Genomic DNA, 66,923 nt, shown 5'->3' with positions numbered 1-66,923 from the left:
GAATTATTTAAAAAAGTACAAGCTTATTGTAAAATAAGTCTTAACTGATAAAACATTATAGTAGAAAATATACATATACCTTTTAAAAAATGTAGTAATAAGTGTGTGACAATACAGGAGACCATCATGCAGTGTATCCCCTTATTCAGAAATTCTCCCAGGTCCCTCATGGTCTCCATTTACTTTATTTTTTTACACCCAATCTCAATGTGGCAGTGTGTCTCTCTTGGTATGATGGAATTGCATAATCGTTTCCAGTTGTTGCACAATTATTGAAAAGGCTGTTGTGCGTATGTGCGAGTATATGACCCTATTGAAGAGGAAGATAGGCGACTGCAGAAGAGGGGAAAAGGAACGAGGGCGTGGGAAAAGCTACAAGGGGATGGGAAATCCAACGGGGCGTAAAATTCAGTGGACGAGTGTGGCAAACGCAAACAGAATACCATTTTCAGTGTGTCAGTGACCAGCACCATTAGTAGCATTATGGCACTGTTGACAGGAAATCCAAAATTTATAAGCCACTCACAATTTAATTGTTTAGCGGTTACCCCCAAGGAGAAAAGCTAATTTCACGATTGCGTTTCGGCAGCCATCGTTGACATATTAAGTGACCAGCCCATGAATCCAATGAATTATGGAGTAAACTATTATTCAGCATGTCGAAAAACTGAAAATCTCATTTTATGGACGGCAAAATAAAAGGAAAAGGACAGCCAGCATTGACAAGGCAAAGACAGGGCCCATTGAAGCGGGGGAGTAGAGAACTTGGCACAAAAAGGCAAAACCTGTCAGTTCCAGTTAGCCATTCAAGAGTCCCGGCCAGACAGAATAGAAGGAACCAGACCATCAAGAGGAGCAAGGATCGTGCAGCGGGAAAACGAAGGCAGCTCAGTGTGCAACCGCTCTGGGAAGGACTCTGCGACCGTTTTCACATGCAACTTCCGTTTCCGATTTGCCTTTGTGCAGTTTTTCCCAATTTTTCTTTGGCTCGAGATGTGCTCAACACTGAGAGCAATCGGAGAAACTTAACAAAGACTAGAATGTTTAATAATATGAAATATTAATAATTGGACTTCGGATCTGATTTAAAATCTTTTTCTGAACACTTAATTTACAACGATTTTTGATTGCAACAAATTGTTTTCAGTTCATTTAACTTAAGTCCAATTATAATTTTATAAAAAAAATGGGCTTAATGGAATTCGATGTTTAGATTTGTATTTAATGATTTTCTTTAAATACCTAATATAAAAAAAGGAAAAAAAAACAGTGGCCGTATGAAAGTGCAACGTTTAGCCTCTGGACCAGGGCCGTGGTATTGCTGCTTGGCCTGCTAGTGACACGGCTGTTGATTGGTACAACTAGAGGCGACGGCTGCCAGATGTGGTGCTGGTATCGGTGTCATTTGCCATTCGGGGTTACCTTCAATGGAGTCGAGGTCCAGAGGAGCACAAAGCCAGTTTCAGTTGCCTTTGAATCTGCAAATGCTGTTGCTGTTGCTGTTGCCAGGTTAACCAGGTTGAGGTGTGCCTGAGTCCCTTTTGTGGCTGGTGTTCTACACATGTCCAATGCCATTTTCATGTTCAGATACTTTAAAGTCGAGCCTCGGCAGGATTTTAGGGTGCTACTTGCAGTGAACCAACTTTTATTACATGAATTTAATGGTTGTTCAACTTGAACAAATCTCGGTTTAGCCCATGAAACCATTCTAGTTACTTTATGCAAGTTTTTCCTTCATCATTGAGAGAACTGAAAACAATAGTTTTGAGGTAATTAAATTAGGATTTAATAATCTCTATTAATTAAAATAAACTTTGAAATCAAAAAATGGTTAGATTAGCTTTATTTTCTTTCAGTTCACAATAAAACAGTACTAATCTGAACTTTTTACAAATCAGTCGAGGAATTCCATGGCATTGGTGCCATATTCATTACGGGACCAATTTTCACCTTGCAGCTCACTTTGTAATCAACTTTATTTTCTGCTCTTCTGTTCCACAAACTCCACTTTGACCAAGAACCTTCTTACACTTCTAATACCAATTAGCGCTTTGGCTTCAAGTCCCCTTCGGTGAGTCTCCCTCACCTCGAAAGGGAAATGTATTCAATTATCTCTAGCCAAATGTCGGAGGAGTTTCCTTGTGTCGCTTCAAATAAAAGTCGCCTGCACTTTTATACAAATTAGTTTTGCCCACAGCAGTAACACTGCAACTACAACAGAAGTGTCAAAGTCAGACCAAGCAACAAAAAAAAATAAAACAGCAACAAAAGCTAAACAACAGCAAAACCTTAATAAATACTGCCAGGGAGTTGACTGGTTGGCTGATTATAAAGATAAAGCCAGAGAAAAGCTACGAAAAACATGAAAAAAATATAATTGTTGGAATTCACTAAAATTCAAATGCTCTTTTATTTATATGTATCTTTCTAAATCTATTAAACATTTTTCTATTTCGATTTATTTCAACCAATGAAACCGTATCCTGATGAAAATCATTATTATATGGAGAGAGATGAAATAAATACATATAATTCTAGTTTAATATTTTGTTAATTCTACAAGACTTTAAACTATTATTTTAGTTCCATAAAAACCACACATTTAAATAATATTTTTATATTTATGTATTTTTTTGGTTAATATAATTAGGCAATGTTAAAATTGTTATATTTTTTAAATAGACTTTTTTGATAGAGTGTTTATGCACAGTAGATTTTACAGCGGAGATAAGCAATAAGCCAAAGAGGGTGAGAAAGCGAAAGGAGCAGAGTAAGCCAAAAGGAGCAGCATTTTTCACATCCACCCACCTCTTATTTGCCATTTTTATTGTTGGCTTGCTTTTACTCATACAGTGTTTTTTTTTTCGCTTGCTAAGGCAAACCATAATAAAAATGTCAAATCGCGACAAAAGCGACAAGATGTACGATACTAATGAACTGTCATGGGCGAAACAAGTGAAACACTAAGGCCATAGTGTCTTCGATTCGATTCAATTCCAATTTCAATTTCGAGTTTGTATAATAAAAGTGTTTGGAAATTTGCTTGAGCCTGCACAATGGATGGCGCCAAGCAGCAATTTGAAGTTGAATATTTTTTTAATTAAATTTCTGTTTGTCTCAGAGTGGCCAGCACTTCGATAATGGCTTAAAACATAAGCACAAGGGTAAACAACTGTCACGAAAAGAAACCCAAACTAAATAAAATTCCAACTCAGATCAAAAAAATAATGGTTTGGGCTCAAAAGTTGTGACGAGTTCGCCTAGGAAACGGAATGCCAAAGTTTTTCAACCATCACCAACAAACTTAGCTCTAGCCAACAACAGCGGTCAAAACAATATTGCCTTATACAATAAAATCATAAGTCTTGTAATTTAGTTTTGTAAACGATGGAACAAACATAATTATATATAATTAATTAATTTTATTATTAATTAATTTTATTATAAAAAGTATTTTCCTTTATATATATATTATTTATAATATTCATATGATAAATATTAATCTGTACCATACTGCTTAATATAAAATCAAGATAATAATATATATTTTTTTATGAATAATATTTTTCAGCTCTAATCAATTAACAAATTATACTGAATATCTTAATTATAATTTTCGAAAGAATAATAAGTTCTGGTAACTTCATTCCGACCACAGTCGTTCATCTGCATTTGCAGATGAAGTAGAAGCAGAAGTGCAAGTTGCTGGTGGATTGAGGACGTCGCCGGATGTCGACGGGAGATTGGTGCACAAATGAGCAGCCGCAGCCCAGCAGCCAGAATCCAGCGAGGAAATGCACAAAAACTTAACCTAATGAACATTAAGATAATGCAACAACATCAGCAGCAGCCTTGGAAGAACGAACCAGTCCCAGTCGCAGTCGCAGTCCCAATCCCATACCCAGTCCCTGGTCCAGTGCTTCGGTTCCCACTCCTTGACTACATATTTCTGCATTCGACCTCAGCCACAAAACTTTTGCTTACAACTAGCTTCAGAAGGACAACAAACTTGGCACTGTGTCTCGCAATTTATTATAATTAAATTTAATTCTTTTATAGCTTTTAGCTACTGTAGATATACATTACATGAAACGATAAGCCGATATCAAAGAGAAAATGCTTTTCAAAAATAAAGCAATATTTACAATTAATTAAATTAAAATTACTACTTTGAATAAATTGCAGAAAACAAATATATTTGATCTATATTTGTTGTAATATTTTTGTTTTTTATCGTTTGTTTTATGTCTTTAAATTTATTTAGACACAATAAAAAGTAAGTTTTATAATAATTTTAATAATTCTGAGGCCACTGTACTGCCTTGGCAAAATGCATTGGGCAAAAAGTGGAAAGGAAACTTGCATTTGCCAGTTTGCATTCAACATAAAGTTTTTAGCTTATGTTGTGATTTTTATGACCCAAGAACGCAGGGGATCGAGAACCCAGGAAGGGAAGAAGTGGCCAGCAAATGAAGATAAGTTTTATGTGGCGCGGAAATTAAGAACTTTGTTTATAGCTCGAGCCAATGCATGTCCGTTTGCTGATGAGGCAACAAACATATGCCGGGAATGAGGACGGTGGAGGGTGGCCTAAGTGGATCGATTGGGTCGACAAATTACTTTTGCCTCGGTGTTAACGACCTTATACTTCCCCCGTTGCGGCGCCATTTGAAATGTGTTATTAAACTTATTAAGAATTCATTAGCACTCGACTTTCGAGTACGACCGTGTCAATGGCTGATGCTTAAATATACATTAATTAATTTTATACAGCTGGCATTAGCTTTTGACAAATGAACTTTCCACGCAGAGACCAGACTAATGCTGGCATTGCCTTGAGTTTGCCATAAAGCCATCAACAAAGGCGCAATATTTCTTTGATTGAAACAAAGGCAGCGACACGAGTGAAAGAGAAATTGAAATTAATTAAACCTTCCCAGAGGCATGAACCAGTACCTTAAACTATTTAACACCTTAAATAATATTTTACACATAAAAGAAATATCAATTGAGAATAAATTTGATTGGTGTTTAAACAAATAGCTATTAAATTTTAGTAAATTAAGATACTTTATTTAGATATAAGGTCAGGTAGTTTTTTATCTACATAACTAAAAGATTCCTTATTATTTTATTTTTATTTTATTATTTTATTTAGGTAATTAGAATATTGCTTTCTGATTTTAACGAATGGTTTTAACTTCTTCAACACTTGAAAATTTCCCTTCCACAAAAGGAAAACTTAAGCTATTTATAACACGCTGTCGCTTAATTAACTTACAATTGCAGCTAAGGGAACTCAAAGAAAGCGTAAGAGAATGGGAAAGAAGCTGGAGGAAATCAGAGCAAATGGCAAGGACAAACCACAACTAAAACCATATAAATGTCGTGAGGCAGCTTTCAGCAATTAATTATCCGCAAAGTTTTCAATTACAAGCCAATTACGCCCGGCCATCATCCAATTGCGAACATACACACTAATAGCGAAGAACTCCTAACTTACTCCCTACAAAGCAGAATGGATACAAAATCATAGTTAATCACCACTCAGGTCATATGAAATATTAATTAACTCAATCAGTATTTCAGTTAATTCTGCTTAAAAGGTCCATAGGAACATACATAGGTACTTTCAAGAATAAATACTTACACACTTTCAAGAGTCATTTGTTTATTGTTGAAAAGTATTCCTGCTTTTCGGGCAGGAAAGATAGTCAATTCTCCAAACTATTCATGCGTCATTAGCTCATCAACATTGGTACATCCCCTACAGAATTTACTGTACTGCCAGTGACACGCGGAGCAGCATTAAATGACATTTTATTGAGCAGCTTCGACAGGGGTTGCCGCTCGCATACCGATACCGCCCCTCAAAGTCCGCCCAAACCCCCAAACCCCCTTCCAGGCCATCGGTTTACCTTTCAGATGGAGTTGTCAGCTGTCAGGCGGCACGAATCGTTGTGCCGATGACACGTTTTGCCAGCGCATCATGCAACCTTGATGACGCCAAAATGAATGCGTCCTGCCATAACGGAAATGGAACAAAAACCAATCCAAGTGGGTGGTAGTGGGATGGGTGAATAGGTGGAAGGGTGGGTTTGCGGGGCTAGAAACATTCGCAAATGGCTGACAAATATGGCGCCGCAGCAACAATTGAAACTGTTTTTGTTCAAATTTGCAGACAGACACTAACACAGGTGGGAAAAGGGGAGAAATTGCGACAAGTGCGAAAGGATATTGGTTTTCGGGCAAAGCGCTTTATTGACATTTCCAATGCGTTCATAGCACTTAATTAAGGTGTAATTTTCAATATTGAATGCGCGGTAGACAAAGCAAAGTTTTGCCAATGGTTTTTCTTTGTGTTTTTGTTCGAAAAGGTAAACAACGCATAATGGGTCTGCGTTGCGGGTATTACAAAAGAAAAAAAGTGGTTGCTTTATGGAAAATGTAATTCATAGGAAATTAAATAGAAATTTAAGTTTACTTCAATAGACCCTGTGGAAGGTAAATATAATTGCTAAAAACATTTATTAATGTGAGGATTTCTTTGGTAGACAAATATTAAATTAATTACAACATTTTTATTATAATTATGTATTTTTATAATTTTACACTTTAAACAAGTAAAATTCTCCAAACCGAATTGGATATATCCTTGCAGCTATTGCAAAAATTAAATTTCCTTAAGATGATTATATTTATCGATTTTCTAACGCTTCAGGCACCTTTATAATATAGTCGTCCGATTTTTAATATTATATTAATAACATAATTCCGAACTTATTTTAATCCACCATATATCAAAGTATATACGTATATGTTAAAGGCAAAATTTATTTTTTCTATTGTTCTTGTGTCTGTTTTATGATATAGTAGCTTGGTCCGGTCCGATCCGACTTATATAAAACCTGCAATAAAAACAAATAAATAAAAAATCTTAAAATGAGAGAGACTAGTTTTCGTTGAAACGAAGATGGACGGAGGGAACATACAGAAGGTCGGACAGACTGACATGTCTAGATCGACTCTCTTGGTGGAGCTGATCAAGAATATATATATCATAAATCGTATAGGGAAGGAAAAGTCTCGTTTACAGCGTGGCAAACTTTTGACTGAAATTATAATACCCTCTGTTCAAAAATATATCTAAAACTTTTCTTTTTTTAAATTTATCTAAGAGAATTAAAGAACTAAATTATTAAAACGGCTTATACGTACTTCCACTGGATCAAGCTTTTATCTTCAACCAACTTGTAAAATCAATATAAATGGCGGGTCGACATTCCCCATTCATAATTTTCCACTTGTCATGTCCCCTACCATAATATCGTTTATCGCACAAACTAGAGCAATGACTTTTCATTGTTAGACTTCGTTGAGTCCAACGGAAAGGAATGCCAAGGACCTGCAGCCTATCCATACAAAATTATATATATAATGACCGAAAAAATCGACAAATTGAATTCACTTATGTCGCACACACTAGGCGACGCAGGTCGTGAAGTCAATGATGTGGTAAATTATTCACAGCCAATTGACAAACGGTGGCCGGGGTTAAATTATTCCTAGACCAATTAAGTAAAAAAAACTAACTATCTGCCATCTGATTGGTTTCATGCTTGACTTTTAATAGGACCATTGCAAGGGGGAAAGTTTAAAGCCAAAGTAAAAACTATTTTCAGCGTTTTACATAATTTATAAGCCAAAAGCAAGTCCAGTCAACCCTTGACGAGCAGTCACGCCAAAATCCCCGCAAAGCCGGAGCCTCTTTTGCCTTTTATTGGTTTTGCCTCATATAAAGGGAAGTACACGAATAAAAAGAAAATTGTAATATCAGGACGATTTTAGACACACTCACCTAAAACCTCACTGAAATGTAGAATTTAAACAAATCTACCTCCTATTAAAAACAAATAATATTATAATACTTCTCAACATTTATTTTTAAGAGTAGTGAACAGAAAACCTTTTTAAAATTGTAATAAGAAATTATCATCTCAGTTAAATAAGTTGCCTTATTTTAACTTGTTTAACATATAAATAGACTAATACTGCTTGAAATAACCATTTTTAGAAACGAGAGAGAAAAATGGTTGCGCAAACGTATGGGGCAAACCAAAAATACGTGTCGAATGGACTTCTTTTGAGTGCTCGAGCTGGCTTGGCCAATAAACATGGTTCCTGCCTCAGCACATTTTCATTTAACTAAAATTAAAATCAGCTGCCACCAATCCCCGCTATCCTTTCGCTTCGCACTTTCTCTCCGACTGTCACTTAGTGTATGTCCTTGTAGACTAAGTGACCGTTTCCCACACATGCCAGTTCATATTATCCGAGCGCATTTATCTCGCATTGGCAATTGGATTTGTAATGTGACTAAAGCCAGACAAAACGACAGGATAACAAAGCAATGGCAATGGTCATTGAAAAGGACAATTGTGTGTGCGAGTTGTGCATTTTCAAGCTGACGAACTGGTGACCCAAAGATGGTGCAGATGGGTGAGGTAGGTGGTGGATTATCAAAAGGTTTCAAATATGTTTCAGCAAAATGCCTTGACCTCGAATTGAATGCATTGAATATAGTATTGTTTGTCGATTTGGCAACTGGATTGCATCAAAAGATTAAAATGGAAGGATTTTCGTTTATATTGTCTATGTATTTCATAATATCTTTAATATACGTGTTTGTAAAATTATAATGGTGAAATGAACTGAAAACTTAAGGAGCTCATATATTTACTAAACTATTAGATTAAATTATGTATAAATGCATATGGCAAATCAAACTATGATCGATAAGGACTTAAATAAGGTAAGGTTTCAAGAGAATAAAAGTTTATTTTTTAATTTGAATGTGTTGAACTGCCTTATGTACTCTAAATAGATTTTCCCTAGTTGGGGAAAAGATTTATGGCACAACCGTAGACACACACTCGCACAAGCTCACAAGGCGAAAGTGTACAGTATATATCAATGCCTCCGAACCAAACTAGTACACATCATTACCATTACCATTCCCAGACTGAACGCACTAACCCAGGATATACAGACCTACTCGTTTCAAATCCGAAAACGCAGAGTTTAATGCGTCGATGGTGAAGGTGATGCCGACACTTTCGTTTCTCCAGTTGGGGCAAGGACAATTGAAGTGCACACACGTGGCAGAGTAGAAATGCGAACTTGGCGGTTATCAAGCCAAAAATTTGGTGTTCAAATTTGAATAAGCTTATCTCTTTTTGGATCACCAAGATTTTATAAAATACAGCCCGTTACGAAACCAAAATTTGTTAAGGTATTCTAATTCAGTTAGTTTTAAAACTAAAAAAAATTTCTTGTCATCTCAGTCTTTCCAGCTACCGCGTTTCTATCTGGTGAGCAAAGGAAAATGTATTGCAGGCGTTCTGCCGACACATGAATAGTATGTGAGAGCTGGCTTAATATAAGCTATGACATTTTATCTCTAAGTAAAACTAAACTCCTGATATCGGTTATTCAAATACAATTATATGTTTTTGCTCAAACCGCTCTGTGTACTACATTGGGCAACACTGGTCGATGTCGTGAAGCACTCAGTTATATTGTCCGACTGACTGAATGACGAACGAACTAGGGAACAGTCTGGGGGACGGCGAATCTGACGCACTGACTTCGCCGAACCACACCCAAAGTGCTTGGCCTGGCAAGTGCATAGATAACAAACGAGTGCAAGGATAACGAGGATACACGGCAAGGACTGCGTCTACAACCACAACTACGGCTGCTACTACAACAGCGACTACGTCTACGGAAATAACGCGAAAATGGCGCAACAGTAAGGGCATAGGGGAGACAGTGAAATATTGAAATACAATTGGTTTAGGAAAAGCTCCCTCACAACCCTATACCTTCCCCTCCTTCTCCGAGGACCAACAGGATGGCACTTAAAGATGGCGCTAAAGGATATGGGATAAGTGGTTTTCAGTTGGCTCACATTTCGCTTAAAGTCCAGCCAGTTGATTTAAGTGGGCTACATCAAATATTGAATAAGAGATTAGTTGTTCAAAGCTTGTCATACTCTCAGTATAATGAATGAGGTTAGTCAGCAGGTAACAATTTCACTGAAAAAAAACGATAGCTTAATCGAAAATAAAATATTAGATTTAATATTACAAAGTCAATATAACATTAATATAATGATAATACTTTTTTGTGATGTTCTGCTTAAATTAAAACAGAAATTGTCATTTATTATATTTTAGTTATCTTAACAAATAAAAAATATACGCATTTTACTCTATTACAAATTTTGACATTACTAAAATATATTTATTTCACAAACACACAAAAATATAACAATATTTTTGTACGGTTTTAAAAATTCCAATTTGAGTTAGAATCCATAAATTAAAAATTACCCAAAATAATTCTCCTCGAATTATGGAGGCTTTGTGTTAGGAATACATTTTAAGTGTCTTTATTGCCAATAAAACTGATTGGACTTATAGAGTCTTTGAGTTGGGAACAAGAACTATGTTATAGAAGTTTGCAAAAGTGATTGTTTCTCTGTTTTGATTTTTGCATTTTATTTTTGATCCAGGAATAATTTTTTCCAGTGCAGGCTTAAGGGGGAAAACAGGGATAGTCAACGGGTAACCCCTTGAAGTACTTGGCTCGGGACCTCGCGTTCGTCTGAGGTAGTTAAATTGCGCGTCAGTGTCAGCGGCAGAATTGAAATCCTTTTCCTCTGCAGGCACTCTGAACGCCCACCCTTCCCCGCGTTTGCCATGCCCCTCGTTTTGGCCCTGCGTCAATCACGAACCGTTTTCCCCCATTGAGTGGGACACGTTTTCATGGAACTTTTCCAGCTGCGCCGAAAAGTTGGCCACAAACAAGGCGACACATGACACGTACTCGACTTGACTCCACTCGAAGCATCGTCTCGACTGGCTCCTTGCCCTTTTCCTCCCAGTTTGGAGGGGATTAGTTCTAGTTTTTGTCAGTGTTTTAAAGTTTAAAGCTCTTTTGTGGCATATTTGCATATTAAGTGCCATGCGTTGGCATTTCCATGCTGCCTGCTGCTGTTAGTTTGGCCTAGACGTAAGCCATAGCCAATCTCAAACAAGGTAACCGCTTTCCGGGTAAAGTTGAAAATCTCAAAAAGCACCGTCAGTGCGGGATTTTCCTTTCCATCGGTTTTGGGCTTCCACCCACACTTTGAAGACCTCCCACTAAGCCCAACGAGCTGCTAAGTCAAATTAGAATAGATTGATGAAAACATATTGTCGCTTGTTGAGGATTTGTTAGGCATTTACACATTTACTATACATTGCGAGGAACATTAAGACAACTACAGTTATTGGACTTACAATACTTAGTTAAACCCATATGACACGTCCCTAAAATGGAAGATTGAAACACATTTACAAATCCTGACTTCCACATATAATAAGACAATCACTAGAGATTTCGGGAACTCATTCGTTTTCGGTATAAAAGTAAATTCATAACCAGAAGTAATACAAAAATGTAATCAGAAAACATAAAGGGTGCTAAATTAATTTCAGATCTCGTTTTAAAAAGTCTAGTGTCATATGGGCTAGCATTTATCACCTGCCAGCTAATACAAATGGGTTTCGATCGATAGTTTCTACCCTAAACATCCTTCATTAACCGTTCGATCCGAAGGCCGGTGGTCTTGACCAGGGCTTCCGCCGGATTGGAGCACCCGTTGACCACGCCATCGACACAGGCTCGCACTGTGACCCGGTAATAGGTCTCAGGTTCCAAATTGAAAATATAGTAGAAGTGCTGATTGCCCGGCAGCTCGATGCCATTCAAGGTCTCCTCAACGACGCACTTTTCCTCCACCTGCTGGACCACCGATGCATGTGAGTTCTGGCACTTTGGCATGGCATGGCGGATCTTGCACTTCTCCCGATCAAAGTCCTGCATGTCCTTATGCCTCATCTCGCTTTTCATGCGGAACATTTCGTAGGTCTCAGCGGCCTTTTTTACCAGCGTTTTATTTGTGAGCACTGGATTGGTCGGTGCCAGAGTAGTGGGCACTTCCTTTTTCTTCATAGTCAATAGATGCTCGTAGTCTACTACTTTGTCGAACTCCTTTCTTCGATTGTCGTAATAACGCCTGTCAATAAAATCGTTTTTTTATTATAATTTTAAAAATCAGTTTTTAAAATCAGTTTATACTTACGAGACGTAAATGAGATTGGGCAACGCATCTTCGTAGGTGATTTGATCTTTGTTGTAGTAATCCTCGTCGTCCGGTTGAGGACCCGAATAGTAGGGTAATACATCTACACAGTCGCAATCCAAATCTGCGATACTTGCGGACACGTCCTTTACCTCCTTGGTTACATTCTGCTTTTCATAGGTCAATAAATATTTCTTAATGATGCCGTTTGGACGACTAGGTGGCCACCAGTGAAGGAGCTGTTAAGCAATAAAATTATTTTACAATAAAATTATAAATTATTGAAAGACTCACAATCTGGGAGCTGATCTCCGAGCTGCCGCGGATCCGGACCACGGGACTAGGCCTATCGGGCAGCGTTTGGAAGTAAGCGATTTTCGAGTAGGCGTCTATTTGAATATGGTAATCGGTGCGAGTTAGGGTCTTCACGAAATACGCATACTGTGTATAGGGCTTTAGGTTGCGTATCACATGACGTCGGCTCTTGTTTGGCGAAATATCCATGAGCCAGCTGCAAAATAATGGGAGGAAAAGCTATAGATGAACTCCGGACTGGGGGAATACCTCACCCACTTGTCATGACCGCAACCATGCCGACCATCGTACATAGTCACGTTTTGCTGCGGGGCTTCCTTGTAGTAATACGAATATCCTATCAGCGTTTCCATGCCGTCCCAGTCCATATAGTCCATGATAATGCGCACCGCAGTGGAATTCAAATCCTCTACAACGGGCTTCAGGGACCTCACTCCGTCGCCACAAATCACGCGCTCACCGTTCGAATTGGGCGATACATCTGCCACAGATATATTCTCACCGCTCTTCAGCGAGCTCTGCAATTGGTGAATTTTTTCGTAGCACAGCCGGGGATTCAGGTGGAAGAAGAGCATACCACGCTGGATGATCACATGATGATTGGGGGGCCAGATGTGCTCCAGGTGGTAGTTATTAACCACGAAGAGGGCGTATCTGAAAACGGCAGAAATCAAAACTTAAACAATTTTTACGTTTGAATGTACTATATAAATAATTTTGGAGAATATAATTTACAGAATATTGTGCAAGGGTATATCAACTTCGGCTCCGCCCGAAGTTAGCTTTCCTATCTTGTTTTATTATGAAGTACTTTTCCAAATTAAAGAAAAATCTACAGCGTGGTATTGATTAAAATTAACTTACTTGTTTTCAACCAGCTTATCACCTCGAATGGAATCTAAGTTCTGAAGAAATGTTAAAGACATAAGCTGGGCAGAGTGTATAACTTTGAGGTAGCCAGTGATCTCCTTAACACTAACCAAAGCATTTTCCAAAGCTTCTACTATTTTCTCTGTAACAAAAAATATTTTTAAAATCATCGATTTTTATCATTAAATTAAGGTAGTAACAAATATTTGATTCCGAACATACCTTTAATGTTCGTCAGCTCAATGGTTAGAGAACCATTAATGGTTAAACAGTCCTGCAGGTCTTCTAAGTCGGCGGCACTCTTGACATGAAAATCGCCCTTACACTCCACTTGACATTGAATCATGCCCTTGGCATCCAGGACCTTCTTCTGATTCCCCGGACATTTCTTCACACACTGATAGCCACGTACCAAGGGAATCCTTCCCAAATCCTTGCATTCTCTCTTGCTGATGCACTGTCTCCTGTTTATTTCGTAACTGGCGATACATTGATTTACACAACCAGACTTTCCCTGGTAATTTGCACATAGTGAACAATTTTGTGAATAGCATCCAGTAACGCAGTTGTGGTCACAGCATATGCCCGCATTATCGCATCCACTTATACCACAGGCCGGTGGGCAATCCTTGGAACGAGGCGGCTGAGGACGAAGCTGGGCTGCGTTCAGATTCCAGCAATGCTCCGAGGCATTCTTAAGGAAATCGAACTCTGCTAATGGACCACCACACCAAGGACACTGGCCATGCGGCTTGTTATGCTTTTGACAAAACGGAATACAATAAAAAATTTTCAATAATTTTGAACTGGATACTAAAAAGTTCATTTTAACATATTTTGTGTCAGAAGTTAGCAACGCAGTGAAGAAGACTATCCAATGAATATTCAATTCACATTCTCTATATATTGTATATAGTGTATATAATACAGTTTTGATCGGGATCATCAGGCGATTCGATCTTGTCATGTCCGTCTGTCCGTGCGCTTCTATGTTAACTAGTCTCTAAGTTTTAATGCTATCTGTATACAAATTTACCAAAAGTATTTTGGCTATTTCAAAAAGACATAGAAGGAATCGCAAAATGAATAGCAAAAATACTATTATACGCATATACTCCAATTCTATGCCATTTGTTACGGCTTAAGTTGTTTTTTCTGAAATATGCACCGTTATGCCGTCCCGAAATAAACATGCTTAATTTTTACGATTTGAAAAATAAATTTTCAGTTTTTTCAAGCTAACTTCCTTTCTTGTATGATATAGGCTAAAAATAGCCCCATTAGCAATAAATTAGCTTATCCACACTCACCTTTAGAGAATAGTGCTGTTCAGTCGCGTTGCCCATGAGGTACATCCAATCAATGGTCTCCACGAAGCACAACATGGGGTTCGATTCGATGCGAATGAAGCCCTTCTGGACACGCAGTAGTTCCACCAGGCCCAGCTCCCTTAGATTGCGATTCTCGTAGACCACCAGAGCGTACTTATCGAAGAGCTGGGCCTGACCGCGAATGATCCGCAATCGGGGGAATATCTTCTGGAGGGTGAGCAGCCCGTTGCAGCGATACACCATCAAGTAATCGCTGATCTCGGAGACATTGCTGGCCAGCGATTCGAGGCTGTAGTTGCCGGCTGTGAAGTCCACATGGGCCAGTCGTATGTGACCCACCACGTACGTACAGTTCTGCATTTTCCGAAAGTCCGCAATCTCGTTTATCTCCAGCGATCCACAGGCGGTTTGGTTATCGGTTCTGGCGAGAACCGGCCATGGAGCTCCGAAACCGAAAAACACCAACAGCAGCGGGACCAGATGCCCCATGCTGCCACCTGACACTTCCAATTGAGAGTACTTGACCCGGGCGTTAGGGTTGGGGGGTTTATCGATCAATTAGCGCGCCCGCTTGAATGTCAATGTCGTTTTCCCCGCCCGATCTCGGCGGCCCACTGACTATATATGTATATATGTTTTTTGATGTTTTCCCGCTTCTTAAAAGCGTTGCTTCCCCGACGACGTTTCGATTTCAACTGATGCGATTCAAAAGGCGTTCTCTGCCTTCGATCTCTTTAATTAGCCTGCTCTTTCGATTTTCACTTTGTTATGTTTTGGTTCGCATTGTTATTTCTTTTTTATGCGCTCGTCTTCGTTTTCTAAACCCTTCGGTTACACCAGCATAAAAAGTATACATACTTTCCCAAATAAAAAAAAAACTAATTAAAAATCTGTTGGTGATTTTTTATATTGTATATTATTTAAAATTTTTAACTATCCACTTATTTATTTCAATATTTATTCAGACGAAAATAACTTAATTCCATGGAACAAATAAAAACAGAGTTTCATATTTTACCTCTTTGGATATTAAAATATAAAAATAAATATTTATTTATTTTTTAAAAGTTTACCATATAAATCCTAATTATTAATAAAAATACAATTTAATTTCTTGGGTGATTTCTGCTCTTTTTTATGCCGGGTGTACAAGAACGGCATGAGAATGGAGAGCAAAGGCGGTGGCTGTGCTGTGAGCGGACGGATGATATCGGTGCGGAGAACATATGTAGTGTTTACATTAATAAAAATAAACATTTATGGTCAGTCCAAAATATTTTATACATAGCACTCTTGAAGTTTGTTTTTAATTTCTCGCTCTCAGTAAATTGTATACTCCGTTCTGCTTCTCGGCCGAAAACTCTTTCTAATTCTTCTCAGAGGCTAAGTTTTTTGAGTGGTCAATCCCCTACAAAGTTTTCAATTATAAAAATATATTAATTTATATTTATTTTTTTAATAAAACTAGTGATTCGATTTTTTTAAGCTTTTACAAAATGAGCCTTTTTTTTAAATAGTTGTGTATTGTGTATGTACATATGTATGTATGTATATAAATTAAGTTCAAATCTTCTAAACGAACCCTGCTTAAAATTCTTTGTACGGCACTGTTTCATCTTGTTGGGGCGATCATTTCACGCATCTGTTACTTTTCACGTTTTTTCTTGTTGCCGCTTCCTTTTTGCCGGCAGCCCAAAAACACTTGTTACTTCTGCATCCGCAACTGGCCCCCTTGCCACGCCCCCGGCCCTGCCCCCCGTATGACCTTGCAAAAGACTGCGAACCGGTTTAGACCTCCCTTCCATTGTTCCTACCCTTTTCCCCACCGAGTGCATGTTTTGTTTTTGCCTTTGCACAGAAATTAAATTGCACCGGCGAACAATTCAATTAGAGTGAAGAAGAAAAGAGCAAAATATAAGAAGGCAAAAAAACAGCAAAAATAAGGAGAACAAAAAAACAGAAAAACCAAAGCTGAAATCCAATTGGAGGAATAGTGAGCAGTGAACAGTGCGCAATTGGCGGTTCATTAAAGTGCAAGTAACGCTGACGAAGCTAAATTGGAATCGGGGTAGAATTCTAAATTTAGCTTGATGCAAATTAAATAAGGACACCCTAGCCTGAACAATTTAAAAATCTAAATAAAACCACTTAGACATGAATATTATTTTTAAAACCAATAAAAATGACACACATTTCCGAAAATTAATAATATATTAAATATACATATATTGTTTTAATGAGCCTAATACAGCAATGGTTATTATTTCAAAATATTTTCCGTAAATTTCATTCAATAATGTTCTACTCTTTACTATTATTGTTTGGAAATCAAACAACATTTAAATGTTAGTACCATTAATTTAATAATTTTACTTAATAAAAATGTATGTTGCGGAAATTATTAAATTAAATTTTGACAACTGGAAGTCCATATTGAAATGTATCAAATACAAATTAAAACAATATATATAAACAATATCAGCACACTCTTTTATAAACCTTACAAAAATTCAGTAATTAACAAACAAATATTTTAAAAGGGTAGAGTTCTCTTCATATTCTTTAAAAAAATCATAGACTGCATTAATTTTAAACAGCGCAATATGCACAAATTCACACAAAAACACGAGCGACAGCAACAACAAGTCGCAGTGAACGTGTGAAAAAGCCGCACAGGCATAACTATCAATGATTTTTTTGTTAGCTGATGTTCTTTTTTTGCCCCCGACTGCGAATCAATTTTCGCAGTAATTTGTAGAGCCTGCACTGATGTGTAACGCGCGAAATTTAATGCAGCATCCTTTCCGGCGGCACGTCAAACTATGAACACCCACACACACCAACAGGGCAACCCACACAACCAAAGGCGCCAATTATTGAATATGCCAGCAGGCAGCATTACAGGAGCAGCGGTTAAAGAGGGGGTTAAAAGGGGGGTAAAGGATGGGCAGGAGAAACAGCCACCGTTGTCGATTTAGCTATTTATTTAAAAAAAAATTTAAAGCTAAAGACTTTTGAATTTATCATGTAAAATCACACAATTTCTACCATTTTCCAAAATTTGAATTATTTAAATATTTATATCATTTTTACTTGGCCTTAGAATATATATTAATTGTTTTGAATTTTTAAAGTAACCTTTTTTCCATAATTAAAGCCGTTAAAAACACTATTTTCATAACTTAGACTTGAGACTACAAATAACTTTAACTATAAACTTTTTTCTCGGCAGCTTTTCCGGTCGAGTATTGCCATCACTGATCCACTTAATTCGCACGGGAGTTGGAAGATGGTGATGAGGCGGTGGACTCCGGAGTCACAGGAGTATCGGAGGCGGCAAACACGTAACGCCATTTTGCGGCGCGTGATATGAATCGCTAGCGTGGACGTGTGCATATGCCTAGAAGCAGCAGTTGGAAAAGCGGGGAAAATCGGGACCTAAGGCCTGTGGGAAAAGGGATTGGGGAAAACTTGGACATAAGTCAGGCCGTGAGTCGGCGGTCCACGCACGTCGCTGCATTTAAGTGCCAAATTAGGAGGAGTCCGTGGCCAACGAATCCGGAGCCATGGATGTCTTGCACATGGCTATTGGTCATAAATCAAACGGTCGATGCAATTTATGGCCTTGCCAATTCAATGGGCCACTGCCGCTGCTGCTGTCTCATCATGACCCATTATTATTATTGCTGTTATTATGGATCCCGTCTTGAGCCAGAGAATTAATTAAGTTTGCTGAAAAATGCAATCCGGCAAATAGACAATGGCAGCAGCTGTTCCTTCAGTCCTTTTACTTCGGCTCCTTGAGTCCAGTTCTGAGCAGTTGCATCCTGATTGATGTGGCACCTCGCAGCAGCTGACAGGAATCTCAGCCCGGCAGGCTGATGCAATTTGACACATGACAAAGCAAGCTGCATAGTAACTCCGACACAACCAAAAGCTGGCCAAAACTATGCCCTTTAACCTTCCCAGGCACCATTTCTTTACGAAAGGGTAATCATTGAGAATTACTTTAACAATTTAAAAGCCATGTAATAAACACAAGTGGCTGAAGCACTTTTCTATTATTTAATTCACTTCACGCTTTATATAATTGCACTGCTCTTCATTTGCACGTGCATTTTATAAGACTCACTTCAAAAATATTTATTTGAATTTCAAAGCGGATTTAAATCAACAAAGTAACAAACCTAGTTCATCTTAATTGCTTTAGAGTAAATCTCAATTAAAATTTTATAGGAAGTGTCTAGAAAACGTCAATACCATCAAATACTCACACACTAAGCTGTATACAAAATCAATAACACTCGAATTAAGAAGTTTTCGAATAAATAATAGACAAAATAACCATTCTTTGTAAATTTAAGTGAATAGTAAACTATTTTTCTCACCAGTTGAAAAGTGACACTTAAAAGTGCAAAACATTTAAAAAACCTCTTCCAATAAAGAGTTAAGTTGGCGATATGCCTTAAAATGTGCCTAATTGGCAAAAGTTTCTCAAAGTGCTAAGCAAATAATTATTTGCAATTTAAAATTTAACTTTGCAAGACATAATGTTAAAAAGTTGGTTGAGGAAAAGAAGTTGTAGGATTATGGGATAAAATGATTGAGTTGCAGCTTGGACTTAAATTATTTTATACTTAACTATTTGTCTTAACCAGTATTAAGAAGTTAGTTTTTTTATGTGTATAAATTTCCAAAGCAATAAACATTAGATATTATTTTATATTAAAAATCTTTTACAAAAGGTACAATTTTTCGTATAAACTTCACTCTTAATCAAAATGTTCCATTGTTACCCCTTCCGCTTTTCAAAGCATCTGCTAAAAGCGTTTCATATTTTACGGCTCACCTCATAAAAGCAAAAGGTTGACTGGTAGAAAGGCAAGGCGGAAAGTGCCCTTAGTTACAAGGATATGGGCAACCTTTATGCCACTTGCATTACGCATACGCCCTGTCGTCGCCGAGATCTTCAAGTTTATGCTAAAAAGTCGCACACAGACGCAGCCGGCATTTGCCTCCTTGCATTTCCCCATTTTTATTTAAATATCCATATAACCCCTTGTCCGCCACCTGTTCTCCTAGCTCCGCTTTATGCGTTCCTTTCATGCAATGCAAATCGTTGGAAAAATAGTTTATTTTTTTTACATATTTTTATGAAACTTTTTCTGCCTTTTTCCCTTTGTTGCTTAAGCATGTAATTTATGTATTCCTGAATGCGCGTGTGTATGCGAGTGCCACAACAATTTGCATATGTGGGCCTCACCCAGGTGGCCGCCTCTTTTCTATTAGCCACGCATAAAGCTTAATTTATCGACGCCTGCAGCCTGGAATTTTCGCTCCCATTTTGACCAGGAAGTTGCAGTCATTATTTTTTATACCCTTGGTCACTCCACAAAAATTTGGCTATCAAAGAAAATTAATAATGCACAAAAGAAAAGGGTAAAGTAAATATCTGGCATTTCCACTTTTGCGTGCGATTGAGGAATTTTGCGTTAAGGAATGAGTGCAGAATATTTCAAAAGGTTTAATCAGCCGTTAAATGTTGAAAAAGTAAAAAATGCAGGGATATCATGTATACTACACTAGGAAAATAAACTGAATAATTTTCAATTTTGATAATGACAGAACCTTAAGCAAGACGGAAGTACACAATCAAAATGTTAATTGAGTTTAGTTTTCTGGTAACTATTTGTTTCCTAATCTAAATGACTTAGATACCATTTTTATAAACATTTCCGACTTTTAATGATTTATTTATGTCATTTTCATAAGTCAAAGACTAATTTTTCCAGTGCAGTTGCTGCTTCACACCTCCGACTTAAAATCGTAATTAAATGTATTATTAAGTCTTTATGCTTGAAAGCGACTTGTGGTAAATTTATGGCCAAATTAATTGCATATCTGATGGGTGCAAAACCAGATCAATGGCTGATTGCTGAGAGGCGTTTGGCTCGCTCATTAAGCTTCTGCCACGGGCTTTGTTGTCGATTCCAAATGGCACTGAAGGGCGGCCATGGGTGGCTGCTAATGCGTCTGAGTGCTAACTGCTTGGAATCGGATTGTCGGACTAAAGGCTAGTCGGATTGCGTCACGGATGGCCTGAAAACGATATCGCTGCAATGCGAATGTGTCTGAAAGCACGGTTCAATTGAGTTGCATGTTCAGTTGAATGGAGGCTGGGATTTTAAAGGGTGAAATTAGGTTTCACTGATTGGCTTAAATGACAAATCAATTTGATATGGAAATCACAATTAAGGAATTCATTAAATAAGGTAAGCATAGAGACTGAAATCAGTTGAAGTTAGAATCTGCAATCAGTTTTGAAAGACTTATTTAAGTTTGCTTAAAGAAATATAAAGGATATGAATGAACATATTTCCGATTGATTTGTTTATCAAGCAATCTAGTTTACGACTGATATACTCTAATTTCGACGGGAATTCTATAATTTAGTACAGATAATTACCATGCTAACATGTTTAGTTATAATTCCAACGCAATTCAAAAATCCCACAGTTTCCTTGTTGTAGTTACAAACTTCCGCCGATTACAGGGCGGATGCTTTATTTATTGGCCGCACTTCTGGCATAGTGGTTCACTGGGCTCAGTACTTCTTTAGCTACCAAAAAAGCCTAAGCTTAGCCAGAAGTCATGGCTCTAACGCTGCCATTGCGAGCTCGTAAACAAATGCGCACCTCAAATTTGTAAAGATTAGCAGACAATTCGCACACAGTCAACACGGGCAACATCTAAGCTGCCATCTACCATCTTTCAATCCCTATAAACACACTAAGAAAAAATATTTGTACCTCATTTTATTTTGTATATGTAAAACGGTATCTACAAGAAAATTTTCTTGATGCCCAGTTAATTTTAAGTAATAAATTAAACAGACTACAGTTAATATTATAGATTTTTAATGTTTAAAAAATCATTGCTAAATATGAAATATAATTTTTATTAATAAACACTAAAGTTAATTTTGAAAGTCTAAACAATCCGTGTTAAATGTCATATACCCATTTTTTAAAAACAAAATATTGGAGCTTGTGAAGCAAATGTAAATATATAGAATATAAAACATTTTCTTTGTGTATGGACATTTTGAAAAGAGGGAGGGAAGCTGAAACCGACACAGGGAATGGTTCTAGGACGCAGTTTCGGGGTTCCAGGTAACCACCTTGTCTAATCTAATAGCTGCCGGCTGACAAACATTGACATTTTCTGTTATGTAATCAGACGCCCGAAGGTATGCCCAAAATATAAAGAACACGTGCCCAACACGCTCGCCACTCGCCGAAAGCGGAAGGTAAGGCAAAAAGCGGAGGAAACGCAATAAATTGTCGCATAAAAATTGATGTTTTATTTTCAGCTGCCTTTGCCACCACTCGTTTTCCCCCAGAATTTTCCCATTTTGGGTTCTGTTGTTTTTCGCTCCGTCTTTTGCTATGCAAAACGTGCATGGAAATCGCAAAATTCTTTCTGGTGTTTCGGTTAGCCCAAACACAAACAAAAGAATCCAAGCAGAAATTTGCTGCGGGGAGGGGGGACAGAGCTGCGGGCGAAGGATCAACGGAGACACTTTTAAATGGAAAAACACCAATATTTAGAGAAAATTGAAGATGTGGCACTAGTGACAAGTGACACATTGCACTCACTACTAGCATATACTACAATTTTTTCACTGTGATTCCATTACCTTCATAATAGAGTAAACCCCTCCCAAATAAAATAAGCCTTTAAGGTAAGCGGCTGGGTAAGCTTCTTACTATAATTCACGCATATTTAACACAAACTTCTCCCAGTACTGCCATATTTTACACAAGGCATGGCCATGACGCTCCAAAATGTAGTCTCAGCCGACACCGCCATGATTATTTGATGTCAGGCCGGCGTTATTTATAGGTGGCTGACTTGACTGTCGCCGGCTCTAAGCGTTTCCTTACAATACATATATTTAGTTAGAGACCCCGAAAATAGACTGAAAACAGTTTATTTAAGTCATGGGTGTGGGGGAATAGGGCGCAAATTAATTTTTGCCGCGTGTAGTGTTCGGGATGTGTTGAGCGTTAACCGCAGGGCAGGCACATGTGAAAAATGTCGAATAATCCATTACAGACAAGACAAGTGCCTCTTATCGTCAGACAGCCCACGCAGTGCGGAGTTCTGCCGAAGATGTAGCCATCGTGGCCCACGAGGGTTCACCTTCCTCCAGTCACTGCACTTGACATGGCCGTCCAGTCCGCCCTTTTCGGACGGACTTCCCACCATAAATATGCCCGGGATGTCAGTCAAATGCTCTTCGCTTTTCCTCCGAACATGCTGCATAATCTCCTGTCCACCCCGAGGCGCCAGGCGAGAGTTTATGGTCTTGAAGTGGGTCCGATCTGCCCGGGGTAGCTCCTAATTGGTTTCCCGGGAAACTTTAAGCGAGCTAATGAATTATCTAAATCGCTTTCTTGGAATGCGAACAACTGGCCTAATAAATACAGTGATAGTTTCATTAAATTTGTTTGCTTTCTCAAGGTGTTTTGGGTCTCTAATGAAATGACTAGGTTCTAAAATTACTAATATAGGTGTCGAGAAATATGCAGATTTAATCGTTTTTTATATTTGAAAATTTATTGTATTCCATACTTTTAGACGTCTTTCTAAGTGAATTTTGAAGCCCAGTAATTTCTCTAACACCCCAAATTATCTTAAAACCCCAGTTTATTTAAATTTATACAAATAAAAACGTAGTTCATTTAGATGGGACTCTCAAATGAATTTAAATTAAATGTATCTTTTCATGTATAATAAGTTTTAGTTTTTCAATCATTACCCAACATTTTTTTTTTCAAATTGTATATGCTCTTGATTTTGCAATCTTTATTATAGGAAAATTTGCCTGTCGTTAAATAGGTATATTTACTAAACCCCACACTGTCAATACAATTCATAATGAACCTCGTTCCAAATTGGCCAAACATCAAGTAAACAGTTGATACCCTGACCTACGCATTCCAGCTAACCCAACTCAAATATTATGGCTGACTTCTTGCACATCTTGGCTTACAAGTCACGGCAGGATATTCGAATACATATAGTGGAAAGATAGAGGTAAAAAGGGAGATGAAAAGCCAGCATGAGGGTAAGATGTGGAAGAAGGTAACGCGATAGCGGAGCGGAAATTTGAGCAATGCAGCTAAATTGCGTTTAACCAAGCAAGCGAGCCAACTCGAACTGAAGGCATTCAAGAGCCGAAAACCCATTCCCTTTTCAGCCGGAACTGTAGAGCTCAGGACCCGGATGGCTAAGAGTCCCAAGGGGGAAGACCACCTTCCTTGTGAAGACAAACTGCGCGTTGAAAACATAAATTCTTGATTGCAATAGACGTCGACAATGTTGTCACCGCCGCCCAACTCGGAGGCATCATCATCATTTTGATGTCGTCTCCTCATGAACTTTCGCCATATTTCACTCAAGGCTACCAATTCAAAAGGAACACGCCCAGAAATCCCGTCAGTGTTGCCAAATACAAGCCAGAAAAGTGAAAATAAAGGAAGGCACAAATTGTATTATTGCTTTGCACCAAATATACTTTAATAATGTGCATCGCGTATTATAAAACTAAGTAGGTATTTAAAAACAAATTCATTTCACAATTTTTTAACACAAAAAAAAGGTATGCCTAATTTAGCAAATAAAGCTTAAGTTTTGAAATGTTTAAACATTTTAACAATTTAAAAAATAGGAGATTGACCAAGTTGGCAACACTGACTTCAACCCCCTCCCTTTCCGAATTGCGGTGTCCAAAAGTAACAAAAGGAACACGTGACATCTGCGGGACATAAATAAAGAGAAGGAGAGAAATGACCGGTGTAAATTATTGCACGACATCATCAGCAAAGGGCCTCTACTTTTGGGGTCACCACCTTCGCGGTAACCCATTTATAACCCCCAAATTCGTTCGCTCCGCCCCTCAGAACCGGCCTGAATCAATGAGTTCTCCTCCCGATTCCCTCTGCTAACTTAGGCAAATTAAGTGCTTAAATTTCAATTAAAACTTGTACTTGAACTTCTTTCCGGAGCGGGAGAATCGGGAATTGGTTACGTCTCCCATCGCACTGGCCTCATTAATGCTAAATATCCGCGATATTTTATAGTAATTAGGAACAGTCAAATTGAATTGGCATTAGGGCGTGTAACTGTGCCGGCTTTGCTATAAAAAGCAAATGTTATTGGGGTTAAACTTAGTGTTACATTCTTCGGGACGGAAGCAATTTGTTGGAAATTAGACATTAAATTTAATAGAGGAAAGGGAAATGAGTCTAAGGGATAGGGCAAGCAGATTGACGATCCAATTGCAAATTTGAAATTTCAACAAGAACTTCATCCCTTAAGAGGATGATTCTTGTAAACAAGCTGAGCCTAAAATATACCTAAAAAATGTAATGGAATAAAATCATAGCTCGGATTTACTTAAGCAAGCATAGAATCTTAAAAATAGGACATTAGACTTCGGTGAAGTCAACCTAAGTACATTATAATGTCTAAGAAGTTGATTCTTTTTATTTTTTTTAAATTTGATTTTCAAAAAACAGGTTCAGCACTTAATTTATCGAAAGTTGATTACGAAAAAGCTGTGATTCTTTTCATAGGATTTTTAAAGTCTTTTCGACACTTAGGCGTTGCATTAAATACTTGCTATTCAGTGGCGTGGAAGTCAGGAATAATTTCTTGTGGCACCAGCCGAATCGAACCGCAGACACGGGCACAATACAATTTGATTTCCATCTCGTGGAGTCTCTGGCTTTGATTGCCGCTGACCTACTTGCTGCCTGATTACCCAAACGAACACATACTGCGATGCCCCCCTCACGAGCGCACACATATACAGACTCGGTGGTAAGGGGGAAATGCTCCTTGTGGCATAGTTAGCATAACTTACGGCGCATGCCGCATTCCTTGCTGGCAAATAACTTTGCATACTTTCGGCGGCATGGATAAGTCGCCTTGATTTATGCAGCAAACACTTTCGATTAATTGCCCACAGAGCTGCGCTCATTGCACATGAGAGGCGGATATGGGGAATTTCGGGATAATGCGGGGCCAAGGGGCGAAAAGTCATCAAAACTATTTCATTAATTTGTTGCTCTGCTCGGCTGCTTTGGTGTGGTCCCAGAAGTCTTTAAAACTTTTGTTTGTTTGTCTTTGGCTAAAGTTTTAATCGCATTTGTTTGACACCGCTCCTGACTATATATTTCGTTGACAATCTGTCTCACTTACTCTGCTCCTGGCTTGCTAGCTTGTGACAATATTTAACTTATAAATCCACATTTTAGACAAATGTTTGTCTAACGGAGGAAGGACATTTTCAGCAAATGGTCTATTTATTGGGTTGAGAGAAACGTGAAAAGTTGGGCAATCATTTGTAGGTTTGATTGATATTGATCCGGGACGATAGTTGTTGTTTAACCTTCTTGTCCTTTTAAGCAAACACAATCTATAATTCGTATACCACTATAATAATACCGAATGCTGACTCTGGTCCCCGGGAGCTCCTGGCCTTCTTTGATAATTGACACGAACACATACGAAAAGAGAGTTAAACTGCCAAAACATATACAAAAAATATAAAGCTCACAAAAAAAACACATTTAAAGGGAAAACTATAGTTTATTACTTTTAACAAAATCCATTTTCGAAATCTGTAGGTATTTCTCTGATTTATATTCATAAATTGCTATACTCTTTAAAAGCTTACTGAGGTAATTTAAGTTCGCAAAGTTTGATTGCCGTTATTCACCTAATGCTACATTTAGAAAATGCATCGCGTATGCACAAACATCAGATTAACTTTTCTATCATTTTCAACTTGGCCCTCAGGCAAAACGATTTTATATTTTTGGCTAGCCCTCTTCCTCTCGATGGTTAGTGAAGCGAGAGCTGCAGAGCTGTCAACCGCACAGATACAAATACAGGAAGCGGAGCAACGGCTCACGGGGCGTATGGGTAATTTTGGGAAATTGAGGTGGCTGTAGGACGAGTGGCGCTCTGGGAACCAAGGATGAAGCTCAACTGAACCTGACTGAACTGCACCTGACGCACGGGCAAATAAACCAAGGGCCAACTAGCTCATCCTCATGCTGCCACTCTTTTTAGGCCCGACCCCCTTTCCCAACATCCCCCCTCAACCCCTGTGTGCGCGCTCCTGTTGCTAATGTAGTTTACTTACGCTGAAATATTTGCTTTTCCAAACTGCATTTCCATTTCAGGGCAGGAGTCAATTTTTATCACTCGCTTGAAATTTGCATACGGACATGCCAGTTTAAATCTTCTAAGAGTTTTCAGTTTCAATTGCAGGCACAGTGGGAAACGAGAGTTAAACATTACAAATTAAGAAAGGAGAATATTATTATTCTATTTATTAAGCCGATATATTTGCCTTAGATCAGTAATAAATAATAGTTATCATAATTAAAATATTGCAATTTAAATTAGATTTTGTTTTCAGAATTTTCATTACCCTAAAACCACTGTGCAGTTTTTGGACAGAAAACAGAGCGTGTCCAAAACTGCATTGCCAAATGATGATGAGAATTCCAAGTTCTAATACGAAAAAATTCGCCAGAATTTCAGTTCCTGTTTTTAGATAAAATTAAGATAATTGTACATGCTAGTGAGAATGAGATGCAAAGTAAGGAAGGGCTTAGCGAGAATATTCAGCCGCAAATTGCCGTCATCATTCTTGGGAAGGTGCTACCTTTTGTCCGGCTTTATGCTCGCCTGTCCGGGACTTATGAGGAAGGCCAAAATGTCATGTACAACAGATAAAAAGGACACGGGCAGAGACACGGACACGGCGGCTAATGACACAAAGAAAACACGAGTCAAAAACAACGGAAAAGAATACTAGAAAAAAATTCGCTGCACTAAGAAACACAATTTATGAAAATTTGCAGTTGTCATTTTAATTTCATTAAAATTTTGATATAATATTCCTTAGAGTGATTTGCAATAAAAATTATAAAAGATATAAAAAAAAGTGTAAGATACAATACTGAAGTATACTATAGTGACCCAGTTTTTGTTTGTCATAAGATCTGATATTAACAATCTTATATAAATAGTATTAAAAATAGCAAAGTAATTTTATAATCCTTTATAAGATTTTCTTATATAGTTTAAATATATAATTAAAATGTAGCATGTTAAAATTATAAAAGAAGATTTTGCTGAAAATTTACAGTTCAATTCCAAATATCATCGGATGATTTTTTTTTCCTTTTTTCCGTGTACAAACGGCGAGGGACTAGCCCAGAAAAGGGTTATAAAGCTCAGTTCCATCCGAACTCCCCCTCTCTTCCCCCCTTATCTTTGTTCTAGGCCATTATTGTGCAGGCTTTATTGTTTTTTGTGCTTTTGCCATCTTACTCATTTTATTGTTTTGGCTCCTTTGCCTTTTGTTGAATTGAAACAATTTGTCACTTTTTGGCCAAGTGCCTGTGGCGGGTTTTTGTTCAGCAATGCGAGAGTTAACTGAACCTCTGAGGAAAACCCCTGCCACGTTAATTCATCTCCTTTGTAGTTAATGAAATGAATGAAGAGCAAAGCGCAGATGGGCGCACAAAAATATACATAATATTTCTGACAGTGGTTATTGCAAATTGGCAACTTCTGTTGGAGGCTTGAAAATTACGGATTTCCTGAGGGGTCATGAGGTAAGTCAAATTACCAGGATTAATATATATTTTTTTAAATCAAATGTTGAACTGAAATAGTTACAAAATCCTCCAATTACAAATTAAAGTTTTTTTTGCACAAACCAATTTGCATGGCGAAAAACTGACTAATAAATGAACAGTTATTAAAAATCTCTCCTTACAAGTTTGCAAAGGCCATTAGTAAATATATTATGGCTGAGTAGATATATCATTGTAGTTGTTGATTGCATTATCTCCACAATTACCATAAAAATGTGTAAAAGGGAAAAGTAACTATAATTTCCAACATATGTTTGAATCTCTTTACGAAGTGTTCTGCCTATAACTCGATATATACAATGAACTGCATTTCATTAGCTCACCGCACTTGCCACGTGTAAAAACAGCAAAAAAATAAATAAAAAGATTGCAAAAAATCAATCGGCCGTTTAAATTTCACTGAATTGCCATTTCATTTGCATAAGTTACGGATTGAACATTACATTACAGTACATTAAATTAATGTCAGACGGCCACTTAGTTCGAATAAAATAAAAGCAATGCAATTTGTTCACACAAGCAGTTAAAGACCAGTTGAAAAAAAAATAAAAATCAAGAACTGTTAAAAGAGATTTTGTTTGGCATTAGCTTTCTGGGATAACCAATCAAATAAATAAGATTAAAGGGCACAAAGGGGAAGGAGGCCTACTTAACCTCGGATGGACCTGCTTTATCAAAAGACAGAGACTGAAGCTCCAAGATGCCGGCTTATTCCACTGCAGCATTGCTCCACCTCACCACCGCTCGTCCCATTTTCCACCTGCACCACCTGGCTTCAGTCCTCCCTTTGAACTTTGCCCAGTGGTTTCTAAATCGGCCCAAATGTCTTAACAATGAAATCAATTCTGAACAGCCTTTTGTGCCGGACTCTCGCACAAACCCACGTCCACACTCTGAAGCAGGTCCTTTGTAGTGGACCGCCTAAATGTTAGCTGACTGCTTGAAATGTGAAAGAATGGACGATTGAAAAATATTTTCTTAAGATATTTTTTACTATTAACATTTTTTAAAATAAAGATTAGACACACTACAAGTGCAATGTATACATACACAGAAAAAAGGTAATTAAAACGATTATCTTTTTGATGTTGATACGGAAATAAATATATTTAGAAAATGTCAAAATACATGTTTATATAAAGAAATGATTTTTAAATATATAAATGTTAAATAAAAATCTAAATGTTGTTACATATATATTTATTCCTTTTCTAATTAATATTTTTTAACTTAACAAATCTTCCGATGTTTCAATATAGCATGTGTATTTTTACAAATTAGTAGCGATTAGTACACAAACCACAGCTATTGCTAGGTTGCTTTCCTGACTATTTTCCTGAATGACTCTCAAAATTAGCCTTCCACAAGACTCAGTGCGGCTGTCGGAACTCAGCTTTCTTTTGAAGTTCATTGTGCCCGAGGCTACTTCAGACGCTTCTGCAACAGTGGGTGCACGACTGTTGGGGTTGCTGGTTTGCATATTGTTGGATACTCATGTCTGGGGCATGCTTGAAATGCAACATTTCACCGGAAAGCAGCGGAAGGCCTTTTATATGCCCGGCCAACTTCCGGTCTATAGAAAACTAAACTCTGTTGCCACAATTCATTCTGCAGCTGTTGTTGTTGTTGTTGCCAGGTGGTGGCAGGTGAACAAAAGGTGCGCCTATGCATATGCTTTATTGTTGTGTTTTTTCCGCAGTCAAGCGGCACAAAAGTGTTGCCTTCTTGCAGGTGGAGCGACCTTAAACTTGGCAAATTACTTTACATTTTTTTTTAAATACTCTAATTTATATTTTATATTAATAGTTATCCGTTTTAAAATGTAAGAATTAAAAAACTAAGCGGGCAAGATTTGAACGGCTGTCCACAAAATATGGTTTTTACCACTTTAACCTGCAATATATAATTGTCTATCAGTTTTTGATTTTTCACTTATCAAAACATAAACATTGTTTCATTGTTAAATGTCTTCCAGTTACACGCATTTATTATAAGTTTGACTTCTATGAGGGAATTATCATAGCCAGAAATCAAGACGTTTGTTAACGTCTCACTAAAAATTGGCCAGAACCAACTGATCACAAAGCCAAGTTCCATTTAATCGGACGTAGTACTCAACACTTTGTGTTCTAGTGAATATTCACCATTTATACTTTTTTAAAAACAAAAACCTAAAGATAAGCCGCGTGCAAAAGTTAGTCAAGTAGAAGAATGACGCAGGTTAATGGACTTCTCTTGTGATATTTGACTTGACCCAGACCCATAGCAATTCTGCCTTATCCGTAGACATCTCATTTTATTTGTTCTTTATGCGCGTCGTGAATTTTTCAAGTGAAAAGTTTACATTTATTATCCTGGAGAGGAATGGGTCTTATAAAAAGGGTGGGGACCAAAAGTGGATGGGCCCAACCTGTCCTTCGAGGGACAACAAACAACACATTACGTTTAATTGAATGTTGCGGTTGTGTCGCCCGCGCCGACCCATTCTTCTTCCGTTTCTTGTAAGCCATTTTCTTCCTCAAGCCCTCTTTTTGTCGCTGGTTTTATCTGACTGACTTACACTCTAAAAAATAAATACAATAGCCTAATTCCTAAAGAAAAATATATTAAACTCTTTGTCCCACTTTGCGATATAAACGGAAAAACGGAGATTAAAAAAAATTAACCTACGTAAAAGAAAAATATCTTACAAATGTGATCTTACAAAATATGAATAGTAAAAACTTTATTTAATAATTTTTTTCCAGTGCAAACGTGTATATGACACGCGCCGCGCAAGAAAGGAACAGGAATTATAATGTAGTGTAAATATTTAATGATGATGTGGCTTTAGATTACGCCCCCGTCACGTGGTTGCTGTTAAACGTGCCCCCATCCATAGCGAAATCTTGACCTGGCCTGAGCTCCCCCGGCCAATTCAATGAGTCGGAAAAGTCGCTGCCGGCAGGACAGTTTTCCACGCGTAGGCACAATTCCTCGGGCGGTGGCCACTGAACTGCAAAAAGGCCTCCGACTGCTGATATGCATACAAAAAACAAAAGCAAATGAATAAACATTTATATGGGCAAATTTAATGAGCGTAAATAAAAATATTACTTATCTCAGCCCAAAACATTTACTACTAAAAAGAGGATAAATCTCTTCAAGCCAAAACAAAAAACAAGAAAATTACATTTGAAGAAAGGCAGCCATTTGAAGTGTCTACTGTCAATAAAAATGTATAAGAAACTATATGGCATTTGATGACTGCATAAAAAAGTTATTAACTTTTTATTGATATCAACATTTTAAAGAAATTGTCTGTTTAGAAAACTTATAAAAAGTATTTTAGTTGATCAAAAGATTTAACGAAAAATCCCAAAAGTTATAATAAACTTCGCATTTTAAACATGATTCCCAAAAATGATATGTTTGTCAAAGGTTAAAATTTCCAGTTTAAAAATGTTAATAATTTCTTATAATTCTGTTTCTATTGTAAATGCTTTTTCTAAGTCGTTTTCGAATTTTAACCGCCAAGTCCAACGAGGTTAAAATACATTCCATTTTATTGATAGTTTCCCGATACAATCGGCAAGTTATCGGTGTGCGTCTTTGCTTTAAGTCATCTGCTAGGGAAGATGTCTCGGATTTGGAGTCCATTACGTTTTTATCCAGGGTGTCATCCCAAAGAATATTTAGCTGCTAAAATAATGTCGCTATTGGGAAATTGTCGAAAACTAATAAAAACCACTTATAGGCTTACAAAAAAATCAATACAAATTTATTTTTTAATTAAAATTTAAATCATTAAATTGTTTGACAAAAAACGGAAAACATTTATTTTTCCAAGTCGATTACAACAAGAACATATTTTAAACTCTTAAGTTATTTTTAATAATTAATTAAAAATTGTATGGAAATTAAATAATAACATATTCTATAACTTAGACTTTGTTTTTAAACTTGGTTTTTTTCAGGTTATAAAATATGTTAAAATTTTCTTAAATTTTACATGTAAACAGCTAAAGTAATATTAATTATTTAAATAAATTAAAGAAACCTATAAACCTTCATTGCTTTTCTCCCATAACAGATTGATTCAGCTTGGAAATAGCCAGCTGGGCATAGCTGCGCACTGTTGTGTTATCGCACTTATCGAGTGGCGTGATTATTCGATAGCCTATGATAGAGAAAATGTACGTCATGTGATTGTGGATTCTTTTTTCGCACGGAGCAGTCACCTGTCGACAGAAAATACAATTACGCCTGCAATTCGGTGAGTGTCAGCTGGAAAAGTTGGAAATCCGGATGTGCTAACACTCCCACGATCCGCAGACAGTGAAGAAATAGCAAGATGGCGGCCCAAATACGCACCGTGGTGTCCCAAACGTTCCTGTGGCTCTTCCTCGCCGTGGCCACCATCCTGACCCTGTACTTCGTGCTGACGGGCAAGGGCGAGCGGGTGAGCGTGGGCTGGTTCCTGGCCTCCTCGAACCCGTACATGTGGGCCTGCCTTGGCATTGGGCTCTCCGTGTCACTGTCCGTCGTGGGCGCCGCCCTGGGCATCCACACTACGGGCACCAGCATCGTGGGCGGAGGCGTGAAGGCGCCCCGCATCAAGACCAAGAATCTGATTTCGGTCATCTTCTGCGAGGCGGTGGCCATCTACGGTCTGATCACCGCCATCGTGCTGTCCGGCCAGCTGGAGCAGTTCTCGATGGAGACGGCCCTGTCGCAGGCGGCCATCCAGAACACCAACTGGTTCTCCGGCTACCTCATCTTTGGCGCCGGCCTCGCCGTCGGCCTGGTCAACCTCTTCTGCGGCATCGCTGTGGGCATCGTGGGATCGGGAGCCGCCCTTTCGGACGCCGCCAATGCCGCTCTGTTCGTGAAGATCCTCATTGTGGAGATCTTCGGCTCGGCCATCGGTCTGTTCGGCCTCATCGTGGGCATCTACATGACCTCCAAGTCCAAGATGGGCGACAAGGAGTAGGCGAAGTCGCCAGCCATCCAGTGTAAGTGTGTGAATCACCATCCAACAGCGAAGGTCATGATAATAGAGCTGGCAGTAGGGCGACTGATTTCACTGGCACGCAATTAACTTATCATATTTAGGTTGCATTCTAGGACTTAGTTCTTTGCATTGCTTTTTATTTGATTACTTCTTAAATATCTCTCAATTACTGTTACTGTTTCTACCCAAAGGAAAGAAGACAAATTAATTAATAACTTCTTAATTAAAAACGAGTTTTTAGATTGATATAAAGATGAGAAAGCGTGCCTTAAAATGTAACTCAAAAAACCGTTTAATTTTATAAAATAATCAGTTTACTTATCCCTAATGGGCTGTTCTTGAGACTCTTGAAATGCACCTAAACGTAAATTCTATTTGACTTTTATTAATCCCATAATAACACAATGCAAATCAATGTTTAAATATTTTCGTATTGTTCGTAAATTTCTTAGCCAAATACAAATGGTTAAAAAAACCATACAATTGGTAGTCGAGATATCTAACACGATTTTTATTAAAACAACCATGTTTAGCAATGTGATTATTACATCTTATTTTTATAATGTGTTATCACTTACAAGATAAGATGTATAGAAGCAAAATAAGCCAATATGGTTATGGAATAAGTGCTAACTTCCCTTTTCAATGGTACTGTGTTTATAAAGTCCTCATATTATCGGATAAAATACATTTTTAAAAGCTTAAAAAAAATGTCAGTGGATAAACCCAAATAAGAATTATCAAAAGCATATACTAATAATTTATTTGATAGCGTAAGGGTTACCAAATCTACTCGTTTTATGAGACCAGCCTGGAGTGCTATGTAATATTTGAATCATCCATTAAATTATCACTTTTCTCCCGCAGCCTTCGCCCCCCATCATCCCGAAGAACAAGAATCAGTCACCAAGGCATTCCCCCATCCCGAAGCAAGCACGCGCAACACCAGTGTTTGCATATTTTTTGGAAATTACAACTCGTTATATGCAGTTACAGCTTGCAGGAGACTCCCCACAAACCGAAATACGATCAGTCGAAACGCTTTAAACTGGGACTTTAGTTACTTATTAAGTTGATAGTTGGTTAAGTTAGCAGTTGGTTTTCACGCCTCGCACACTTTGCAGTCATCAGCATCACTCAATCGATTGTGGAGTGTGCTCAGTGTGAAAACGACGGCGATTTGTTTGTATAATTATTTTGCCAAACGAAAGACAACGTGTGTGTGTGTCCGTTTATGATTTTAAGTAGTTTGTTATGTTTGTTTCTACACTGGCTCTTCAACGGCTAATTGAGAATGTATTATATTAACTACCACAAAACGAAAAACTTGTATATTTCAGGCTACTGTTCAAGGCAGAAGTTGTAGAAAGATGCACAGTCGCATTATTATTATTATAGAAAGTATTCCATATTAAAACAAATAATAAAATATATACGTTTTGTTTATCAATTAATGTGAGAAAATAACCATGATGATGGCTTATCAGAAGCACGCGCTAAATGGTTGAGTGCATTACATACATCATCCGTATATACATACATACTTATATGTGTTTTATCAATTTTAAATGAGTTTTAACAGGACGGTGAGTAACAGGCATATTCCGAACACTTATCTACAACTTTTATTTTGTCAATAATATTTATGATTTTTATAATTTTTATAAATAACTTCCAAGCAAATGCAGTTGGTTTTATTTTAATTTTGAGCAATGTCTTTCCATACTTTACAATTAATTCAGCTTTACTGTGTTGGCTGTAAGTGTGACATAACCACCCGGATAAATATAAACACTCATGGCGAGAGAAACATAAACTGCTGGTCTTATGTTGTGTCAGCAGTAAGGAAAGCTCAACTACTGCTGCATGCGTTATCCAATCGTACATATAACCCACATATGTTTATATTTTCATACATATGATGACTTTGCTTGAATAATTTCAAATCTCGCACTGAAATTTATTCGCGTTTGTCTCGCCTTACGGAAAGCAAGTGTAACTGCAAGAGTTTAAAAATTACATAGACCATATAACTAAATTTACACGATTTTTAATATAATATTTAAAATAAATTAGAGTATACGTTAATAAAGGAAATAAAAATGCACAAAAGCATATACAAATAAATAAAACAAAATTAAACTGGTGGTCTGGTGTTGTGTCAGCATTAAGGGAAATCTCAACTACTGCTGAAGACGTTATCCAATCGTAAATACATACCCACTAATGTTTATATTTACATACTTATGATGACTTGGCTTAAATCCTTTTAAATATCACACAAATATTTATTCGCGTTTGCCTCGACTTTCGGCAACCAAGTGTAACTGCACGAGTTTAAATTGACTAGGTAATAGAACTGGAATTACACGATATATTAAATTATCTTTAAAATAAATTAAAGTAGCAAAGCACATAAAAATACACAAAAACATTTAAAAATAAATAGAATTGAATTACAGGCTAGGTTAAACAATAAATAGTAAAAGAGAGCTTTTAATTTGAACTACCGCGCAAAAATCGCTAAGGAGTTGGCAGCCCGGCGCCACAGAGTTGCATTTGGCGGCCATTTTAAAAGTGACGTTCTCCATTTTCTTTCGCATCCTCTTTCTTTTGGCGAAAAACGCTGCCCAAGTCGCACGCTTTTTGAGTTCCAGCTTGATTTTAGTGGTCCAACATGTCCGAGGAGGTGGTGGAGTCCAACAACCAAGAGGCGGGTCAGCTCCCGCCTCCGCCGCAGGACGAGGAGATCTGGGAGGAAGAGGGCGCGACCACGATGGCCGCCCAGCAGGCCACCGAGTGGCCGGAAATCAAGCTATTTGGCCGCTGGGCCTGCGACGACATCTCGATCAGCGACATCTCGCTGCAGGACTACATCGCCGTGAAGGAGAAGTTCGCCCGCTACCTGCCGCACTCGGCAGGTCGCTACGCGGCCAAGCGGTTCCGGAAGGCCCAGTGTCCCATCGTGGAGCGCCTCACCAGTGGTCTGATGATGAAGGGCCGCAGCAACGGCAAGAAGCTCCTCGCCTGCCGCATCGTCAAGCACGCCTTCGAGATCATCCACCTGCTGACCTCGGAGAACCCGCTCCAGGTCACGGTCAACGCCATAGTCAACTCCGGTCCGCGGGAGGACTCTACGCGTATCGGACGCGCCGGCACCGTGCGCCGACAGGCCGTCGATGTGTCGCCCTTGAGGCGCGTGAATCAGGTGAATATATATATTCATATCCATATGGGATCAAAACAAGTGAGAAGGTTAACACCTTTCAGTAGTCATAGATCCAACAAGTACATCTGGAGTGTACCAGTGCTCTCTTCCAAGCCAATTAAGAGTCAATGATTGGAGCTTGTATTTAAAAAAATATACAACTTTATATAGTTCCTCACGATTCTACAACAATTTATTAATATACATACATTGATTTGTATGTAATTAAGCTTTAAAAAGCACCGTTTATGCAATTGTAAAGAACCACAATTTTCATCCACAAAGTGGATATATATATTTATTGGAGATTAATGTTTTCTTTGAAATGATAACATTAATAACTTCTAACACAAGCTATTTTAAATAGCTATTAAAGTTAAAAACATTCAAAAACCAATGTGATGCCAATGAAAAATATGTTTTTGTATCTCCCCAAAATTTCACCGAAATATATTTTTGGAATAGAATTTGGAGATCAGAATAAAACTACCTTAATAAGTTTGGAAGGTTTTATTATAGTCCATTTATACTACGAGTTGGATAGTAAAGATATTATTTATACCTATATTTGTAATAAAAACATATACAATATATTGTTTTGAGCTTATTTTTTGCAACAATACTTTAAACTTTTTAATATAATTATTTGACATACATTTGCCAATCAGTAATTTCACCAATGCAAAAGGTATTTATTAAAAATGTTATGATACTCTTCAATTACAGGCAATTTGGCTAATTTGCACTGGAGCACGTGAGGCGGCTTTCCGTAATATCAAAACTGTGGCCGAGTGTCTGGCCGATGAGCTGATTAACGCTGCCAAGGGATCTTCCAATTCGTATGCCATTAAAAAGAAGGATGAACTGGAGCGAGTGGCCAAATCAAATCGTTAGACTGCGATTATTTCATTACTTTCACGAATTGATGCACACATACATAAGTTCTTATGTAATCATTTCATCTTCTAACTAAATACAGAGATGTATTTTATAAGATTGGTTTTATTGAGCCCAAGGGATGGAAGAGATCAAATACTTAACAAATAATTATACGAACAGAAAAGTTAATTCCTGTTTGGGGGAGTTAAAAGATATAACTTTAAGTATGAACATTTTTAAAGCGGATTACTTCGAATATGTCAACAAGTTTCAAATCAATTTTTAAGGAATTAGTAGGGCCAAGCCATTTTTTAAAAACTGAATAACAATACTTGATTTGAAAAACTAACTTTTAATGGTAAATGGTAATGTTTTAAAGTTTTAATCAAGCAATCGAATAGGCTTTGACTAGCTGAATCATCAGAAAAATAAGTTGCTTTCGAGTCTAAGAACGTTTCGCACTAAAAAATAGTTGGAATAATGAATTTCGGAATCTTTTTCGTGCTGTTCGTGCTTTGTGCCGCCACACTTGCTGTGGGTGGCATAGTCCTGGCCAACGTGATGACCGGAACGGGTGAGCGAATGGGTCTCGGCTGGGCTCTGTACACCTCGAATCCCTTCCTGTGGTCAGGCTTGGGAATCTTCCTCGCCTGCGCCCTGTCTGTTCTGGGCGCTGCCATGGGGATTTACATGATTGGGTGCAGCGTGGCTGGTGGCGGAGTGCGATCCCCCCGCATCAAAACCAAGAATCTGATCTCGGTCATCTTCTGCGAGGCGGTGGCCATCTACGGCCTCATCACGGCCATCCTGCTCTCCGGCTCCGTTCAGCGGTTCAGCAGCGAACGACTGATCACCGACCGGACGGTGATTTCGACCAACATGTTCACGGGATTCGCTGTTTTTGGCGCAGGTCTTTGCGCGGGACTGGTGAACGTGACCTGTGGCGTGGCAGTGGGCGTTGTGGGTTCCGGCGCTGCCCTGGCGGATGCGGCCAACTCGGCGCTCTTTGTCAAGATCCTCATCGTGGAAATCTTTGGCTCGGCCATCGGCCTGTTTGGCCTGATCGTGGCCATCTACATGACCTCGAAGGCAGAGATGATTAACTAGTCCATTACAATAAAGGTCTTAAAATTGAATAGCTAACATTTATTCGGTAACTAAAGCTAATCCTCCCCATCATCATCGTCACTGTCATCTGCTTCATCATTGTTGCCCTCCTCGTCGTCGTCGTCTTCCTCGTCCCAGTGCTTGATTTTCTTGTTGGTCATGAAGTCCTCGCGCAGCACACTCCACTCAGACTTCTTTTTGCCGCTGGATCCCTCATCCTCGTCGTCATCATCATCCGTTTCTTGTTCCTCTTTCTTTACTGCATTGTCTATGGCTGTGGATTTCGCCCGCTTGCCGCTCATCAGAACATCTAGAAACTTGCGCTTGTTAATGTTGTTGAGCACTGCATCCTGCCGGCTGTCCAGGGGACCCGCATCCTCCAACTGCTGCTCCAGATCCTTCTGCTGGATGCGCACGGCGTTGAAGAACTGCACCACTCCGCGGGTGGCCACTTTGCGGAGCGTTCGCTCGCGTTCTAGGTCCCGGAAACTAGGCTTCACTCGCAGCTGGAGGGGCACGTTCTTGCGCTGCTGTTTGGTCAGAGTGGCATCTAGAGCAGAGGCCTCTGGCTTCTCATCCTCGTCGTCATCGTCCTCCTCCTGAACCTCTGTTTTTTCGATTTCAAAGTCAAATCCCGGCTTCTTTGCAGCCGCGGATTTCTGGAATCGCACTGCTGCCTGGCTGTTTTTGGCACGAGCTAACACGGTCTTGTTTTGGGTCTCTGGTTTGGTGGTCTTCAGGACCTTCAGGATGGAATCCGCCCAGCCGGCGTTGCCTTCTGCCTCGCTGCCAGAATTCTGACTACCCTCGGAATCGGATTCTTCCGGGGAACTGTCGGCGGCCGGAGCAGACTTATTTTTCGGACGCTTTTCTGTCAACAAAGCCATTTTATGCGAGCAAACAAGTGGATCCAACTATAAAAACAAATCGCGCACGTTTTTAGAGATGGAAAAGTGAACCACATACCAGGGCAACTATCGATAACAAAAATTAGTGGCGTGGGATAGTAAATAGGAAAATATTAAATAACACTGAGCAACATATTTTTTAAGACCAAATTTATAAATATTCTATATGTAGTGTTATTGAATAGGTCAATACCAAAACCAAATGTTCTATTAAAGTTAAAAAAAAATTAACTTAATATTTATGTAACTATTTTTTTCGTGACTGAAATAAGAAATATATGCCTTGCAAAAATGTTATTACAAGGCTCGCTTGAAATGGTAAAAAACTATTTGACATTATTACAAAATCATAATTTTCTTTCTATTTTAGATACAATTTTGAATGTTTTTAATATATACTGCTTGTAAATATATTTAATTCACTTCAACAGTAGCTGGCAGCATACTACATATTTGTTCAGAGAGAACACTGTACTTCCATGAAGCTCGATAGTGCGATCTCTAATTTAGTTGTGGCGCAAATATCTAACAACACTTTATGTTCGACGCCGGCTATCTTTGTATACATTATTACTTATTTATCTGTAAAAATGGACCTAAACACCCTGCTGCAGCGAGCCCAGAACCTAACCAATGAGGCGAAAGCGGAGTGCGAGCTGCCCGCCGTGGAGCGGACGCTTCAGCAGGTCCTGCAGGCCACTACGGAGCTCCACTCCCGGGTCACCCAAACCGGCGGCAAGGAGATCCAAGCGTGAGTAAACGAGTCCCAACTAAACTGAGTCCAGAGCGTAAGACATGACATCTTCACTAGGCACATACTGCTGGGATCCAAGGGCGTGGACCTGCCCAAACTGAACCAGAAACTGGAGGCACTGAGTGCCCGAAAAACTTTCGAGCCACTGGACGTAAAGGCGGACACGGATGTGCGGACATTTCTGAAGAACGAGCGCGAAAACGCAATCCTCTCTGTGATCGAGGACACCAACAAGAACGTGAGTAAGCATTTGGCAGGCTAAACCATCGCTGACATCTCCCTGAATCCCCAGATCAGCGATTCAGTGAGCAAACAAAAGTGGGCCAGCATGAACAGCGCCTGGAACCAGGAGAAGGCCCGCCTACTGGACGCCCTGATAGCGCCCTCTCAGAACTTTATCGACCTGCAGCGTCTGCCCGAACCCACCATCCTCAATCCGCACTGCCAGCCGCGTTCCTGCCTTGATCATCTAGAACTGGTTTATGCCCAGGAACTGCGCAATTATAACGAACTGCTGCTGAAGGGTAGCAACCGGCCCAACCTCGTGCAGAAGTTTGCTCAGTTGTCCCACAGCTTCGGTGACTGCCGGCTGTTGGACATGTGGACCCTGCTGGCCTGCGTCACCCAAATAAGCGAGCCTCTGCACTGCGATCCCATCAAGAGCAGGCAGCAGCGGCCGGAGTTTGTTAGCCACGCAAAATCCTACCTAGAGCGGCGCTACCGGGTGTTCATGAGTTCCCAGGTGAGCGGCTCCTATGCCAGCAATAGTTATCAATTGGTCCTGGCCTACGTGAGCCACCGCTTCAGTGCCCAGCAGACCATCGGACTGGTGGACACGGTAGGCGAAAGACCGTTGTGGCCCCTGGTCTACTACGGATTGCGCTGTGGATCGACTGAGACGGCGGTTGAGTTCCTGCGCGAAGCGGGCAGTAGCCACGAGGAGTTTGCACAACTGGTGGCAGATCGAAATGCGGGCGACACAAATTCCCGGATCGAAAACCAACTGAGGCTGCAGTATGCCAACAAAATACGCAACTCCACGGATGCCTACAAGAAGGCCGTTTATTGCATCCTTCTGGGCTGCGATGTCAATGAGGTTCATGGAGAGGTGGCCAAGACCATTGACGACTTTTTGTGGATTCGGCTGGCTATGTTGCAGCCCGGCGACGCCGCCAACTTTGGAAAGTTGCAGTCGCTGATTCTGGAGAAATACGGCGAGAAATATTTTAATGCCGGCCAGCAGCCGCATCTGTACTTCGAAACACTGGCACTTACTGGACAGTTTGAAGCCGCCATTGAGCTCCTCTACCGCCGGGATGACACCCGCGTCCATGCCGTGCACATGGCCATAGCACTTCACGAGATGGGTCTTCTGGGTGGGGCACGCAGTGTGTCCCAGCCCCTGTTATCGATTGACATCAAGGATCCGCAGCCGTTGCGACGCCTCAACCTAACCCGCTTAATTCGGCAGTATGTGCAGAGATTCGAGCGCACGGACACCTCGGAGGCTTTGCATTACTACTACACGCTGCGCTGCCTAAAAGATCCCAAGGGCAGGAACATGTTCATGGCGTGCGTCTGCAATGTGGTGGTGGACAGTGGAGTTTTTGATACGACCATATTTGATCTGATATTCGGCCAGCGACAGGCGAGTGACCAAGACGAGGTTAACAGGTGAGGAGGCAGTTTTATTTTCGTTTGAATCAGTCATAAATTTAAAGTCTATCATACTTTCAGTGGCCTTTTCCGCCAGTTCGACTGTTCAGAGTTTAACACGAGCACCATGGCAGCTCTGGTGGCTGACGAACTGGCTTCTCTGGGCAACTTTGAGATCTCAGCACGACTCTACGAAATGGCCGGCAAATATAACCTGGCTCTGAAGCACATCTGCATTCTGCTGGCCCAAGTGGTGCATCTGCCCACGCTCGGTGGATCGTTAAGGGAGCGCCTCGGCCAGGAGGCCCAGAGACTCACTCAACTGTTGGCCAACGACAGCATCGAGGTGGAGCCCAAAATGAAGAGCAGCTTTGTATTACTGCAGGATCTGCTTACCTTCTTCAATTTCTATCACGACGGGAATCTAAGTGCCGCTTTGGAGCAGCTTCGACGGACCCAGTTGATGCCCAACACGACGAACGATGTGGATGTGTGTTTGACCAATGTGAAGCGACTCAGTGGCGAGGTGATCAAGGTGCTGCCCGACGTTATTGTGGCCGCCATGGACATCGCCCAGCGGCAGTATAAGCAGCTGAAAACGGGTGTGGGGAGCTCGATGGAACAGATCGAAATGCAGCAGCTCCGGCAGCGGGCCAAAGCCCTGTCCAACATGGCCGCCACCATGCCATATCGCCTGCCCAACGACACCAACAGGCGGTTGATTCAACTTGAGCTGGTGATGCACTAGAATAAATTTTCTTTAAGGTATGAAGGCAGGATGGTATCTATTTCATTAGCATGAAAATGTACTCTTCCTCCTCGTCGCTGTCCGTATTGGTATGTGGCCTTTCCTCAAGCTGCTCAATTCTCTGGAGGGCCGCTGATAGCTGCTGCTTAAGATTCAGGCAATTAGAGCAGGATTCATGTGGAATACTCTCCTTGCAGCTCTCCTCGTCGATGCCCGAATCATCGCTCTTGGAACACACTTTCGTCCGCTTGGAATGCAACCTCTCACTTTTAAGTCCCTTTCCCAGGGGATCTTCACCTTCTAAACCCAAATAAAGTTCTGGAACCGCGTCTCTTCTGAGGTTTCCATAGCTGTTGGGTAGAAAACTGCGACGGAAGTGCCTGCCGCAGATGAAAAGCCACTTATTGTCCATCTTAAGGCGGCATATATCCATCCACTTCTTTCGCAGCTCAGGATCCGTGGGAAAGAAGTGCAATCTTTCTGGAGGAGATTGTGAGGGGCAATTTCTGACGCTACATTTGCGGGTAAGGGGTTTTTTCCTCGGTTTACTGATCTGGTGCAGTACCTCTTTTTCACCTTAAACGGTAGGGAAAATTTGTTTAAAAAGCTACTTAAGGGCATTCCCTTGATTCACCTACCCAAATAAAGCGTAGGAAGTGCCCAGGAAAACACTTTTGTCTTGCCAAAACACTGTGCTTCAAAGTGACGCCTACACACCCGACTATTGAACAAGTTAAGGTCTTTCAAACGGCCGATGTTTTCCATCCACTTTTGCCTGATAACTGGATTTATGGGAAACTTGAACATGGATCTACTATCCTGCTGTCCACTCTCATAACAATTGCTAACGATGCAGCGAAGATTTCGGTTTTTCATATTTTTCGGCAATGCTCTATTTAGGTGAAATGATGGTGAGTGAAATGGAGAAAGCAACAAGTGTTGGTAGGCGTTTCAAAACGTAAATTTGGGTCAAGATCAGACTGATCATATGGGCTGGAGGCAGAACAGAAGATAGCTTCAACAACCCAGAGTAAAAATAATTAAATTAAATGTATATGAGTGCCATTTAAGGTTTTTAGCTATCGTTGTTCAAATTTTATGTTGAGGCTCAACAGAAAATTATTCAAACAAGCAAATGCAATTGATGGTCCCACTGCTAAAAAGGTTTGAGCCTTCGATAAGTTTGGGCGCGATTAAATTTAACATGAAAGGAAATTTGTAATGCCTATAATTAAAATATAATTATAAAATAAATCAATTGCTATAAAGATAATACAAAAAAACAACAATAGTACAATAAAAAAATAGTACAACAAAACAAAACAAAGGTAATTTCTTCGAATGTTAAATTCTGATAATCAATAAAAAACCAAGCTTCCATTAAAAATAAATAATTTGTAAGATAAAAAAAAGGGTATTTTTGTGATCCCCCTTCAAAAATACAGACAATATTGGTGAAAAATCGAACATTGAAGACGAGATATACTGTTAAGTTTTTTTATAAACAATAAAAATCATTATTTTTGTGATTTTTTTTTGCTCAAAAATAAGGAGAAAGTTATTGGGATTTCAAAAATTGAAAATCTAGTTTTGTTAATCGCTTGTATCTCATTTAGATTCTTGTCAGTAATCAATTGCGACCATCCGTTTTTGTTCTTCATCTACGGTCAGAAAGTCAAAACTATCCTGCTCGCTGGCGTCTACAGCGAAGCCAAGAATATGGGGCAGTAGAATTGATTAGGAATTTTTTGGAATTATAATTAATTAAAGAATAATTATTCTTTAATTAAAGAATAATTATAATTAAAGTATTTGATTTAAATTAGCATCCGCCATTCGTTAGAACGTTTTATCATATTCGTTTATGAAATATTTCGCCTTTGCTATAATAAATAGGAACGATTGGAAAATCGACTTAGCCTCACTGTTTTCAAGCATTGAAATAGAAATGTAGGATATTTAATTTTTGCAAGGGTATATAAGCGTCGGTTTGTGGAAAACACTGTGTTCCTCATTCCTCGTTTCATCTTTGACGATAAGCTCGTTAGTCGACGCTATCTTAACATTGTTTATTTTATTGCATCTTGTGGACTGGTCAAGATTGTTATCTTTGTTAAAAATTGCATAAAAATGAGTTCATCCGAAACAACTGCATCGGCTTTCTCCAGCTCGGACACGGCCGCCCTGGAGCGGCAAACGGAGACGGAGCAGCCGGTGACCTTCGAACAGATATGGAACGACAATCACCAGAAAATGAGTGGCGAATGGGTTCGACAAAATGGTTACAAAAGGGTGTGTATATCGGCTCTACTATGGAACTTTGCTCTGACAACTGTCCTTTTAGGTTTGCCTACAATTCCCGGATGACTATCTGCCCCACAGTAATGCCATTAGTGTGTGCCTCAGGGAGCTGCTTGGGCCGGAGGAGGTGAAGGTCTTTATCCTGGCGGACACCACATACGGAAGCTGCTGCGTGGACGAGATCGCCGCTGCCCATGTGGATGCAGACAGTGTGATTCACTTCGGAAATGCCTGTCGCAGCAGGGCCACCCGCTTGCCCGTACTATATCTTTACCCAGAGTTGCCACTAGATTTGGATCTACTCCTGGGCAAACTGCAAAGTCTGCGTTTGGAGTGCACAGATCGACAGGTGTGCATTTATCTTGATATTGGCTACCAACATCTCTACGGGGAACAGCTACAAAAGCAGCTAGTTGAGGCACTGCAGCCCAAAGATCTTATCCTAGAGGTATTCCCTCCCATTGAGGGTGATTTAAAGGCCTCCAAGGAAAGTTCCGGCCTAGAGCGGATTTGCATTTTCATCGGTGCCGATAATCAGCGGTTCGCCAATCTTTCCTTGACTGCTCCAGCGGCCGTCCAATGGCATATCTATGACGGTGCCTCTGCCAGTTTCACCGCCAAGAATCCCCTCACAGCTCAGTTCATCCGGCGTCGTTATTTCCACATCGAAAAATGCAAGGACGCACAAACACTAGGCCTTATTGTCGCCACTCTTTCGGCTGAGGGTTACCTCGATGTGGTGGCCCGCCTACAAACCATGGCCAAGGGCAGAGGCATTAAGACGCAACTTATTTCCGTGGGCAGGATTAATCCCGCCAAGCTGGCAAACTTCCTGGAAATAGATTGCTTTGTCCTGATCGGTTGCCCCTTCAACAATATGTACGACTCCAAGGAGTACTATAAGCCCATTGTTTCCGTCTTCGAAGCAGAGATGGCCTTGAATCCTGCTTGGCACATGCGATATCCTGAAGCCTACGTCATGGACTTCAAACAACTTCTGCCGGCAGGACGCAGCTTCCTACCCTTTGATGTGGGAGCCATACCAGAGCACGATGTCAGCTTGGTTAGTGGAAGGCTAAGGGGAGTGGTTAACGATTCCCTGGAAACGGCAGGAGATTCCGCTTCACTAGCCTTAGCCACGCAAGCGAAAATGTCACTAATGACCACAGACACAGGACTCTCCTTCGAGGACCGCACATGGCAGGGATTAGATCCTGCCCTGGGCCAGACGGAGCCCGCTCAGCTGAAACAGGGTCTTAGTGGCATTCCCATTAACTACACACATCAATAAAGGGCCAGAACAACTTATATAACTTTTGGTATTATCGGTTTACTGATCCTCTGCGGGCGAAATTTTCTTTTGAATTAAACTACAATGTCCAACAAGAGTGGGGGTGGAACTTCCTAGACCCTCAGCCAGTACATGGAGGAGCGGATTCTGTTGTAGTCGGGCAGGTTCTCAACGGGACCCACGGCGGCGACGGCCGGGCACCGGTCGTAGATGTACTTCATGGCCACGTCGCGCACGTTGCCAACGCTCACGGCATCGATGCGCTGCTCCAGCTCGTGCAGAGGGATGCGACGGTTGTAGCACAGGATCTGGCGACCAATGTCCTCGCAGATGGGCGTGGTGCCGTCCAGCTGCAGCAGCATGTTGGTCTTCAGCAGGTTCTTGGCGCGCTCAACCTCGGCCTCTGTGACCATCGTGCACAAGCGCATCCACTCGGTCTGCACGTTGAAGAGCATATCCTGCGGGGGAAAGAGAAGTTTTAGTCAGATTCGATATGTAGTATCAATAATTTAATCAATTACAAATTAGTTATAATTCAGTTTTTAATGTCGAAGGTTTTCCCCAGTTCTTTGCTTACATTTTATGTAGAAAAAAAGTAGGAATTGATGTTTTGAATTACTTATCACTTTTCAAACGAACCCGCGAAACATTATGTTTTGCAGTTAGGCTTAAGTGAAATTGCTAATTAAATTTGCCATTATAACTAAATTGCTATTAAAGACATATGATTTAATTCACTTTTCTATATAAATACCTAATTTTTAGAATTTATTACTCACCTCACACTGCAGAGGATCGCATACGAAGTAAATGCCCCAGAGACCGGTGTCCTTGTAGCAGGTGTTGAACGACTGGAAGCTGTGGCAGAGGTCTGCAGGGGAATAATAACCATGAATTAACATATCCTTATGGTTCCAGAGGCTTACTTACTGTCCTCAGCGCTGGCACGGGCCAGATTGGAGGCGTTGTTGGCGCCACCACCCTGGGAACGATCCCAGGCACCGACCAGAGTGTTGGCCACCATCAGGGGGATGTTGTCCTGGTCGGTCCAGCCACATCCTTCGACGGCGATGGCCACATGGGCCAGGGGCAGGGAGTCGTCGCGCACGCGCACTTCGGAGCCGGTGAAGCGGCAGGGAGTCACCTCCGGTGGCAGCACACTGGCCTCGAGGCCACCCAGGCTACCGCAGGCCAGTTTGACCAGATCATCATGCTTGACGCCGCCAGCGGCGGCCAGAACGATGCGCGAAGCCTTGTAGTGGGTCTGGATGTAGTCGGTCAGGTCGGATTTTCCAATGGACCTACAAAAATGCAAAATATTTATAATTTCAGAATGGATATTTAAAATGGTCAATTAAAGCACGCACTGAATGTTCTTGGTAGGTCCCAGGATGGTCTGGCCCAAGGGAGTGCCCTGGTAGGCAGTGGCGTGCAAGTGATCGAAGACCACCTCCTGCAGGTTGCTCTCCACTTCCTGCATTTCGCGCAGAATCACAGATCGCTCGCGTGCAATCTCGGACTCGCCCAGCTTGGAGTTCTGGATGATGTCGGCCAAGATTTCGACGGCCTTGGGCACATCCTTGGACAAGCACTTCGCGTAGAAGACGGTCTGCTCCCGGGAGGTGTAGGCGTTCAAGTGGGCGCCCAAGTTCTCCACTTCAAGCTCCAGATCCGTCTGCGAGCGCTTTGCAGTGCCCTAACAAAAGGGAGGAAAAAAGGTGTTATACGGTTTCTAAGTGGCAAACTGGTGATCATACCTTGAAGGCCATGTGCTCCAGGAAGTGGGCCACTCCGTTGTTCTTCTCGTTCTCTGAACGCGAGCCCGCATCGATCCAAAGTCCCACGGTGGCGGTGGAGGCGCCGGAATCCTCACTGGCCACACGGAGACCATTGTCCAGCTTGGTCACCTGGGTGGCGGGGATGTTCAGCAGGGTCTTCTGCAGCGTGGCAGCCGACTTGTAGCGCTGTAAGTTCGGGAAAATCGGAAAAATGTAGCAAAAAGTTAAGTAAAACACGAACATAACCTCAAAGTGCTTGTAAGGGATTTTCTAAACCAATATCGTTACTTTACTCGGCAGAACTACTTTCTGGATTATAAAGGCATAGCCAAAATATGTTTATTTATGCTTATAAGTAGAGATATTAGCCAATAACACAGTGAGAAACACAATAATTTACAATTACGTAATTTAAATCCTGGGGAGCGTAATCATTGGATGGTTGCCTGGACTTACCTTGATCATGTCAACGCCCCGGATGAAGGTGCGCATATTCTGCGTGACGCCAAGAACTCGCAACGCCATCGTTCAGTTAAATCGTTCAATAGCCTATTAACTAAAAAATTATTAAGACTTGTTCGTCTCAGCGCCGCGGATGAAAAATTCACACTCACACACACCTATGCACTGCACTACGTTAAGTCGGCTGCGGCCAAACAGCTGTTAGCTGTTAGTGAAAAAAAAATCCTAAGGTGTGCACACACTGTCTTCAAAGCAACAACTTTTTTTTCTGGATTGGTTTAGTTTGGCTTTGTGACGATATAAACATTTAATTTAGATAGCTAACATAAAAGTTTTGGCCGGCATTTGAAGCTTGGCCTACTCTTTACCAAATGGCCGGCAATTTCTGGCAGAGCTCGCACTCGCAGCAGTGGATTCTGGACAAACAGGATTTGCTGCGGGAGCGTCAGCATGATTTGTTGGCTCTAAACGAGGATGAATACCAAAAAGTGTTTATTTTCTTTGCCAACGTAATCCAGGTGCTGGGAGAGCAGCTTAAACTAAGGCAACAAGTCATTGCCACAGCCACAGTGTATTTTAAGCGATTCTACGCGAGGAACTCACTGAAAAACATCGATCCTTTGCTGCTGGCACCCACCTGCATCCTGCTGGCCTCCAAAGTGGAGGAGTTTGGGGTCATATCCAATTCCCGACTGATTTCGATCTGCCAGTCGGCCATCAAGACCAAGTTCAGCTATGCATACGCCCAGGAGTTCCCTTACCGCACGAATCACATCTTGGAGTGCGAGTTTTACCTGCTGGAAAATCTGGATTGTTGCTTGATTGTCTACCAGCCGTACAGACCGCTCCTGCAATTGGTCCAGGATATGGGCCAGGAGGACCAGTTGCTCACTCTGAGCTGGCGCATTGTCAACGATTCCCTGCGCACCGATGTCTGCCTGCTATATCCTCCCTATCAGGTGCGTGATCATGTCCAGCTTCCTGGATCTTCCCCTCTCACAATACCCTTTTTTTTTAGATCGCCATTGCCTGCCTGCAAATCGCCTGCGTTATCCTGCAAAAGGACGCCACGAAACAGTGGTTCGCCGAACTGAATGTGGATCTGGATAAGGTCCAGGAGATAGTGCGCGCCATTGTCAATCTGTACGAGCTGTGGAAGGACTGGAAGGAGAAGGACGAGATACAGATGCTGCTGTCGAAGATCCCTAAGCCGAAACCACCGCCACAGCGCTGAAAATGCCTCATTCTTTTGTATTTAGCTTGTATTGCCTACTTAGGTGTATGTCCTCATCTTAATAATTTATGTCGATTAAATTGAGGTTTAAGCAATGAAACTATGCAACTAAATCTCTAAAAATACAAATCCGATCTGTTTTTATATAAGGATTTTCTTATTTTATTGTTTGTGGCTGTTCATTTTTATTTCTGCGATTATTTCCGTTGATTAGGAATGCAATATAATTCTATTTGCAGGAATTTTGCCTGCTTTGAGTTGATTGATTTTCTCTTAACAAAGTTAAAAATCATTTATTTTGTATTTTCTATATTACATTTCTAAATAAAAATCTTGTACATCTCTCGAACATTTTTTAATTAGAATGACGCTTTACAGATACTTGGCTTGACCTCTGGAGAACTTGGTGTTAAGTATCTTGGCCTTGTCAACGATCTGTTTAGTTTGATTCTTGTCGATTTTGTTGAGTTTTAAATCCACATCCCTGCTAAAGGGTCTGCGTTCTGGCTTTGAACCCGAGGCAGCCAGTTCCTTTTCCTAAAATTAATAAATTATAAAACAATACAAATTTTTGGTTTTAATTTCATTTTTACCTTTTCTCTTTGTTCCTTTCTTAACTTTTTTTGATGCAACTCGACAAGGGACTCATCCCGCTTGTGCTTCTTTTTGTGCTTTTTGGCCATACCTTCCTGTTCGTCATCGCGCTGCTGTTCGTACTTGACCTGGGCCATCTGCTCTAGTTCCTTGGAGCTGAAGGATTTAGGGCCCGACGCAGCAGCAGCCGCTTCACTCTGAGGTGTCTTCGTCCAGGAGGATCGATCACTGAAATCTGGTCGCTCTTTTCCCTGGTAAAAAGTGCGCTTCATGTTGCTCAGGGCGGCAAGACCGCTTTTTAGGCCAACATCTGGCAGCTCAAGCATCCACTCTTCACGTACGTCCTGGTCTGTTGATGTACCCAATCCTCCTCCCTCCAGAGCCGCCAGTTTCAGGGCTAGAGCACGTTCCTCCAGTGCGACTTGGCTTGCGTTTGGTAGCGGGCCAAAGGTGCCAGCTAGATCATCATCATCATCGTTATCATCAGCTTCGCCATTTGCCATAGGAGCCTTTTCCTGGGCAACATTGCTGGGTAGGATTGGTCCTATCATGGCCTGTGGTTTGGATTCCAGTTGCTTCTCCGCTGGGATTTCCGATTGACTGGACTTCCTCAAATGCGGCGGCAGGGCAGGACCGAAGGCATCTTGACTATTTGACTCTATCTCTGGTGGTGAAACATTCACCAATACAGTAGGTTTTGTATATGTCACTTGCTGCTCCTCCCCATGCCTGCTGCGCTTTTTTTCCTTGTGGCGTCGCTTCTCCTTTTTATGTTTCTTGGACTTCTTCTTTTTAGACTTGTCCACATCTTTGCTGTGCTTCTTGTACTTCCGTTTCCGATGTCTTTCGTCGCCTGAGGAGCTGCTGTCACTACTACTGTCGTCGCTGGACATGATCTGTAAAGAAAAGTAAATAATAGGAATTACACAAGCCGTTAAAGAACTGATCAGAAAGTCTTTCGATTTAATTAGGATTCGAATAGCCTTTCTTGATTCCGGGTTTCTCAACGTTTTCCTTAAAAAAAAAGAGGATAAGGTACAAAATGCAGATTCCATCTAAGCCTTTACTTGTATTCTCTGTTAGTAAAATAATCTAGAACACTAATCTTATTGCTTGACCTAGTTTCTCTCTGAGATCCCCAAAAAAACTCATTTCTTTGACTTGGGCTTTACATATATTGCAGTTAACAACTTTAAAGCTTAAAATTATATAACGAAATGCAGCTGTTGGGACAACTTAGTCGGTAAATTGGCAGCCAGGGGATTATCCCAAAAATAAACCTAAACAGCGAATGTTTTCTGGGCTTTGCGGTAGCTGTAGACCAGGGACTTGAGAACGCCCGCACTGGCGATGTTTTTGATCGATTGTGTGACGCTGCTGCGCCAAACGATGTCGTTGACGGATGCCTGCAGCACCTCCGGAAGTTGAGAAGCCACGGAAAGGTGATCCACCACCTCGGCGTAATCGCCCCGACAGGCAGCATTCCGCTTTAGGCGTTTCCTCAGCTCCACGGGCAACTTTTGCAGGTGTTGGGCGGCGGCTGTCGAGGATTTATCCTGCTCGAAGAGTATGGTTGCCTTCCCGCTTCCTGGCTCCTGACCGTTCATATTGACAGCCACAAACTTGGAGAGTTGCGCCAATGAAGGTTGGTACAAGGCAAAGAAATCCTTGATTTGCGGATTAACTATATTATGCACCTTCTGCTTGTTTTCCCCGAAAATCATGCGGAAATCTCCTTTGTAACTCAGTCCAGCGATGGTGTGAAACAGACTGTAGGCGGTGAACTTTTCCGGTAATAGTAGCAGAGCAACTTGCAGAGCAGACAAAAGGTTGCTGTCGAGTGCAGCTTTAAGAGAAGGATTATCTGAGGGATTCACTAGATCCGTTACGGGCTTATGGAGCCTCCCAGCCAGATATAGATGCCGCCAGTCAAGTAGATCGTCCAACAGCTGTTCCTGCGACACGACACCGTACTTTATGGTAAGACCCACATCCGCCAGTGGAATCAAAGTATTGCAATAGACGCCAGCACCCAAACGCTCCTGGTAGTTGGCAACAAAGCGCGGTCCCAGATGTCCAAGAGCAGAATAATGTGCTGGATGGCGATGCAGGTTCTCCGCGTGGAATCCCTGAGCATCCCGCACGCAGAAAACCAGATCTACAACGCTTCCCGGCGCCGGTCGCTGACCATTTCCATTGCCAAGTTTTTCATAGCCTTCCTGTTGTTTGACGCCGGATCCATAGGCGAACATGTAGCTGACGCTGCCTAGCGGAAATCGTGCCACCGTGCGTCTGTACAGATCGAGCATCTTGGGAGCGGGTATTTCCCTAAAGTAGACTTAACTTAGGCTCAATAATTACTTTTTTAGCACGTAACTCCGTTTCTTCTTTCTGGAGTCGCTGCTTCTTCTTTAAATTAGTTGCCTTTTGCCGGCGACCGGAGGTGTGGACACACTGATAATCAGATGGCGGTCAGATCAACAATATTATGGCCTTTCTTAAACATTTTAGTCGGGGGATCACAAAAAAATAAATTAAGCTTTGTTTAGTTTTTTATACCAGTCGAAACTTAAAGATTAATAATAAATTAACATTTAATATTCTGTTTTAAAATTTGGCTCCCTTTTACAGAAACTACTAGTGTTGAAAAGTATTCAGCAGACAAAATAGCTACTTTTAAAACAGGCTATTAATAGCTATATTTTTAAATAATTATTAAATATAAATTAAAATGTTTTATCTCTGAAAATATATATATATATGTACTTAGATAATTATTGTAAAATTATAAATATAAATATATATAAAGAATGTTGATCAATGTAGGCTTTGTCAGTATTTGAACATCACGAGATCATCATTCCAAATTCGACTAAAATTTTTAAAATACGAAAGACTGGTTTATTTCTTGTCGTGCGGTCAGCGACGTGAAGTGCTGTATATCGATCAAATTTTGCCGCCGGTAGTGTTGAAAAACTCAAAATTCTAGCTGTTGTTATTCCATTCTCGAAAGAAGAAGAGAAAACACGCACATTTTCTACATAAAACGAAAAAAAATTTGTACGGAAAGAACACGAAGCAATCATCATAGAAACAGACATGCCGCGACACCCGAAAAGAGCTCACCAAGACGAGGAGGACGAAGCCAAGGAAGATCAGGACCAAACAGAGCAGGCGCAATGTGCTCCAGAAGACATTGGGGCATTCACAAACGTGGGTGGAAATTCTACATTTATTCGGACTATATCCTTAACCATACCCTTTTTGCACTGGTTTTGCAGCAAGCTTTCAAAAACGTTGTGGCCGCAACAAGGGCCGCCAACGCCTTTCCCCAAGGAAACGCCCGGTCCCTCTATTTAAGCTACCCGGGCTACGCACGTGTCATGGACGACCTGTCCCAACGGGTGGTTGGGCTCATCGGAAATGTGCTTCAGACCAAGGAGATCAAGGGCGACATCAAGAAGTAAGGATTATATATCGTAATTCAGATATAACCATGACCATTTCAGTTTAATTAAAATGAATCCCTTTAAAATACCTACATAATGAATTGAAAATAAGGTTTCTTCCATACTGGAAAGCGACTTAATCAAAGCACTCGGGTTATAGGCATCAATACAATGTTTTGAAGACTTCTACAATTATATACTTTGACAAATATCCACTTGATCACAGAAGTAACAATTTAGCTGCCTGATATCATACAGTGCTAACTTTCTCAACCTTTTTCCAAACAGACGACAACTGGATGAGCAATTTGAAATGGTGCAGGAGTGCAATGATATTCTGTTCGAGCGCATCACCACCAACCTGGACGTCAAAAGCGGTCTGCGCAGGAATCCCCAACAGGTGTTGGAAGCTCAGGTGGACGTAATGAGCAACTCCACGTCTGCAGAACCAACAGTTGCTTCGCCACAAAATCTGGAAATTTCAAAAGCGGGCAGTTGGAACAGGACGACAGGAACGCCGCAACGCAGCATGGTTTCGGCTCGACTCTTCACGGCCAAAAATATTGTTCGCCCACAGACGCAGTTTAAGGAGTCTGTGGACAACAGTGCGCAGAATCCGTTCACTCCCAGGCTTAAGGAGAAGCCCAACTCACTGAAACCGCTGGCCCTACTGCCCGAATACGATGATGATGGGAATGTCCAGTCCTATCTGCATCCTTACGAGTTTGAGCTGCTGAAATTTCAGCCTCCTCCGCAGCAACTAGAAAAGCAGAAGCCAGTGCTTCCAGCTCTCATGGCAGACACCGAACTGATGGTGGTGAATACGGTTGAAAAACTCCAGGAGGCCTTGGAGGAATTAAGGCAAGCGACCGAGATCGCCATCGATGTGGAGCACCATTCCTATCGCACCTTCATGGGCATCACTTGCCTGGTCCAGATGTCGACTCGCTCCAAAGATTATATTTTTGATACCCTAACTTTGCGAGATGATATGCATGTACTGAACCTGGTTCTCACCGACCCCAAGAAGTTGAAGATCCTGCACGGCGCCGATTTGGACATTGAGTGGCTACAGCGGGACTTATCGTTGTATATCGTCAACATGTTCGACACGCATCGAGCAGCCAAGGCTTTAAATATGGCGAGGTTATCATTGGCGTTTTTGCTAAAGCACTACCTGGATTTGGATGTGGACAAGAGCCTTCAACTGGCCGATTGGCGGATGAGGCCATTACCCCAGCAACTGGTGGACTACGCTCGCCAGGATACCCACTTTCTGATATACGTTTACGAACGGATGACCAACGATCTGTTACAGCAGCAAGCTGAACCGGGGCTGCTGGGTAGCGTCTATCAAATGAGCACGGAAGTGTGCAAGAAGCGGTATAACAAGCCTCACATTGGACCGGATTCGCACATGGATTTGGTGCGGAAAACGAAGCGTTCCTTCGACAACCGACAGTTGCATGCGCTTCGTGGAATCTTCGAGTGGCGCGATGCGACGGCGCGGTCGGAGGACGAGAGCTATGGCTATGTGCTACCCAACCACATGATGCTTCAAATCGCCGAGAGTCTACCAAGGGAGATGCAGGGCATTCTGGCCTGCTGTAATCCCATCCCGCCGCTGGTGCGCCAGCAACTGCACACGCTCCACCAGATTGTCCTCAAGGCGCGCGATCAGCCGCTGGTCAAAGTGAGTTTCCCAGCAGTTTCAAGCAGCGCCTGCAACTCGCTAAACGTCGCTGCCTATTCCGAAATCTTTTCATTATCCATTAATTGTAACTAACGTTGAAATGAAGAGTATAGATCACCTTCTCCACATGTTTTTAATCATTTCCTATCCGCAGGAGGCTGCCTTAAATGTTAAAAAATATTTATTCATCAATTAATGTGGCATCATTTAGAATAATAGGATTTGTTTTATTAACAGGTTTATTAACAGTCGTAAATGATATCAGCTGATTTTAGGAAGGACTTTGCCCAGCTTTTTTAGTTTTTTATTAGGACATTTAGAATAAGTGAAAATGAATTTAATTTAGTTGCTAAGGCTTAAACATCATAGAGGAATTTTTATTTCAATTAGTAAGATAATTACTTATAATTAAAAGGTTTTGTGCCATTAAGCTTTGACAAAATCAGATCAGTTAGTCTTTGGCCTGGTAGCATAAAGATAATTTTGTGTGCTTATAAGTTTACCATACTTACTATTTCAGCCAATTTTAGAGGCCCGCAGCAGTACACAGGCATCGTTGCCGCCCTCGACCAAGGACTTCAGCAGCAAGCTCTATTGTCCGCATGACTTTTCGCATCAGGAAGAAACCCGCGATGATTTGCCCACTCTGTTAAAACGCAGTTCTACCTCAGGGAAACTCGAGCTGCCCAGAGAGGAGGATGCTCCAACAGAAGATTTGCCAATTGTGGCACCAGCAATGGCATTGTTCGACAAGCCCGGCAAGCCAACTCAAGAAGAGGAGCTGCGATGGGCCCATCTTCGCAAGGAGAGTCAGGCGCTCCGCATGCCCTATAAACGTTATCTTGCGATCCTGCCGCTAATGGAGCAGCTGAAGGCGGATCAGATCGCCAGGGAGCGCAGTGAGCTACTTAAGAGGCGTCTGTGTCCGGCGGCACCGGCTCCGGAGCAAAATATAAAACTGGAAGCACCTACCGTTAAACAAGAGGATGATGCCATGTACTCTGTTCCTTTAAAAGAACACTTGAAACGGAAACACCAAATGAATGGCAGAACGGATGGGGATCAGCAGGCAACAACCAGTAAGAGACCCCGCAAGGATGAGAATACTCAACCTACACTTAAACCAGAACCGCAGGTGAAGGTTGAACCCGCAAAACCAGTTCAGTTGGATACAGAGCATAGCGATGACGAAGTCGTAGCAGTTCCTATTGAAAGGCAGTCCAAAGAGCAACCGAAACCTTCGTCAGCACATAGTAAGCGGCAACAGAAGCCCAAGCAGATTAAGCGCGGTTTTAAGGCCAAAAACAGAGGAAATCATCCACAGAGCTCCAGCCAGCAGATTCCGCAGCCCAAACCTGAAGGGAACTTTGACTACAAAAACGTGGACTTCCAGCAATTTAGGGGCGGAGCGCAGAGAGCCCGCGGAACAGAAATCAAACATCAAATGCGCGGCAAGGTGAGTCAATATTCTATTGATCTTTGTTATTTTAAAATATTGGAACGCCAATCAATTATAATCTAACATTTAATATGTATTTTTTTTTAGAACCGTCCCAACAACCGCAACAATAAGCAGTTCAACAAGCTTTTTACATTTAGTAATGTGAGGAAAGAAGGCAAAAAATGAAGTGCACTTGTGACGAAAGTCTGTAATATATATATAATAGGTATATATATACAAGATGTGGACTTATTAGAAAATAAACAAAACCACCAAAAGTGAATAAGACAAGTGTTTATTTTCTATTGTGTATACACTCTTCTGTTATGTTACAAAACTATACTTTCAAATTTTGCAATTTTCTAAAATATTTCCTATTAAATAACAACGTAACTATGCATAAAACTAGACTATCAGATATGTTATCAATGTTCGGTTTTCAGAGCTATCTATCAGCGGAAAACTAATGAAAAACCATTAAATAGAATTTCATACCAATGGGGATATGCGTGTTATTATTTGCATTCAATTTGCTAAAGATACTTTCACAATTTAGCCTTATTATTAAAATTAAGGTGTCATGTTTTCTATAAATAAAATTATTAAATGGATGGCATTTAGGTTTATCAAATAATCTTTTCGACTTTTTTGCCTAATTTGCTTTGTTGAAAATCGTTAACCTACCTAAAACATTAAAACCAATTACGTTAAAAATAAACTTTAAAGGGTTACATATTTTAAGAACTTTAAGTGAATATTGACAGCCGTTGAAGGAAATCATTGACTAAAATTATTATATAAGTTTCTAGATACTTTTAGCTATCTTCTTATGTAGGAAGTGGAAAGTGAGTGTTCCGGAAGCTCTAGTGCTGGCCTATTCAGGGTCAACAACTTTTTAAGCCCTAATCTCAAGCTTGAACTACAGAGTTTTGAACATTTTCTCGCCCTCGATGTCCATGCAGTGCTCCACAACCGCGTAGACCACTAGAAGTCTCCTTTCCACTCCTTTTTTATGCTTATCTGTAATAAGTGGATAGAGGGCATCCTGTTTGGACAGCCGATCGACGATTTCCGTCAGCACGCCACCTGAGAAAACCTGCAGGCGATCCCACGTAGACTTGCGCAGGCTGAAAGGTATACATGTGAAAAGTTACGATATTAAAGTTGGTAAGGACCTTACAGGCAGCATTGGTAGAGGGGTGCCAGGATATCCAAGTGATCTTTATTCGGATTTCCAAAAGCTTTTCCATTATCGATGAGCACCACGCGCTCTTCCCGCGTCTCATAGTGATGGCGATCCCCATTCTGGATGAGATAATCGAAAATGGCCACATCTATGAGGTCCAGCAAGCGAATGGTCTCCATTTTGTTCTTCAATGACCTAAAAAAAGAACATTTATTAATTTATATTCAACAGCTATTTGGGATATACTGCGCAACTTACTTGCAGTATGTCATGTCGTCCTCCCATGGCGCCCGCTTGTCTTCCTTATAGGTTCGCTGCCATGGAGACCGCCGTTTAGCCATCGTTCCCGGAACGATATAGATGAGCACACCCTCGATGTTGTGCTTCTCGTCCCCACAGACCGTCTCCTCCTCGTTGCAGTAGTGACACTTTCCGAACAGGCAGTACGTTTCCTTGCCCTCCTCGTCCGTTTCGATGTTTATAGTTTGCTGGAGTTCCTGGTCCCCATTGGCGTAGATCTCCTTCTTTAGATTCACCACTCGACCCACTACGATTGGCGTCCACCGAAAGTCAAGCACGGCGCCCAGATAGAACGCATATACCTCCGCAGTGTGCCGATCCTTCCCGCTGTACACCACTCCCTCGATCACCTCGTCACGCGGATACCATTGCGGCTTGAAAATCACCTTTTGTTGCTGTGATAGCTTTATCAGCAGCTTCAGCTGGGTCCCGCGTCCCAGGTTGCTTACCCTGGTGATGGGTTCGCGGCGCATCGTTTCTAGTAGCTGACCCATCGATGAGTCATACAGCGGATAAACCTCGTTTTCATGCGGCCACTAAAAAAATTAAAAGGTAAGAAAATTATGTTTTAAATTATCAGGATTACGGCTTATAAGAACTAGTGCTCAGAGCAATTCGTCTAATATTGTTAAATTAAAAATGTTCTGCTTTGATTTCAAACTGGAGACTAAAAGAGTTAGGATGAGAACTAAAAAGATAATAAAATAGAATTGCATCTTTTGGTTTTGCTGTTTGCATAAGCACAATCGCATTTTCAGAAAAGGCATCTAGCGTAAAACGATTACTAATATGAATTATTGTTTCTCACTGGTCAGATATTAAGGTATTGACTCACCCAGTTCGCAATGTCCCACAGGACACTGGCGTTCTCGTAGGGTGCCGCCTTGTAGTTCTTGAGCAGCTTGTTGCGGAACATGAAGAAGCGCGGATTTCGATTGAGGTAGTTGGGCTTCAGATGACGCATCTTGTGCCTGATCATGTTCTCCAGCGCCCGAACGCTGGCCAAGTGACCCTCCTCTGCGCTCAGGTAGTACATGAAGTAGAAGTTGGCACCGAGCACAAGGCCCAGAAGGCTGGCCACGATTCCCGCGATGACGACGCTGCGCTTGTTCATCCTGCAGCCTGGGCGATAGCCTATTTTTAATATTACGTATACGCAGAGGCAGCAGCGGCACTGGCAAATTGCTCAATTCTAGGCGAAATGTTGATATGGCCGGGTTGCCGCAGGGGCATGTTGCTGTTGCTGCGGGTTTTCTTGCTATTGTTGCTGTTGTACATGCAATATTTGCTACAGTTCTTGCAATTGTTGCTGCTGCTTTGCCAATTGTTGTAGTTTCTGCTTATGTTGCCCTTCCTTTTGCTTTTTTTTTTGGCAGACATCGGCTAACAACTGTTTGCATCAGTCCATTGTTGTGCAAATTAATTGTGTTCGCATCTAAAAACGTGAATACATTAATTAAATTGTCAGTACTAGAGAAATAGTCCTGTTCCGGGTTCTAACTTATTTTGCTCACCTACTGCAACAAGTTATTCAGATCCGATTGGTTGTTTACAGTCGTTGACCCTATTAACCCTCGAATTCTTGGCAAATATCGTCGTCTGGTAGAGATTATTCAGATTCTGGTTTATCTTATAAACGCACTGCAACTAGTTAATGTTCATTGGTCAGCTGTGGACAAAATTGTATAAACGATTTTAATCAAATTATTATAAAGGGTTAAAGTGAATTGTATAAAGGATGGGAAAGTCAACGGATTAGTAATTAACAATAACTCTGTTTTGACTAAGAACACGTCAAAGTTTTTTGTGTCTAACTAACTTTGATGGCAATTGAGAATAGAACTTTAATTTAAATCAACTCTTTTATGGGTAATAGTGTCTCCAAGCCGTAGATGCTCTCACTAGATCCTGGTTATCATCGAAATCCTATAAGAGATAAAATTGAAAGGTCCTGTTCCTGTCAGAAATTAATGTCTATAAGCCTTACCCGTTTGTTTACCACCGTGAAGTGGCCCCTTTCGGATTCTTGTATTCTTGGCAGCCACAATTGCCCAATAAATTGTGCGCTTCCTCTTCTGCTGCCGCTGATTTAATTGGCCGCCGTCTAGTTTTTGGCCGACATTAACAGGCCCAACCACACGCATTCAAAAACGGAAAACTTCTGCGGACGCCGATTAAAATAAGGCACTTAGTTCGCCTCTTGTTTAGCCGATTCGTGTATAAATAGCCTTTGTTTATGTCGGTGAAATTGGGAAAAACATGCGTTTTTCGGCGCAGGTGTAAGAAGAAAGAAAAATCACAACAAAAAGAGCGGTAGCGAAGTAAACAAAAAACAGCTGATGCAAACAGATGATCCGCAGCCATGCAGTATATGACGATCTGGCAACGCCATCAGTGCCCGCAACGGTTTAAAACATATTTAATGGTACACTCGTGTTAAGCCAGAGTGAAACCATTAAAAATGTCGTTTGCACGGCATTTGCCTTGTGCGGGTGTGTAGGAGTTTACCAAAAAGCTAATCAACAAACATACGTAGTGCCGGCTAAAGGTCAAAGCAGAAAGTCTTTTTTTAAACGGTGAGTGTTGAGCCTGGCATTCACACTCATTTTAGTTATTATATACACCCACGGTTGTAAACTGCACAGATGAGTCCATGAGTGAACACGGAAAGAAAATTCTGGCACTACATTTTTTTCTCCCAAAAAAAAATGATTTTAAATACAAAAAATTATATCCTGGGTGATAGTAGAAATGGCTCAAATGTGCTATATAATGAACTACTACACCTTTTTATGCCTATTCTTTTTATTACCCAAAATACATTTTCTTCAAAATGCATTCTTTTGATGTGTGAAAAATAAAAGAGTATTTAGTGCCTTCATTTAAAGGAAACTTATACTTACAAGAAAACAATTGGTAACCCATTGAATTTCTCTTTTAAACTTTTTCAGGAGTGTAGAGTTACGTGGGGTTTGCTTAGTTATTTTTTTCATCGATGGGGTTGAATAGGATGGTTTACCTTGCCTTGGGGCTCCCACTGGAACAGAGCGCATAAACTGCGCCCACTCTTCGTGCTTGCGAAATATGGAAGGGGGACACGATGGAGTGAAAGCAGGAAAAACTGTATGTTGAGGAGAAGTATCCCTGGCCACATATGGCGCAAAATAAACCGACAAATGATAACGGCACTCGAGCAAACAACAATAAAGGATAAAAACACGAAAATCGAGTAAATGAAAGGAAAACGCACGAATGTGCTTCCCTCAACTCCCTTGCCATTTCCTCTTTTTTTACCCAAAAACACCCACTTTCCTTCTTATTTCTCTTCCCCGAAAATTCAAATGCCTCCAGCATTCGCCGCCACATTTGCTGTAGGCCCGGGAAATTCAAAGGCAGTTGGCGGCCAGAAAGTAACACCCTCAGTGTCGACGCATTACGATTACAGTTGAATTTAGCCCACAGCGACATTCACTAACAGAAATAAATTTAACAAATATTGAAAAATGTGTTATAAAGAAATTTATGGCATGTGCCAGTTGTAGATGGCCCAAAATGGGTTCACCATTTAAAATTATATTTTCTACAAGTATATTATTTTATGTTAATAAAATTAGCATTTCAAGTTGAATTTTTTTTTTAATATTGACTTGAACATTTTGAGGTGCATGTAGTGAGTACGCAAGTGCCAGAAAATGTTCTGCTTACTTCGTTTTCATTGTTTTGTGGGTTGGCCCGTTTTTTTTTGTTTGTTTGTCGGTTCGCGTGGGGTGCGTTACACATATTGAAGTAAGCCAATTTGTTGGTATCGTTTGCGTTGGCCAAGCTAATCATAAATGAACTTGCTGAGCAGGGAAATGCATACGTGAAATTCATTTAGGGTTTCAGACTGAATAAAATTTACAGAAGTTAAAATTTATCGTTCGGGCTCAAATTTTATGATTTAATAGCTAAATATCTAAATATATAACCAATTGATTGATTTAATTTATAATTTTAATGATAATGAAAGCTAATTAGCTAAGCAGAAAACAAGTAAAATGTGTATTCTTAATGAAATTTCAATTCAAGTAGTAGTCCTTTACTATAAAGATTGATCAAATACAAATAACCGAACACTTCCAAAAAATATCAATTAGGAAACGAGTCTCACACCGCTGTCCTCTTATCCAAGTGGCATCGGGCAAATAAACCATACTAAACAATTCAATTATGAGGCCCCAAAAGCCAAAGAAAGTACAGTATTTAGTAATTGGGTCAGATGTCGCTAACGAGCAATGACAATTACACAGAAGTCACAAATGCCCAAAGCTGACGGCTAACACGAAGGATTCCATTTCGACCACATGAAGGGGGATCCCTTACCGAAAAATTAGGAATTAATTTGGTCGGTAAAGTTATGAATTCAAGTAGCATTGATAGAACATATGTACGATAATTTGGAATTTCAGCCCAGTAATCTATTTTATTTCTTTATTTCTTTCTATAAACGATTGCGTTCAGAAATATTTATGACTATTAAATAATTTGATTTTATAATAAAATTCGTATTAGCTTTAAAATTATATCAATTATGTTATATAAAACATTAATAAGCTCTCTAAGTTAAGGTTGAATATATTAAAAACATTTTGAATGTTAGCATTAAATTTAAGTCATTTTCATACATCTCGGACAGTGTTCATCCCTTCAAGCACCATCGACCGCCGTTAAATAACAATGAAATCTGCTCAAACATAATTTTAATTTTTATTGTCATTAACACTTACCTTTTTAACCAGCGGCAACAAGGAGGCTGTGAAAAAATCAATTATTTCATACACCAGCACATATGGAAAAGCTACATGCCGCGTGTTAATTGCCGCTGTGCCCCAATTCCTGTTTTTGTGCCCTGTTTTTGTTTGTCGTCTCTGGATGGCGTTTTCCTTAATGGCTGCCGCTCTTATCTGGCCTCTCATGCGTTTTGTAATTAATTGGCAGACATTTTACTGCCGTGGAACGTTGTCATAGGTCGCTCAGCACGTGCTGGGCAAAACAAGAGGGGGTGGTTCGACCCAATGATTAATTGCAATTTAATTTGTTTGGCATTTACCAGCGCTTTAAGAGTCAAGCAGGAAATAATTCCAGGACTATGACAAAATGTCCACCATCCTCCCGAAGGCAACATTTAAATTTGTACATTTGTTTGCCAGTTTTGTTATAAATTTCCCTCTGCCTTCAATTTATTTTGTTTGCTACAATTTTAATTGAATTTTGTTTCACAATACAAAGGGGATCCATCTAATTAATTGTTTTTTGTTGTCTTCCCTTGTTTTGATTCGGTTTCGTATTCATTCTAATTTTTTTGTGAGTTTGTTTTTGTTTGCTTGGCTGCCAAGAATATGCAAACTGGGGCTTATGAAAATGCCTAATGAGTCGGCCTATGAATTATGGGTAAAGCAAAATAAGCAAACAAAATGAAATCTCTTTTGGCTGGCTTAAAATCATCCAATGCCGAGAAACTTAAGAAAAATACGTAGAAGACAACTTTAATAGGGATCTTCAAGGGTATTATTATTATTATTTGATTTATTATTTTTCTTAAATGAAATTACATCAATTTTTGTTTGAAAGAAAACCGCTTTTAAACACCAAATTATTTTTACTTTGAAACTTTGATTTTGTTTCAAAGCAAGTTTGCGCGGATTTCTCGAGACAAATTTTTTATGTTGTAAAGACAAGATAGCCAACATATTTTTTGATGCCTTTTTTACGCGTCTTGCTAGTGCAACAAAAGGACATGAAAAATGGACAGTAATTTGGGGGCCCAACGTGAAATTAACTCATTCGTTGTGGCCTAGAATAACAAAAGACACACGCACACACACACACACATACATACAGCCGTAAATAGACGGCACTGAGGTCAAGCAACGTCATTTTTCAGACGGCCAAACAAAAAAAGGAAATAAAGAAAAAAAAAAGAAAATAACTCGGCTTCAAGTGCCGCCACACGGAGAATTTAATGTGTCAGAGTGTTGGGCTTGGTGGGATGTGTGTGTGTGTGTGTGGGTAATGTGTGTGAGCCAAAACACATGCTCGGTCAGGAGGAAAATATAAACAAACGCTCCCGTAAAAGCTTCGCACTCCTTTCAGCCCGAAAAACTATGCCACGAAAGCTCTGTGCGTAAAGCTGAGGAGCAACAGTTTTGCGAGAGAATGTGGGAGAGAGTGGGAGAGCGGGTGCTGCACGGCAACACTGAACCTTTCTTTTCGAACCCCTGAACATCGCTCTCTTTTTTTCCGAATCTCCTGGGTGTTCTCTCTTTCTCGGCGGAGCAACAGTTTAGGTTCCTCTCTCACCCTTCGCGGCCCCCGGACAAAAGTTGTTGTTGCTGCCGTTGCTACTGCGAGGACTTCACCTGAAAGCTGTTGTTGTTGTGGAATTTGAGTCAATGGAACAGAGAGTACACGCAGAGAAATTCCGACTAGATTGAACTTGCAAATATCTAAATATAAAATCTAGAAAACTAACTCTGAATGGAAATCAAAATGTGTAAAAACTCCTCTTTCTTAATACAGTCAGTATATAAGTCGAAACGGCCAGATGTTTCGAATATATCAAGTAACAATTAGAACAATTATTGACAAATATATATAATATTATAATATATTATAACTTCGTAGTTTTTTAATCTAAGTCATAGTGATTTTTTAATAATTCCATAGTTACGGTTTTACTGTAATGAAAATCGGAGGACTATATCATTTAGCAACCATAGGAACACCATCGATAAATATTTAAGAATATACCCAAACAAATTGAAATATAGAATATTTAATTTTTGTACGTATGTAGGTTAAAGGTTTATAAACTTCGACTTCCTGTCTTCTTTTATTATTAGCCATAATAGTATGTTAAGGAACATTTAAAAAAATAAAAAGCGATATTTAATTGAAACTCTGATTATTAGTATTATAAAAGTGTTCATACTTTAATAAGTCCGCTCAACCAGTCGAATACGTGATTTTCTTATTTCTGAAGCTATTCCAATTATATTAAATTTTTCAACAATCCATTAAAATCTTAAATATTAAATTCTAAGTTTCTTTATTTAATAAACCATGGAAAAGAAAAACTTAATACAAACATTACATTTTAAGAAACAAAATTACTCAATTTACCGAATTTGCTTTTGTAACGATTCAAATATAATTATTTAAAATGTATTCAAACATTTTTCCAATTGAACGACAGTTCTTTAAAATTTGTGTGAATAAAATATAGAAGTTATATTGAATTACATATGGCTTTTAAAATCAAATGACATGTTACTTAAAGAGCATTTTTTCCTGTGTGGGCGGGCAGCGCAGCCTTATCGCTTGGTGAGAGTGTGTGAGTGAGTACGTTTTGGGCCGCCCAGGACCTTCTGGTGCTTTTGGTGTCCATGGAGCTGTTGCTGCTGTCGTTTTCAGTGCCTGGATTGTTGTTGGCGCGTTCACAACGCGTCTGTAGCGCGGTTTCCCTCGTTTTCGGCTCAAGCGTTTTTTTATGTGACTTAACCGTTCCGTTTGTGGCCGTCGTGTGTTAGTTGGTTGCTGTTAGTTGGTAGTGTTTTTCGGCCATCCACGTGCGGTCGTTACAAGTGTCTCGGAATGCAAATAAACGAGATTTCGCCGAGCTGGCAATGCATCTTTTATGGCTGCCATTAAAGCTGTTAACTGGTATGTCGCCGTCGTTCGTATAAGGCATATAAACCACATAAAGCTGACTAATTGTCTGGCCAGTTTGCCCAGCCAGGGCTTTTTGATTGGCATCCACTCTAGATCGCGTTTCAATTATTCGTGGCTTGCACAATTTTTCGATTTTCCGGGCTAACGAGCAATCAGCAATCGAAGGATTCGATGGGGGTAAAACGCATCCTTCAAGGTGTTCAATGTTTAGTGTTTTGTGTCTGCTATCTGCTTGCCTTTCATCTTCAATTTCCGTTGAGCATTCGCGCATATTCGCTGCCATTCGATGGCGCTGTGTTTTTGTCGCGTTCCTGGCGCATAAAACACCAAGAAAATTACAACTTATTGAGTTGCAAAGCGCGCTGAAAACCACATTCCGAAGAACCCGCACCGCAAAAATAAGCACACACAGATGTTAACACGAGCAAACACACCGTGCCCCCGGGAATATGCTACGTTTTTTGCCAGCTTCCAAATGGGGGATGGTCAGGACTCGGACACTGAGAAATATGTGGGGAATCTAAATGTGGAGAATCTTTATAGTCAAACATCTAATTTTGAAGAACTTTTTATTAAAAAAAAACTATGATTATATAAGAGTTTTTTTTTAAAGAAAAAATTATATTTTAATTCGAAACTCGGTAATTTTTTGATATTTATATATGCTTTAGGCTTTGTTATTATAGCAATAAAACCTCATAAAATGGGCAAATTCGTTTTTGTTAGCAATTAAAAATATAGTTTTTACTGTTTTTAGAATATTTTAAAACGTACTTG

General features: G+C 40.3%; 14 protein-coding genes across 18 annotated transcripts; 7 read left to right on the top strand and 7 right to left on the bottom strand.

Moving 5' to 3' along the window:
• Positions 1-11,264: 11,264 nt before the first annotated feature.
• On the bottom strand, positions 11,265-15,388 carry LOC108048019 (insulin receptor). The gene is made up of 7 exons (XM_017128479.2): positions 14,686-15,388; positions 13,598-14,135; positions 13,370-13,517; positions 12,764-13,159; positions 12,485-12,701; positions 12,191-12,429; positions 11,265-12,124 (listed from the first exon to the last, which is right to left on the bottom strand). Exons 1-7 carry the CDS (start codon positions 15,193-15,195, stop codon positions 11,632-11,634), a joined length of 2,541 nt encoding a protein of 846 aa, XP_016983968.2. The 5' UTR covers positions 15,196-15,388; the 3' UTR covers positions 11,265-11,631.
• Positions 15,389-32,578: 17,190 nt separating this feature from the next.
• LOC108042351 (V-type proton ATPase 21 kDa proteolipid subunit) lies at positions 32,579-34,424 on the top strand. Its single transcript, XM_017120574.2, has 3 exons — positions 32,579-32,709; positions 32,769-33,448; positions 34,315-34,424. Exon 2 carries the CDS (start codon positions 32,788-32,790, stop codon positions 33,424-33,426), a length of 639 nt encoding a protein of 212 aa, XP_016976063.1. The 5' UTR covers positions 32,579-32,709; positions 32,769-32,787; the 3' UTR covers positions 33,427-33,448; positions 34,315-34,424.
• A 1,623-nt stretch (positions 34,425-36,047) lies between these two features.
• Positions 36,048-37,646, top strand: LOC108042350 (40S ribosomal protein S5b). Its single transcript, XM_017120573.2, has 2 exons — positions 36,048-36,655; positions 37,382-37,646. The coding sequence occupies exons 1-2, from the start codon at positions 36,125-36,127 to the stop codon at positions 37,547-37,549; spliced, it is 699 nt and encodes a 232-aa protein (XP_016976062.1). The 5' UTR covers positions 36,048-36,124; the 3' UTR covers positions 37,550-37,646.
• A 76-nt stretch (positions 37,647-37,722) lies between these two features.
• Positions 37,723-38,641, top strand: LOC108042352 (V-type proton ATPase 21 kDa proteolipid subunit). The gene has a single exon (XM_017120576.2). The coding sequence runs from the start codon at positions 38,015-38,017 to the stop codon at positions 38,639-38,641; it is 627 nt and encodes a 208-aa protein (XP_016976065.1). The 5' UTR covers positions 37,723-38,014.
• Positions 38,642-38,659: 18 nt separating this feature from the next.
• LOC108042349 (RRP15-like protein) lies at positions 38,660-39,600 on the bottom strand. The gene has a single exon (XM_017120572.1). The coding sequence runs from the start codon at positions 39,526-39,528 to the stop codon at positions 38,698-38,700; it is 831 nt and encodes a 276-aa protein (XP_016976061.1). The 5' UTR covers positions 39,529-39,600; the 3' UTR covers positions 38,660-38,697.
• A 433-nt stretch (positions 39,601-40,033) lies between these two features.
• On the top strand, positions 40,034-42,736 carry LOC108042355 (nuclear pore complex protein Nup93-1). Its single transcript, XM_017120583.2, has 4 exons — positions 40,034-40,300; positions 40,361-40,541; positions 40,596-41,977; positions 42,041-42,736. Exons 1-4 carry the CDS (start codon positions 40,140-40,142, stop codon positions 42,705-42,707), a joined length of 2,391 nt encoding a protein of 796 aa, XP_016976072.1. The 5' UTR covers positions 40,034-40,139; the 3' UTR covers positions 42,708-42,736.
• An 8-nt stretch (positions 42,737-42,744) lies between these two features.
• Positions 42,745-43,833, bottom strand: LOC108042356. Its single transcript, XM_017120584.2, has 2 exons — positions 43,346-43,833; positions 42,745-43,283 (listed from the first exon to the last, which is right to left on the bottom strand). Exons 1-2 carry the CDS (start codon positions 43,581-43,583, stop codon positions 42,745-42,747), a joined length of 777 nt encoding a protein of 258 aa, XP_016976073.1. The 5' UTR covers positions 43,584-43,833.
• A 929-nt stretch (positions 43,834-44,762) lies between these two features.
• On the top strand, positions 44,763-46,316 carry LOC108042344 (2-(3-amino-3-carboxypropyl)histidine synthase subunit 2). The gene is made up of 2 exons (XM_017120568.2): positions 44,763-44,999; positions 45,052-46,316. The coding sequence occupies exons 1-2, from the start codon at positions 44,838-44,840 to the stop codon at positions 46,297-46,299; spliced, it is 1,410 nt and encodes a 469-aa protein (XP_016976057.1). The 5' UTR covers positions 44,763-44,837; the 3' UTR covers positions 46,300-46,316.
• A 2-nt stretch (positions 46,317-46,318) lies between these two features.
• LOC108042343 (mitochondrial-processing peptidase subunit beta) lies at positions 46,319-48,701 on the bottom strand. The gene is made up of 6 exons (XM_017120567.2): positions 48,534-48,701; positions 48,057-48,263; positions 47,667-47,995; positions 47,230-47,600; positions 47,079-47,170; positions 46,319-46,757 (listed from the first exon to the last, which is right to left on the bottom strand). Exons 1-6 carry the CDS (start codon positions 48,600-48,602, stop codon positions 46,413-46,415), a joined length of 1,413 nt encoding a protein of 470 aa, XP_016976056.1. The 5' UTR covers positions 48,603-48,701; the 3' UTR covers positions 46,319-46,412.
• A 103-nt stretch (positions 48,702-48,804) lies between these two features.
• LOC108042347 (cyclin-C) lies at positions 48,805-49,902 on the top strand. The gene is made up of 2 exons (XM_017120571.2): positions 48,805-49,498; positions 49,558-49,902. Exons 1-2 carry the CDS (start codon positions 48,911-48,913, stop codon positions 49,771-49,773), a joined length of 804 nt encoding a protein of 267 aa, XP_016976060.1. The 5' UTR covers positions 48,805-48,910; the 3' UTR covers positions 49,774-49,902.
• Positions 49,903-50,006: 104 nt separating this feature from the next.
• On the bottom strand, positions 50,007-52,822 carry LOC108042345 (GPALPP motifs-containing protein 1). The gene is made up of 3 exons (XM_017120569.1): positions 52,729-52,822; positions 50,367-51,263; positions 50,007-50,310 (listed from the first exon to the last, which is right to left on the bottom strand). Exons 2-3 carry the CDS (start codon positions 51,258-51,260, stop codon positions 50,146-50,148), a joined length of 1,059 nt encoding a protein of 352 aa, XP_016976058.1. The 5' UTR covers positions 51,261-51,263; positions 52,729-52,822; the 3' UTR covers positions 50,007-50,145.
• Positions 51,411-52,785, bottom strand: LOC108042346 (phosphatidate cytidylyltransferase, mitochondrial). The gene has a single exon (XM_017120570.2). It carries the CDS (start codon positions 52,674-52,676, stop codon positions 51,648-51,650), a length of 1,029 nt encoding a protein of 342 aa, XP_016976059.1. The 5' UTR covers positions 52,677-52,785; the 3' UTR covers positions 51,411-51,647.
• Positions 52,823-53,216: 394 nt separating the features above from the next.
• LOC108042353 (exosome component 10) lies at positions 53,217-57,452 on the top strand. Its single transcript, XM_017120577.2, has 5 exons — positions 53,217-53,580; positions 53,649-53,830; positions 54,105-55,509; positions 56,030-56,965; positions 57,056-57,452. Exons 1-5 carry the CDS (start codon positions 53,467-53,469, stop codon positions 57,134-57,136), a joined length of 2,718 nt encoding a protein of 905 aa, XP_016976066.1. The 5' UTR covers positions 53,217-53,466; the 3' UTR covers positions 57,137-57,452.
• Positions 57,433-60,730, bottom strand: LOC108042354 (glycosaminoglycan xylosylkinase homolog). Of its 5 annotated transcripts, none has more exons than XM_017120578.2 (7): positions 60,424-60,730; positions 60,256-60,362; positions 59,951-60,105; positions 59,272-59,871; positions 58,395-58,972; positions 58,131-58,331; positions 57,433-58,077 (listed from the first exon to the last, which is right to left on the bottom strand). In XM_017120578.2, the coding sequence occupies exons 4-7, from the start codon at positions 59,548-59,550 to the stop codon at positions 57,870-57,872; spliced, it is 1,266 nt and encodes a 421-aa protein (XP_016976067.1). In that variant the 5' UTR covers positions 59,551-59,871; positions 59,951-60,105; positions 60,256-60,362; positions 60,424-60,730; the 3' UTR covers positions 57,433-57,869. The 5 variants fall into 5 exon arrangements, with proteins under 5 accessions (XP_016976067.1, XP_016976068.1, XP_016976069.1 ...); XM_017120579.2 differs by having other exon boundaries at positions 60,296-60,362; XM_017120580.2 differs by having other exon boundaries at positions 60,339-60,362.
• Between the last annotated feature and the right edge of the window lie 6,193 nt (positions 60,731-66,923).

The sequence above is a fragment of the Drosophila rhopaloa genome, unplaced genomic scaffold (assembly GCF_018152115.1).
Source record: "Drosophila rhopaloa isolate 14029-0021.01 unplaced genomic scaffold, ASM1815211v1 contig_178, whole genome shotgun sequence".
NCBI lineage: Eukaryota > Metazoa > Arthropoda > Insecta > Diptera > Drosophilidae > Drosophila > Drosophila rhopaloa.
The sequence above is the reverse complement of the archived record's forward strand: the minus strand, read 5'-3'. Positions and strand labels throughout refer to the sequence as shown.

Bases quoted from the DNA above. Each gene is read 5' to 3' on its own strand.
- LOC108042350 (XM_017120573.2), top strand. From the start codon at position 36,125: ATGTCCGAGGAGGTGGTGGAGTCCAACAACCAAGAGGCGGGTCAGCTC. The intron at 36,656-37,381 runs GTGAATATATAT...CTTCAATTACAG, and splicing joins CCTTGAGGCGCGTGAATCAG to GCAATTTGGCTAATTTGCAC.
- LOC108042355 (XM_017120583.2), top strand. From the start codon at position 40,140: ATGGACCTAAACACCCTGCTGCAGCGAGCCCAGAACCTAACCAATGAG. The intron at 40,301-40,360 runs GTGAGTAAACGA...CATCTTCACTAG, and splicing joins GGCGGCAAGGAGATCCAAGC to GCACATACTGCTGGGATCCA. The intron at 40,542-40,595 runs GTGAGTAAGCAT...CTGAATCCCCAG, and splicing joins TCGAGGACACCAACAAGAAC to ATCAGCGATTCAGTGAGCAA.
- LOC108042347 (XM_017120571.2), top strand. From the start codon at position 48,911: ATGGCCGGCAATTTCTGGCAGAGCTCGCACTCGCAGCAGTGGATTCTG. The intron at 49,499-49,557 runs GTGCGTGATCAT...CTTTTTTTTTAG, and splicing joins TGCTATATCCTCCCTATCAG to ATCGCCATTGCCTGCCTGCA.
- LOC108042356 (XM_017120584.2), bottom strand. From the start codon at position 43,583: ATGAAAAACCGAAATCTTCGCTGCATCGTTAGCAATTGTTATGAGAGT. The intron at 43,284-43,345 runs GTAGGTGAATCA...CTACCGTTTAAG, and splicing joins ACTTCCTACGCTTTATTTGG to GTGAAAAAGAGGTACTGCAC.
- LOC108042346 (XM_017120570.2), bottom strand. From the start codon at position 52,676: ATGCTCGATCTGTACAGACGCACGGTGGCACGATTTCCGCTAGGCAGC.
- LOC108042349 (XM_017120572.1), bottom strand. From the start codon at position 39,528: ATGGCTTTGTTGACAGAAAAGCGTCCGAAAAATAAGTCTGCTCCGGCC.
- LOC108048019 (XM_017128479.2), bottom strand. From the start codon at position 15,195: ATGGGGCATCTGGTCCCGCTGCTGTTGGTGTTTTTCGGTTTCGGAGCT. The intron at 14,136-14,685 runs GTGAGTGTGGAT...TTTTGTCAAAAG, and splicing joins AACAGCACTATTCTCTAAAG to CATAACAAGCCGCATGGCCA. The intron at 13,518-13,597 runs GTATGTTCGGAA...TTTTTGTTACAG, and splicing joins TGAGCTGACGAACATTAAAG to AGAAAATAGTAGAAGCTTTG.
- LOC108042353 (XM_017120577.2), top strand. From the start codon at position 53,467: ATGCCGCGACACCCGAAAAGAGCTCACCAAGACGAGGAGGACGAAGCC. The intron at 55,510-56,029 runs GTGAGTTTCCCA...TTACTATTTCAG, and splicing joins GCGATCAGCCGCTGGTCAAA to CCAATTTTAGAGGCCCGCAG. The intron at 56,966-57,055 runs GTGAGTCAATAT...ATTTTTTTTTAG, and splicing joins AACATCAAATGCGCGGCAAG to AACCGTCCCAACAACCGCAA.
- LOC108042352 (XM_017120576.2), top strand. From the start codon at position 38,015: ATGAATTTCGGAATCTTTTTCGTGCTGTTCGTGCTTTGTGCCGCCACA.
- LOC108042354 (XM_017120578.2), bottom strand. From the start codon at position 59,550: ATGAACAAGCGCAGCGTCGTCATCGCGGGAATCGTGGCCAGCCTTCTG. The intron at 58,973-59,271 runs GTGAGTCAATAC...TAATTTTTTTAG, and splicing joins TGTGGGACATTGCGAACTGG to TGGCCGCATGAAAACGAGGT. The intron at 58,332-58,394 runs GTAAGTTGCGCA...TTCTTTTTTTAG, and splicing joins GACGACATGACATACTGCAA to GTCATTGAAGAACAAAATGG.
- LOC108042344 (XM_017120568.2), top strand. From the start codon at position 44,838: ATGAGTTCATCCGAAACAACTGCATCGGCTTTCTCCAGCTCGGACACG. The intron at 45,000-45,051 runs GTGTGTATATCG...CTGTCCTTTTAG, and splicing joins GACAAAATGGTTACAAAAGG to GTTTGCCTACAATTCCCGGA.
- LOC108042343 (XM_017120567.2), bottom strand. From the start codon at position 48,602: ATGGCGTTGCGAGTTCTTGGCGTCACGCAGAATATGCGCACCTTCATC. The intron at 47,996-48,056 runs GTATGATCACCA...CCCTTTTGTTAG, and splicing joins TGGAGCACATGGCCTTCAAG to GGCACTGCAAAGCGCTCGCA. The intron at 47,601-47,666 runs GTGCGTGCTTTA...GCATTTTTGTAG, and splicing joins GGACCTACCAAGAACATTCA to GTCCATTGGAAAATCCGACC.
- LOC108042345 (XM_017120569.1), bottom strand. From the start codon at position 51,260: ATGTCCAGCGACGACAGTAGTAGTGACAGCAGCTCCTCAGGCGACGAA. The intron at 50,311-50,366 runs GTAAAAATGAAA...TATTAATTTTAG, and splicing joins GAAAGGAACAAAGAGAAAAG to GAAAAGGAACTGGCTGCCTC.
- LOC108042351 (XM_017120574.2), top strand. From the start codon at position 32,788: ATGGCGGCCCAAATACGCACCGTGGTGTCCCAAACGTTCCTGTGGCTC.